Source organism: Chiloscyllium punctatum, chromosome 36, assembly GCF_047496795.1.
Source record: "Chiloscyllium punctatum isolate Juve2018m chromosome 36, sChiPun1.3, whole genome shotgun sequence".
Taxonomy (NCBI): domain Eukaryota; kingdom Metazoa; phylum Chordata; class Chondrichthyes; order Orectolobiformes; family Hemiscylliidae; genus Chiloscyllium; species Chiloscyllium punctatum.
Window position 1 is genome coordinate 74,693,649 of NC_092774.1, and position 72,089 is coordinate 74,765,737.

General features: G+C 46.3%; 5 non-coding genes across 5 annotated transcripts; 3 read left to right on the forward strand and 2 right to left on the reverse strand.

Annotated features, from left to right (window-relative positions):
- The first annotated feature begins 5,798 nt into the window (after nucleotides 1-5,798).
- On the forward strand, nucleotides 5,799-5,870 carry trnae-uuc (transfer RNA glutamic acid (anticodon UUC)). Its single transcript has one exon. It is a non-coding gene; the product is annotated as a tRNA-Glu (tRNA).
- A 20,405-nt stretch (nucleotides 5,871-26,275) lies between these two features.
- trnae-cuc (transfer RNA glutamic acid (anticodon CUC)) lies at nucleotides 26,276-26,347 on the forward strand. The gene has a single exon. It is a non-coding gene; the product is annotated as a tRNA-Glu (tRNA).
- A 20,681-nt stretch (nucleotides 26,348-47,028) lies between these two features.
- On the forward strand, nucleotides 47,029-47,100 carry trnaw-cca (transfer RNA tryptophan (anticodon CCA)). Its single transcript has one exon. It is a non-coding gene; the product is annotated as a tRNA-Trp (tRNA).
- Nucleotides 47,101-52,907: 5,807 nt separating this feature from the next.
- trnae-uuc (transfer RNA glutamic acid (anticodon UUC)) lies at nucleotides 52,908-52,979 on the reverse strand. Its single transcript has one exon. It is a non-coding gene; the product is annotated as a tRNA-Glu (tRNA).
- A 2,479-nt stretch (nucleotides 52,980-55,458) lies between these two features.
- trnan-auu (transfer RNA asparagine (anticodon AUU)) lies at nucleotides 55,459-55,532 on the reverse strand. Its single transcript has one exon. It is a non-coding gene; the product is annotated as a tRNA-Asn (tRNA).
- Between the last annotated feature and the right edge of the window lie 16,557 nt (nucleotides 55,533-72,089).

Sequence of the window (72,089 nt, forward strand, 5' to 3'; positions counted from 1 at the left end):
AAGAATTAGCCAACATCCGGAAGAAATTCTTCCAAACGTACCAGGGGAATTTCGGTTTGATGAGTTTCGAAATTTAAGTAGAAGGACGGGAAGTTTGCCTCGAGGTTGTTTAATGTGGAGATGTGTCCCACATGTAAACTGATAGTGGTTGGCCATCCCATGTTTCCCGATGCAGGGCTGCCTGACCCACAGGGAGGTTTCTTTGATAAACTGTCCCTAAGACTTCCAGCCGCTTCATGACTTCATGGCACACGAGATTGGGAAGGCAGAATTGCGGGAGATGGATCGGACCCGGTTGAAACAAAGTGCAGACTGGGTGACTGCTTCACAGAGCATCCATATTGTGTTCGCCAGAAAGATGGATTGTTATTCCCAATCGGTGATAACAAGTAGACAACAATTACATCAGGCAGCACTTGCTTTGCAATATCGTGCTAATAGATCTCACTTCCAGTTGAGCAAAGATCACTCAACTCCGGATCTCTTCATGTTCCTGGCACAAACATGGGGCAAACAGCTGAATTCCCGAGCTCTTAGCGATTATCCTCTACATTTACGTCCTATTTGACAGACTACTTTCTCAAGGAATCATAAACCTCGAGTCAATGGGCATCATAAAATATTTTTATCTCTGCCATAGTGGGTATTTACAAATATCAAGCCTTCTGACCGGAGTAGATCATAACAAGGTGACTTTATTTAAGCTTGTACCACTTATGTGTGGTAGAATTCCGTAAGCCGAGCTTGGAGACGCTCTGCCATTTTCAGTGCAGACTGCATATTAGTGCACATTCTGTCTCAATAGTTGCATGCAATATTGGTGTAAAATAAAGTTTTTGTTCAAAGTTTGTGAGAAGATTTGTAGCTCGGGTACTCGTTGTTGTGGTTCTGTTCGCCGAGCTGGGAATTTGTGTTGCAGACGTTTCGTCCCCTGTCTAGGTGACAATCTCAGCGCTTGGGAGCCTCCTGTGAAGCGCTTCTGTGATGTTACCTCCGGCATTTATAGTGGTTTGTCTCTGCCACTTCCGGTTGTCAGTTCCAGCTGTCCGCTGCAGTGGCCAGTATATAGGGTCCAGGTCGATGTGTTTGTTGATTGAATCTGTGAATGAATGCCATGCCTCTAGGCATTCCCTGGCTGTTCTCTGTTTGGCTTGTCCTATAATAGTGGTATTGTCACAGTCGAACAATGTTGCTTTTCATCTGCGTGTGTGGCTACTAAGGATAGCTGGTCGTGTCGTTTCGTGACGAGTTGGCGTTCATGGATACGGATCGTTAGTTGTCTTCCTGTTTGTTATATGTAGTGATTTGTGCAGTCATTGCATGGGAATTTGTACACTATGTTGGTTTTGCTCATGCTGGATATCGAGTCCTTTGGCCTGGTGAGATGTTGTCTGAGAATGGCTGTTGGTTTGTGTGCTGTTTCTGAGTCCGAGTGGTCACAGTAGTCTGGCTGTCAATTCAGAAATGTTCTTGATGTCTGGTAACGTGGCTAGTCCTTTGGGTTGTGGCATGTCCCTCATTCCATTATCTTTCCCTTAGGTACCTGTTGATGAACTTGTGGGGGTATCCGTTTTTGGCGAATACATTGTAGAGGTGTTCTCCTTCCTCTTTTTGCAGTTCTGGGGTCCTGCAGTGTGTTGTGGCCCCTTTGAACAGGGTCTTGATGCAACTTCTTTGTGTGCGTTGGGGTGGTTGCTTTCGTAGTTCAGGACTTGGTCTGTGTGTATGGTTTTCCTGTATGCCTTTGTGGTGAATTCTCCGTTCGGTGTTCTCTGTACCATCACGTCTAGGAATGGGAAATGGTTGGATGACACCTTTGTAATAATTAAAAACACAGAAATAGAAAACACACACCGGATCATCAACGCCACACTCACAGGAATCAGATTCACTGGAGAGGAAGAAAAGGACAACATACTTTTATGCATTTCAAGACCTCCTCCTCTGTAATGTGGACCTTTTCCAACATGTCACCATCTATTTCCCCACATTCTATCTCTTCCATGCCCTTCTCCACGGTAAAAACTGATGCATCTCCTCCATTTACTGCAGCTCCACACAAAAGCCGCCTTGCTGATCTTTGAGGGGCCCTATTTTCTCCCTTTTTACCTTTTGTCCTTAATGTATTTATAAAAAACTTTTGGATTCTCCTTAACACTATTTGCCAAAGCTATCTCATGTCAGCTTTTTTCCCTCATGATTTCTCTCTTAAGTATGCTCGTACTGCCTTCATACTCTAAGGATTCATTCGATCTCTGTCTATACCTGACATATGCTTCATTGTTTTTCTTAACCAAAATCTCATTTTCTCCAGTCATCCAGCATTCCCTACACCTTCTAGCCTTTCCTTTTACCCTAACTGGAATATACTGTGTCTGGACTCTTGTTATCTCATATTTGAAAGCTTCCCATTTTCCAGCAACCTGCGAACATCTGCCCCCAATCAGCTTTTGAAAGATCTTGCCGAATACCTGATTCTCCCACCAATTTAGAACAACTTTTAGATCTGATATATTATTTTCAATCACTATTTTAATGTTAATAGAATTGGGGTTGTTGGCCCTTAGGTTTTGCACCCTCTCCAGTAGGTGCATCCACATTGTGCATTAGAAAATTTCCTTATACACACTTAACAAATTCCTCTATTTGGCAGATAGGTAAATGGGCAGGAGTTATGTCTTGGGTCCACTCTTCCTTCATTCCCATCAACCCTAACCCCATTGCCACCCCAATAGTCCAACGGCACTTTCCCCTGCAACTACCGAATGTGTGACTCCAGACCATTTACTTAATCCCTCCTCACTATCTAAGGGACCAAACATACCTTCCAGGTGAAGCAGCACTTTACCTGCACGACCAACAACCCAGTCTACTGCATTTGCTGCTCACAATGTGGGCTCATCAACAATGGGGAACACGAAGCATAAACTGGGTGACTGCTGCACAGAACATCTACGTTCTGCCCGCAAGAAAGACCCTGAGCTTCCAGTTGCCTGCCAATTCCACACCCCACCCTATTCCCTGGCCAACATCTCTGTCTCAGGCTTGCTGTAGTGTTCCAGCAAAGCTAAGCTCCAGATGGAAGACCAACGCCTCATTTTCCACTTGGAGATCCTATAGCTCTCCGTCTTCAACATCGAGTTCAATAATGGTTTGGACCCGAACTCCCCCATGCCCTTGACACCAACCTCACCCACACGAGGCCTTGTTATCACATAGTCTGCTGTTACACACGACTTATTGTTAGCCAGGAACAGTCTCTATTAACAGTTATTCACCCTCCGACACAGATCGTTATTCACTCCTTTGTCCCTCCAATGTTCTCCCTCTGAACTTGCAGCAAACAGAGCAATGTAGACTGATATCCCTGAGACAGCGGTTTGTCCCATCTCCAGGAACAGGGCTCTCTCTACTGGCGGATAATTAAACTATTTTGCTGTTGCGCTGACGTGGGGAGACTGTGTAAATATAAACTTTTTCTCAATACCCACCTTCCGTTGGTCGAACTGTGCGTTCACTCTGTATCACAACACGTGTGACAGCGCATTTGGAGGCCCACCTTAGCTCTGCTGGTTCTACACAGCAAGTAAATGAGAGTCTCCATTCGTATCATTCCCTTGCCTTCTCCCTGTAAATCTACGCATTGTTACTTTGATCATGTCCACCGAATTCCCTTTTGTGTTCTTGAATCTGCCTCCTTCTCACGGTCAGACAGAGATTTACGGATCCGAACCACTCCCTGTGCGAAAATGTTCTTCCTCATGTCACTTATTTTCCAAATGCCTTGAAATCTCTGCCAATTTTTTGGGAAATTGAAAGGATTCTCATTCCTGCACATGAGGATGAATTGATTAACTTTCTAACGCAAAGGACTGCGGATGCTGAGAATCTGAGACAGAAAGAGGAACTGCTGGAGAAACTCGGCAGGTTTGGCAGTGCCTGTGGGAGAAAACAGATTTCTGAAATATTGTCTCTGATTCTCTTTCCACCGATGGTGCTTCACCTGCTGAGTTGCTCCTGCAATTTCTGTTTTTGCTTTTAACTGAAAGTTCATTTCATCTTTCGGGATGAAACAACCAGACTCGGCATGTGCAGATATTTAACCCTTTCGAAACCTGTGACGTGATTGGATTCAAACAAACCCAGCAATAATTCACTCTTTCTCAGCTCCACAGGCAGAGGGACCTGGGAAATGAAGCTGTCAGTGTGGCTCTTTATTCGTGGGCCGAGTGGTTAATACGATGGATTTGAGATCGATTGCGGTTTCCCCACGCAGGTGTGAACCTTTCCGACTCGAGTTGAGAAATGTCGTCAAAAACAAAGGAAGACTGTTCCCCGCTTTCGTATTTAAGATTCAAATCAGTGGAGGGGTCGGAAATCTGCAACCCATTGCCTGTCAGGGTGGAACAAGCAGATACCCACAGAGCTGCTTTTGAGGCTATGAGCCAAGTATTTGGAAATGAGATTAGAACAGTGAGGGGCGTGAAGTCGTGATCGAAGTTAAGCAGGCACCTGAGGATTAATGTGTTTTATTTGCCAGTGAAAGATACTGCTTCACAAAGTTGGAACTATGGAAGGGAAGCAGTGACGGTGATTATCTTTGGCTGTTCTTCTTGTGAATGTTCACATTGCTGCGCATGTCCGTGTTAACGTCAGAACTCTGACCCATGGCGGCGTCAGGTACGCACAGTGCCAGGGGCGCAATGGATGACGCATCTGACTCCACCTCCCTGTTTGAAATGCAGCGCACAGCTTATTCACGCACCCCAATTAATCTTTCTCATTGTCCTGAACCCGGCATACGATTTGAATTCCTGATCTGCGGGAATGAGAATCCTTTCACTGTCTCGCGTCAGTAAGTGTCTCTGAGAACATCAGAGTCCCGTCACAGTGCTGTCAGAGGAGGGGAAGCTGAAATAGCCCCACACGCTGCTCATGGGCACATTTCACTTTCCCCAACTCACCGCCCCAACCACTACGGCTCCTGAGAGCGGAAAGGGAACAAACTCCAAAACCCAGTCTCAGCTTTGTAAATCTACAGGAAATAAGAAAACTGTACATCCCTTCGGGTCTTCCATCCTGGGCAGACAGCGTTAATTTTAAATGGCTGTCCAGTCAGTGCCGATTCGTTTTGCCTGAAAAAAATCTTGCTTATCTCATCCCAGCATTTCTTGCCACAGAGAACTGTGCGGCAGAGTTCATGTATATATTTCCTTGTATGGTATTTTGTAAATAACATTCGTTTGCTGGTTGTTTGTGTGGGGTATTTCAGGTTCATTAGCCGCTGTTTAAGTGTGTTGGTAGGTTTGTGGGCGACCATGATGCTGAGAGGGTTGAGTTGTCCGGACATCATTTCCCAGATGCCTTTAATGTAAAGTAATGTGGCTAGGGTTTCTACAGACGTTGTGTCTGCTTGTGTCAGTTTGTGGATGTGTAATCGGCACACTGGGTTTATTGGGTAGGCAAAAGTGTGGACAACAGATGCTGGAAAGCAGAGGTTAGATCAGAGTGGTGCTGGAAAAGGACCTGCATTTACTCTGCAGAGTGGGAGGGGGGGGTTGAAATTTTGTGCCATAGGTCGATGGAGTTGATTGGTGCGGGTGTCCTGGAGATGTTCCCTCAAACGCTGTGACTTGACTTTGCGAGGAGTCTCAAGTCTCCCAATGTAGAGGAGACCGCATCGGGAGCAATGGATACAAGAAATGACAATGTTGGATGCCTGCTAACTGCCGCGGCCCAGGTTCGATTTCCGTTCAGGAAAGTAATTTTCAGTAGAGCTGACGGATTTGGCCAGCATCTCCCTGGTGGTCTAGTGGTTAGGATTCGGCGCTTTCACCGCCGCGGCCCGGGTTCGATTCCCGGTCAGGGAAGGCGTTTCCTCGGAGTTTATACACTACCCGTTCTTCTTAAATGTGCTGTTCAGTTTTTGATTGATCTTCGTCGTTCCTGGGTGCTGCAGTGTGTCGTGGCTCGTTGAAATAGCATCCTGTTGCAGATTTGTTTGTGTGTGTAGGGATGATTGCTTCTGTAGTTCAGTTCTTGGTTCGCGTGCGTTGTTTTCCTGTAGACGCTGTTTTGAATTGACCATTGACTGTTCGCTCTACTGTGACATCGAGAAATGGCATTTTGTTGTTCTTCTCCTCTTTTGTGAATTTTATGCCAGAAAGGATATTGTTGATGGTGTTGTAGGTTTCCTCTAATTTGTTTCATTTTTTGATGTCAAAAGTGTCATCGTTGTAGCGGACCCAAAGTTTGGGTTCGATCGTTGGAAGGGCTGTTTGTCCGAGTCTCTGCATTATTGCTTCTGCGAGGAATCCTGACACTGATGGATTCGTGGGTGTTCTGTTGATTTGTTTGTCGGGCTTGTTACTGAATATGAAGTGGGTGGTAAGGCACAGTTCCACGAGGTTGACAGTGTTATCTTTGCTGATGAAGTTGGTGCTGTGTTTTTGTCTTGGTTCTTCGAGTAGTGTCTTCAGTTTTCTTTGGCCACGTTGATGTTAATGGATGTGAACAATGGTGCTATGTCAAAGGACAGCATTATTCCATCCCCTTCTATCTTAGTGTCTTTGGTGTTCAGGAATTCTTGGATGGAGTAAATGGGGTGGCGTGAATCTTCGATTTGGTGTTTTAGTCTCTCTTGGAGGCCTTTGACTCGTCTGTATATTGGTGTTCCAAGTAGTGAGACTATGGCCTGGGGGGGGGGGGGGGGGTCACCTGGTTTGAAGAGGAGGAGAACAACAACAAAATGCCATTCCTAGATGTCACAGTACAGCGAACAGTCAATGGGGAATTTCAGACTAGCGTCGACAGAAAAACAAAACACACAACACAAATATTTAACCACAGAAGCAATCATCCCAACACCCACAAACGAAGCTGCATCAGGACATTATTTCAACGAGCCACGACACACTGCAGCACAGAGAAACTACGAAGAGCAGAAGAGAAATACGTATATAGTGTTTTTAATGAGAATGGGTGCCCAATAAACCCAGTCCGCCGATTTCTCATTGATGCTTCCAAGCTGACTCACAAAAACTCGGTTTGTCCCTCCATTCTTTTCTGTTTTTTTTGTGGGTTTTGAAAGATTTCCCAATCCTCTGACTGAGTATTGGAGTTGGGAAGTTATGTTGTGGCTGTACAGGACATTGGTTTGAACACTTTTGGAATATTGTGTGCAATTCTGGTCTCCATCCTATCAGAAGGATATTGTGAAATTTGAAAGGGTTCTGAAGCACCAATGGGTCCACAGAGGGGAAGAGGCCCTTCTGCTGTCCTGAGTGCAGCAAGGGCTTTGCTCTTTCCTCCGATCTGCTGGCCCATTGGTGTGTCCACATGTGGGAGAGGTCTTTCAGTTGCCCTAAGTGTAGGAAGGCCTTCAACAGTAACCCAGCCCTGCTGAGGCACGAGTCCATTCACACCAGGGAGAAGCCGTTCTCCTGCCACGAGTGCGGGAAGGCCTTCAGCAATTCCTCCGCCCTGCTGAATCACCAGTGTGTCCACATTGGGGAGAGGCCCTTCAGCTGGCCCGAGTGTGTGAAGTGGTTCATGTTTTCTTGCAACTTGAGGAAGCACTAGCGCGGGCACTGCTACTCATTCAGCCAGGGACTGCACATTGCCAATAAAATGATCCAAAAAAACCCAAGACCGCAAGACCATCGGAGCAGAAGTTAGGCCATTCGGCCCTTCGAGTCTACTCTGCCATTCGTTAGTGACAAATGTAGTGCAGATGAGATTAGCTACAGTGTGGAAACAGGCCATTTGTCCCAACAAGTCCACACCAACCCTCCGAAGAGTAACCTACCCAGTCCCATTTCCCTCTGACTAATGTACCTAAATCTATGGGCAGTTAAGCATGGCCAATCCACATGACTTGCACATATTTGGATTATTGCAGAAAACAAGATCACCCAGAGAAAACCCACGCAGACACTGGGAGAATGTGCAAACTCCTCACAGACAGTCAGCCAAGGCTGGAATCATACCTGGGTGCCCGGCACTGTGAGGCTGCAGTGGTAAACACTGAGACACTACATGTTGCAACCCGAAGTTGGCAAGCAGGAGGTTGGGAGAATGCAGCAAGCCAGGCAGCACCAGGATGTGGAGTAGTCAGCGTTTTGGGTATTAACCCTTCTTCAGGACTGAAACGTTGACTTCTCCATGAGAAATAATTTATGGGAATGTTGCTGGGGGTTGTAGGGCTTGAGCTCCAGGGAGAGGCTGAATAGGCTGGAGCTGTTTTCACTGGAGCATCGGAGACAGAGGAGTGATCTAATAGAGGTTACAAAATCATGAGGGGCATGGACAGGGTAACAGACAAGGTCTTTTCCGTGGGTTGGGAGAGTCCAGAACTAGCGGGCATAGGTTAAGGATGAGAGGCGAAATATATTAAAGGGACAACATCTTCATGCAGAGGGTGGTATATATATGAAATGAGCTGCCAGAGTATATGGGTCAGGTGCTGTCAAATGGGACTAGATTAATTTAGGATATCAGGTCAGCATGGGCAAGTTGGACCGAAGGGTCTGTTTCCATGCTGTATGTATCTCTGACTACTGGTCCTGATGTAATTTTAAAATAAAGTCCAAGTAACTTTGAATAGTTCAATCTTGTTGAGCTCACCTCCTGAAAAGTTTCAAATGTATCCTTCTGAGGGATACTATTTAAACATGCTGAGTTGGACAAAGTAGCCCATCAAGTTCAACACAAACCCAGAGTTGAAGAAGTCAGAAGTCAGAACACCAAGGGGACCAAAACTGACCACAATATTCCAGGTGCAGCCTCATCAACGTCCTGTATAACTACAACATAACATGCCAACATCTGTACTCAATTCCCGAACTGATAAAAGCCTGAGTGCTGAAACCTTGCTTCACTGCCTTTTGTACCGATGTTGTCAGAGATATAAGACCTACTTTAAACTGATCCACAATCCAGCTGCTGGGAGCCCAAAAGCAGAGTAGTGCTGCCTGAGTGTGTTGGGTAGGTAAGCATAGGTCGATGGGTCAAAACCATGTGACGCTATTGCTCAATGTCTCCTCATTTCCTCTCCCCCACCATGTCGCAGATCCAACCTTCCAATTCGACACCAACCTCTTGACCTGTCATACCTGTCCACCTTGCTTCTCACCTATTTACTTCACCCTCATCTCTGACCTATCACCATCAATCCCTACCTCCATCTACCTATTGCACTCCCAGCTGCCTTCCCTCCAGCCCCACTTCCTTCCCATTTATCTCTCAGCCCCCTTGGGCCACCCTTTATTCCTGATGAAGAGCTTATGCTCTAAGCCAAGACTGTGATGAAGCAACATCCTCAACAAATAGGAAATAGCTCCCAAGTCAGATTTCATCCCTTCTTCTGTTTCCCAGTTCTTTCAGAAATAAGGAATGTCTTTTCCTTCCACTACAAAGTGGTCTTCCACTTTGCGCTGTCTGAAGTGTTATCCCTCACCACTCCTTCAGACACCTTTTAAGAATCCTTTCAACCTGTTTTTCTAACAATTGTGGAGGTGACCAAAAGCAAACATTTCACTTCTCCTCAATGTCCCATTTCTCCTCCTATGAGCCATTTTGTCATGTTGTCTATGTTACAAGCAGCCGAGTGCACTTGGTTTCTGAATTGAAATTTGGCCATTGAAGTGAACAGGATTAATATTTATCGATGGCTAGCTGTGTTTGCACTAACTGTAGTTATCCACCAATACGATGTCTTTTGTTCCACCAAAACTGGAAACAATGATCTGTGTTTGTATTGCAGTCGGATGTAGAAAATCATCCCAGCGATCTTCACGTTATTCTAGCTTACTGAGGCCATAACAGCATTGCGTGGCAGTTTGATGTGACTAAAACTTGGATGGAAAGAATATAGATTGATGAGAAGTCACAATGACAGAGTGTGTGGCCACAATCGATCTGTCTGGCTTGATTATATGAGTGGCGGCTCTTCAAGAGCAACTTCCACTCCATCACTTCAACCAGCAAGAGGAGATAAGTGTGAACACAACATTTCAAATGTGACATTTACGCATTGCTTCGATGTTATTGATCAAGATCCTGGAACTCGCTCCTGAGCCTTTATTATAGACCACATCATATTTGTGAAGCAATTTAAGAGGCAGCTCATCACCACTTTTTCAAGGACAGTTTGGAAAGACTTGCTGGCAGAGCCAATGATATTCACATGATATTGGAGACGCTCTGATCATATGAATAGATGATTGGCTAACCAATGATATAGTAGGGGTAAGGGTTATGTTCTGGATCGCAAATTGTAACTAGCAATGTACCACAGGGATCAGTGCTGGGGCCAAACTTATTTACAATATGGATATGAATTACTTGGATAAGTGAAGTGAATGTCCTATTGCCAAGACTGCAGTAAAGACAGTTGATTGGAATGCAGGTGGTGAGGATGACATGGAGAGGGATATCGACAGGTTAAGCAAATGAGCAAAACCTTGGCCGATGGAATGGAATGTGGGAAAATGAGGTTGTGCACTTTGCCAAGAGGAAAAGTGCTGAATGTTAAATGGAGAAAGCTGCTGAATAGGAGGATTTGCAAGCTCGCATCCATGAACACTTCATCCAAGTTCAGTGAGTAATAGGGAAGACAAATGGGATGTTGGTTTTTAAATGGAGTATCAAAGTGGGGAGGTTATTATGAACCGAAATCAGACACCAATTAGGCCACAAGTGAACACTGGGAACAATTTTGGGCCTTTTAGCTAAGGAAAGATATACTGGCATTGGAGGCAGTCCAGAGAAGGTTGACCAGGATGGTATCAGGGATGGAAATAATGTCTTATGAGGAGAAATGAGTCGGTTGGGCCTGTGTTTAATAGCAGTTAGAAGATTTCGAGGAAATATTATTGTCACAAACAAGATTCTGAGGAGACGTGACAGGCTAGATGTGGGAAAGTTTCCCCTTGTGTGTGAGTTTAGAACCAGAGGGAATAACCTGCAAATAAGGGATTGTATGTTTCGGACAGCTGTTGAGCCTGGATTGTTAAGTGCATTCAAAACTAAGATATATATTTTTTTAAATGAGAAAGGGAACTGAGGATTATGGGGAAACAGCAGGAAAGTGAAGTTGATGTTTACCAGAACAATAATGGGATACAAAGTGCGACATCCCATGAATGAATAAAGGAAAATATTCAGGAAAAAATTGTCATTGAAGGGAAGATTGGGATCTAGTGATAATGGTTGAGCAACCCACAGATCTTCTGAGAACACAAATTCAAATCTCATCATGGCTGCTCGTGTTCAACTCATAAAAAGACCTGAAAGTGAAAGTTCCTCGGTCCTGGCAACCAGGAAACAGTTATTCACTAAAATAATGAATTGCAGATGTTGGAGATCAGCAGCAAAAGGCAAAATTGCTGGGGAAACGCAGCAGGTCTGGCAGCATCTGTGGAGAGAAACCAGTTAATCTTTTGAATCCAGCCAAGTTTTGAAGGACCACTGGACTCAAAGCAGTAACACTGTTGTCTCTTTATAGATGCTACCAGAATTATTGTGTTTCTCAACAAACTGTCCTTTTTAGGGCAGGAAATCTACCATTCATGAATCCTGCATGATTGTATGCACGTCCTGCGTGCCCCCCCACTCCCCCCCCCCCCCACACACACACACGTACACACACACACACATCCCTTGTGTCTTCAGACCTACTATAATGTGGTTGACTCTCAACTGCCTTCTAGCATGTAGTCACAATTCCTCTGTTCAAGGGCCATGAGGGACAATGAGCAAATGTTGGATGTGCTCGCAATCATCACATCCCACAAAATATTTTCTCATTACTGAAAAAAAAAATAGATTAATGAAGGACAGCCAAAACAAACTGCTATGGGAAAGTCATACCCAAGTAACCTGATTTGCCTGTTGTTATCTTTTTTAAAGTCATCTTCAGAGAGGACATTGATTACACCCCTGTTGGAATACTGCAGGCAATTCTGGGCTCTCTGTTACAGGAAGGAGGTTATGAAACTTGAAAGGGTTCAGAAAACATTTACAAGGATGCTGCCAGGGTTGGAGGGTTTAAGCTACAGGAAGACGCTGAATCGACTGGATTGTTAAGTGCATTTAAAAACTAATTTTTTTTTTAATCCGAAAGGGAATTGATGATTATGGGGAAACAGCGGGAAAGTTAAGTTGATGTTTACCAGAACAATAGTGGGAGACAAAATGCGACATCCCGTGAATGAATAAAGGAAAATAGTTAGGAGAAAATTGTCATTGAAGGGAAGATTGGTTGAGCAACCTAGAGAACTAGGTCTTCTGAGAACGCAAATTCAAATCCCATCATGGCTGCTGGTGGAATTTATGTTCAACTAATAAAGAGATCTGGAGGTGAAAGTTTCTCTCTGTCCTGGCAACCAGGAAACAGTTATTTACTAAAATAATGAATTGCAGCTGTTGGAGATCAGCATCAAAAGGCAAAATTGCTGGGGAAACGCAGCAGGTCTGGCAGCATCTGTGGGGAGAAACCAGTTAATGTTTTGAATCCAGCCAAGTTTTGAAGGTTCACGGGACTCAAAGCAATAACACTTGTTTCTTCATAGATGCTACCAGAACTGTTGTGTTTCTACAGAAACTGTCCTTTTTAGGGCAGAAAATCTACCATTCACGAACCGTGCATGCATGTATGCACGTGCGTGCGCATCCAGACACGCACACACACCCACACACACACACACACACACACACACACACACACACACACACACACACACACACACACATCTTGTGAAGGGCTCGGGAACCATAAGAAATAGGAATTGGAAAATGCCATTCAACACCTTGAGCCTGCTTTTCCATTGAGTAGAATTGTAGCTGATCTGACATTCCCCACATTCACTTTCCTGCCTTTTTCCTGTAACTGTTCATCCCCCGACTCTTCACGAATCTATTGATCCTCGTTTTAAATGTGACATGAAGGCTGTCAACAGAGTTACTGAGATGGGGGAGGGGGTGCTCAGGTCGAACTTGGGGACTAAAACAATGGCTTCACACTTCACAATATTTAACTAAGGGAATGTTTATAGTTTATAGATAAAAATTCCTGAAGAAGGGCTCATGCCCGAAACGTTGATTCTCCTGCTCCTTGGATGCTGCCTGACCTGCTGCGCTTATCCAGCAACACATTTTCAGCTCGGATCTCCAGCATCTTCAGTCCTCATTTTCTCCTAGAGAGGCCCATGGAGTCTCACAGAGCGACACAGATGTACAGCACAGAAGCAGACCCTTCGGTCCAACTCGTCCATGCAGCCCAGATATCCTAACCTAATCTAGTCCCATTTGCCAGCACTTGACCCAAATCCCCATAAAACCTTCCTATTCATATGCACATCCAGATGCATTTTAAATGCTGTAAATATACAGCCTCCACCACTTACTCCGGCAGCTCATGCCGTACATGCATCACCCTCTGCGTGAAAAGTTTGCCCCTTAAGTTCCTTCTACATCTTTCCCCTCCCTTCCCTAAAACTATGCCCTGTAGTTCTGGACTCCCCCATCCCAGGGAAACTAACTTGTCTATTTGCTCTATCCATATCCCTCATGATTTTATAAACCTCTATAAGGTCACTCCTTAGCCTCCGACACTCCAGAGAAAACAGTCTATTCAGCCTCGCCCTATAGTTCAACCCTCCAACACTGGCAAAATCCTTGTAAATCTTTTCTGCACCTTTTCTAGTTTCACAACATCTTTCCTATAGGAAGCAGATCAAAATTACATGCAATATTCCAAACGTGGCCTGACCAATGTTCTGTACAGTGGCAACATGAGCTCCCAACATCTATCCTCGATGCTCTGACCAACAAAGGAAAGCATACCAAACGCCTTCTTTTCTATCCAATCTGCCTGCGTCTCTACTTATAAGGAACTATCAACCTGAACTCCAAGGTCTCTTTGCTCAGCAACACTTCCAAGGAACTTACCATTAATTGTAAAAGTCCTGCTCTGATTTGTTTTTTCCAAAATGCAGCACCTCATATTTATCTACATTAACCTCCATCTGCCACTCCTCAACCCTTTGGCCCATCTGATCAAGGTCCTTTTGTAATCTGAGGTAACCTTCTTTGCTGTCCACTACACCTCCAATTTTGGTGTCATCTACAAACGTACGAACTATACCTCCTCCGTTTACATGCAAATCATTTATATAAATTACAAAAAGTAGCGGACCCAGCATCGATCCTTGTGGTACACCATTGGTCAAAGGCCTTCAGTCTGAAAAGCAACCCTCCATCACCACCCTCTGTCTTCTTTCTTCTAGCCAGTTCTGTATCCAAATGGTTAGTTGTCCCTGCATGCCTTGAGATTAAACCTTGCTCACCAGTCTCCCATGAGGAACCTTGATGAATGCCTTCCTGAATTCCATATAGATCACGTCCATCGCTCTGCCCTCATCAATCCACTTTGTACTTCTTCAAAAAACTCAATCAAATTCGTGAGACCTGATTTCCCAAGCATAAAGCCATGCTGACAATCCCTAATCAATTCTTGCCTTTCCAAATACATGCAAATCCTATCTCTCAGGATTCTCTCCAAAAACGTGCCCATCACCAATGTCAGGCTCACAGGTCTCGAGTTCCCTGACTTTTCCTTACCACCTTTCTTGAATAGTGGCAGCACATTAGCCACCCTCGAGCTTTCCGGCACCTCACCTGTGACTATTGATGATAGAAATATCTCAGTGAAAGGCCCACCAATCACTTGCCCAGTTTCCCTCAGAGTTCGAGGGTACACCTGATCAAGTCCTCAGGATTTGTCCACTTTTATGCATTTCAAAATATCCAGCAATTTCTTATCTGTAATATGGACATTTTTTCAACATGTCACCATCTACTTTCTCACATTCTATGTCTTCCATGCCCTTCTCCACAGTAAACACTGATGCACAATATCCGTTCAGAATCACACACCCCACCCCCCGCCCCCCATCTACTGCAGCTCCACACAAAGGCCGCCTTGCTGATCTTTGAGGGTCCCTATTCTCTCCCTTGTTATCCTTTTGTCCTTAATGTATTTATAAAAACCCTTTGGGTTATCCTTAACTCTGTTTGCCAAAGCTATCTCATGTCCCCTTTTTGCCCTCATGATTTCCCTCTTAAGTATGCTCGTACTGCCTTTGTACTCTAAGGATTCATTCGATCTCTCTGTCGACACCTGATATATGCATCCTTCTTTATCTTAACCAAAATCTCAAATTCTCTAGCCATCCAGCATTCCCTACACCTACCAGCCTTTCCTTTCACCCTATCTGGAATATACTGTGTCTGGACTCTGGGTATCTCATATTTGAAGGCTTCCCATTTTCCAGCAGTCCTTTAACCTGCAAACATCTGCCCCCAATCAGCTTTTGAAAGATCTTGACTAATACCTGAGTCTTGCTCAATTTTAGAACTTCAACTTTTAGATCTGATATATTATTTCCAATCTCTATTCTAATGTTAATTGAATTATGGTTGCTGGCCCTTAGGTTTTGCACCCTCGCCAGTATGTACATCCTCATTGTGAATTAGAAAATTTCCTTGTGCACTCTTTACAAATTCCTCTATTTGGCGGATAGGTAAATGGGCAGGAGTTTACCTTGGTTCCACTCTTCCTTCATTTCCATCAACCCTACCCCTATTCCCACCACAACAGTCCAACGACACTTTCTCCTGCAACTGCCGAATGTGTGACACCAGCCCATTTACCTGCTCCCTCCTCACTACACAAGGACCCAAACGTACCTTCCAGGTGAAGGGGCACTTTACCTGCACTTCCCACAACCAAGTCTACTGCATTTGCTGCTCACAATGTGGTCTAATCCACATTGGGGAAAACGAAGTGTAAACTGGGTGACTGCTGCACAGAACATCTACGTTCTGCCCGCAAAAAAGACCCTGAGTTTCCAGTTGCCTGCCAATTCCACAGCCCACCCTGTTCCCTGGCCAATATCTCTGTCTCAGGTTTGCTATGGTGTTCCATCGAAGCTCAGCACCAGCAGAACGAAGAGCACCGAATATTACACTTGGGGACCATACATCCTCCGGTCCCAATATCGAATTCAATAACTCTAGGGTCTGCAATCCATAGTATCCTCGTCCCTTCCACACACACCAAGCCTTGTTATCACATAGTCTTTCATTATACACTACGTATTCTTAGCCATGAACAGTCTCCATTTACCATCCCACGCGGATCGTTATCAACTCCCTTTTCTGTCCAACAATTCTTCCCTCGCTTTGGGCTCTGTCCTGATCTGTCATTTACTGCATCCGCCTTCCTCCCACGGTATTTCCTGCATATAAACCAACGTTTTCCCGATCACCATCAGTTCTGTAGAAGGGTCACCCGCAACTACTGTGTTTTTTGTTTCTGATATACAGCATCCGCAGTTCTTTCACCTTTTTATTGAGGTAGAGTTAGAAATTGTTTCGAGAGAAAGAAGGAGAGGGGGGAGAGACAGAACAGACATGAACTGTTGATCTCGGTTGTTCGTCATGACGTAAAATCATTGTTGTACGATCATTTCCCTTAAGCATGAATAGTGGGCGTTTGCCATCCGTGAGCTTGTGGCGCCACCGTAGCGCGTCTGACTCCTGATCCGAAAGTTGCGTGTTCAAATCACGTCCAGCGCACTAATATCCGCTTCTTACATTGCAAATTAAGAAAGGAGTATTTGTTGAGCCAAGCCTTCCTTCCAGGAACTTTCAATCACACGTGAAGCTTTGCTGTCAGTTTGATTTGTGAACACAGTGTCTGGGAGGTGGTATGCCCATTGTTTGGGTAAATGCTCAGCTCCCCCAGTTCATCACGGGATTCAAACACAGCCGCCTCCCTCTGGGCAGACGTTTCATTCAGTTGGTGACAGCACGGTGTGAATAACATAATACCAATTTTTTTACAACATAATCCAGAGACTCCCAGCTTTATGTTTCAATCTATCAGGAGAGTGAATGCGAGTTCAGATAGAAATGTTTCCCACCAACAGCATATCCTTTCCTCTCACTGGACTCAGTTAAAATTATCTTTATTCAACAGAAGGAGCGGAAACTACAGTCTGACGGCCCCTCTCCACATTAACGGTGAGCCTGAATTTTATAAACGGTGTCAGTAAAATCCAATGGCGGACATTGATTTGGTTCAGTCGATATTTTTGCCAAGCGTAATTCACCGAGAGGATGCTGCTGTGTGAAACTGTGGGAATTACTGCAGGGCCTCCTGCGCATGGAACACACCACAACTGAGGTGTTTCACCTTCAACAGTTTATTCCTATCTCGGAGAAGAGGGGTTTGATGATTCGGATCACAGCAGCCAGACAGAGAACAGGAGAAGAGCACTCAGCCCTTCACAAGCTTGTCACCACATCTGGGTCATCGTGGCCCGTGTATCAGTATGGGATAGTAATCTGCATCTACTGACTGGAAGCACAGCAAATTGGAGTGCTGGTTGGACTATCACACAGGAGAAAACGGCTTCGACCTATCAACTGGAGTGGCTCCCAATGCGCAACTCCGCTCACCTCAACTGAATAACTGGAAACAAATTACTCAGTGATTCAAAGGAATACTCGGTTTTGAATCTGCTTTGTGTCATGTACCTTCGAGAATTATGTCAAAACACCTTCATTGCTGTGATGGAGTATCCTGTTGGGCAGAATATATCCGTTGTCAAATTTCCTACGTTTTATTGGTCCAACTCCGATTTCACTCAGAATCACAAAATGTGTGACAGCGCAGACTGAGGCCATGCAGCCCACCTTAGCTCTGCTGGTTCAACACAATATGTAAATAAGTGTCTCATTCTGTCGCCTTCTCCCTGTAAATCTGCACATTGTTACATTGAACATGCCCACCGAATTCCCTTTTGTGTCCATTGAATCTGCCTCTTTGTCACTGTCAGACAGCGACTTACTGACCCCACTCCCTGTGCGAAAACGGTCTTCCTAATGTCACTTTTACTTATTTTCCTGATGACTTTCAATCTCTGCCAAATTGTTCTCGATCCTTTCAGGCCTGGGAGCATTTTCACTGCATTATTTCCTCTGTTTTAAACCCTAAATGACGTGGAAAACTTCAATCAGACTCGCTTTCAGCCTTCTGTTCTCCAAAGAGAGCTGCCCCAAACTATCCAATCTACCTTCATGACTGACAATCCTCATACACGGTAACATTCACTTCAACCTGTTCAGAGCTGTCTGCAATGACTTCCCTCCCCGCTTCCTGAAGTATCACCCTCAGAATTGAGCGTAATACAGGTGGAGGATTCATTCAGACTCGGATTGCGCGGGCGAAAAGTCTGCAATACTTGTTCTCACTTTGAGCAAGTGTTTCCCTTCGCCGTGTTCACTGCAATTATACCTCTGTCCCATTCCTAATTCAGGCAGTCCGATCTGATTTAACGAAGCGGCTTTTTGAGAAAACTGACCCGGCATTTTTGCTCAGGTCAATTTAAGAAATGAGGGTTTGCCTGGAATTGGAGCCCGGCACCTCCCACCCGTCTGTATAAGCTGGAAAACCCAAAGCTAGCATCACACCCCGAGACCAACGAGCCAAAAGTCATGCACGCGCCCAGCTCCTGAAGCAACTGGGAGTTGCTCAGTACGAAATACATTGTACATTGCTCCCAGAATTACAAGTAGTAATGAGTTTCAAGAACATCTGCTTCTCTTTCTGTCTCGCTGCTCCCAGGACACTGCTGTTTGCCCCGTCCCGAGGGACCGGGCTCTCTCCACTGGTGGATAATTGAACCATTTCGTTTCTACTTGCCAGCTGTGCTGGTGGAAGGCAGAGCCCATTCGCTCTTCTGCTCTCTCTCACTATGACGTGAGGCAGGAGAAGTCAGTTACAGTCATGCGTAGGAAATGGGCAACTTTGAACTTATTCCAAAGATGCTGTGATGCCGGCACAGAGAGAAATGGACACCAGAGACTCTTCCCTCAGGCAAATTGATATGAGTGTATTTTGGTGCAGCCTGTTTGGTGTTCAGAATTTGTCTTGACACAGCAATCCTGCAGAAAGTCTTTTATTACACGGACGTTGGTTTCTTTACAAGAATGGACCAAACCAGCAAGTCATGTGTTACAACTTCACCGGTTCATTGCCATCAGAGGGAAGAGGTTTAAAACTTGAGTTCAGAACACACCGACAGAAAACTGGACAAGACAACTCAGAGCTCCGAAAGTGTGCAAGCGCAACTGTATAAATTTGACTTGTGTATCAATGTGACATATTTAAATCAGATACCCGACGTTTTGGGAAGCAGATGACAAGGCAAGGAACAGAACAGAGCGCCGTTATACGGGAAAGCTGTTATAGACGACATTAAGTGAAAAGGAGAAAATGGTTTCGCTTCTGGGTTATGATCCCAGCATGCACCCGCTGTGCAATTCTCCTGCTTTTCCAGAGAAGTATTCAGCTTTTCATCTGGCGTGTGACTTGCATGTTCGAGAATGACGTCAAAAGATCTTCACTGCTGTAGTGTCACGTGCTGTTGTGTAGACATGTCGCCGATGTGCAAATATAAACTCAGAGAGCAATGTTCACTGGAGACTCTGAGCCAGCTGAACTTGCTCAGTGTGAAATACATTCTACTTTGCTGCAAGAATTGCAAGCAGCAGTTTCCAGAACATCTGCTTGTCATTCTGTCCCCGGGGAGCTGATGTTTGTCTCATCCCCAGGAACTGGACTCTCTCCACTGGCGGATAATGAAACCAATTTGTTCCTACTTGCAAGCTGTTCTGGGAGCGGGATGCGGGGGGTGGGGTGCGGGGGGGTTGGTGGGTGTTGGAGGGAAGAGTCCATTCGCTCTTCTGCTCTCTCTCTCAATCCCTTGCGGTGAGAGGTATCAGTTACACTAATGCGTGGGAAGTGAGCTTTGATTGTGAACTTTCTCCAAAGGTCTGATATCAGAGAGACAGAAAGATGCTGTGCTGGCAGGACAGAGAGAAATGAACACCGAGGACTCTTCGCCCAGGTAAATTCACATTGATGTGCAGCCTGCTTGGTGTTCAGAAATCGTCTTCACGCAGCAATCTTACGGAAAGTCTATTGCAAAGTGGGCATCGCTTTCTTTGCTGCGACCATGCAGCAGTTAACATCTGAGCCCCAAGTGTCCCAGGTGAAAAGAATCCGAGTGAAACCTTCACTCACTGACAGCTATCCCCACGACCCTGAGCTGCAGGCAGTCCCCACGGGACTGCAGGCGGTCCAACACGGAAGGGACGGTTAAAAATGAACGTTATTGCTCCCTCAGTCTGTCCCAGAGACAGGCAGTGGGACGGCATAAACGCGTAGCAGCATTCTCCCGCCGACAGAGGCGTTCAGCCCATTGAGTCACGGCGACTGTCTGTCACTTGTCTCTCTCTGAGGTTACTCACAATAAGTGATATCTGTCCTAATAGTAAGGAACTGTATCTGAGTGGTGATACAGTTTATGAAATGCTGATCGTCTTGTCATTCTCGTCCGACCCAGCGTGGTGAATTACTGCAGGAAATGGATGAAGCTGCAAGGCATGTGTTTCAACTTTATCAGCTCATTGGCATCGCAGAGAAGTGGTTTTGCGAATCAGTGCATAGGAAACCGACTACGAACAGGAATAGACCACTCAGACCTCCAAAAAGCATGTTACTGGAACCGTGTGAGTTACGCGAGTGTATCGGTATGATAGAGGGCATTCAGACACTCAGGAAGTAGGTGCAAAGGCAAGATACAGAACAGAGCACAGCACCATTACAAAAGGAAGCTGCTCAAGGAAGCATCGAGCAACAGCAGAGGATGGTTTCAATCCATCGACCGCTGGGTTACTCCCAGCACGAAACCGTTTTCCACAGGTCTCTTCAGCTTTTCGTCTGGCATGTGGCATGCACGTTCGAGACTGATGTCAAAGATCTCCACTGCTGTCGTGTAATATGCTGTTTCACAGACGTATGGAGACTGTGTAAATATAAACTTGTTTTCTAAACTCCCACATTCTGTTGTTCGAACTGTGATTTCATTTTGAATCACATCATGTGTCACAGCGCAGACGGACGCCATGCGGCCCACCTTCGCTCTGCTGATTCGACACAGTAAGTAAACGTGTGTCTCTATTCGTATCATTCTCTTGCCTTCTCCGTGTAATTCTGCATATTGTTACTTTAAGCATGAACACCGAATTCCCCTATGCAGCTATTGAATCTGCCTGTTTGTCAATGTTAGATAGGGATTTGCTGACCCTAACCACACCCTTCCGAATGTCACTTTTAGTTCTTTTCCTCATTACTTTAAAACTCTGCCGAATCATTACTGATCCTTTCAGACGTGGGAGCATTTAAACTGCGTTACTTTCTCTGTCTGGATCCCGCATGACTTGGAAAGCTTCAATCAGGCCAGATTTCAAACTTCTGTTCTCCGAGGAGAGCTGTCCTAATTTTCCAATCTACCCTCTTCGCTGACATTCCTTAAACACGGCACTACTGACGTCAACGCAATATTCCATCATTTCACTCCCTTGCTTTATGCTCAGTTTGTACTCCAAGCAGCCCAACCGAGTTTAGCGAAGGTGCTTTTTGAGAAAATTAACCGGGCACTCTTACACAAACCAGAAATTGCGGGCTCGTCCGAGATTTGAACCCTGGATTACTTGCAAGCCTCCGCAGTAGAAGACCAACATCAAGAATCATACCCAGATACCAAGCAGCCACACCAACACCACCCACAGACACCTACTCTACCTCTTCAACCAGCTGAGTCTTGCTCAGTGTGAAATGCATTTGACATTGCTCTGAGAATTGCAAGCGGCAGAGTTTCCAGAACAGCTGCTTCTCATTTTGTCTCCCTGCTGCTGTTTCTCCCGGCCCCAGGAACCGGGTTCTCTCTACTGGCAGAAAGTTAAACCGTTTTGATTCTAAACTTTTCTCTAACACCGGAGTGACCAGTGACAAGCATTGCTCTCCTCAGCATAGGATACAGAGAACAACAGAAGACTACTCAGACCTCCACGAGGGTGTCATCTCAACTGTGCACATTGGGCCAGTCTATCAATGTGAAATATTTATGTCGAAGTGTTTTGGGAAAGAGATGAGAAGGCGAGGTGCAGAACACAGCGCCGTTATACGGGAAAGCTGCTAAAGACGACATTGACTGAACAGGAGAGATGGTTTTCCTTCTGGGTGATGCTCCCATCACGCACCCGCAGACATATCGCCGTCGTGCAAGTATAAACTCTGTCTAAATTCCCACATTCTGTTTTTCGAACTGTGATTTCGCTCAAAAGCACAAAATTTCAACATTCGCAACGTTCAAACTTTAACGAAGTGCTCATAGATATATTTAGCGAACACCTGGAAGAAATTCTTCCAAACTTACCTGGGGAATTTCGGTTTGAGTGCTCTTGAACTTTAAGTAAAAGGACGGGAAATTTGCCTCGAGGCTGTGTAATGTGCAGATGTGTTCCCCATGTAAACTGATAGTGGTTGACCATCCCAGTGCTTCCCGATGCAGGGCTGCCCTGACCCACAGGGAGGTTTCTTTGATAATCTGTCCCGGGAGCTTTCAGCCGCACCGTGACGTCATAGGGCGAGCCCCCGCTGATGGCCTACAGCTGCTGTGACACAATAATGATGCTGGCCCCGGAACATGAATACAAATTAGTTCGTGAGTCACGTGGTACTGAATCATTCTATGGAATGTTCTTTCAACTTCACGGATTTATATATGAGAGGAGGTAAATGGGCAGGGCTTACACCTCGGGTCCACTCTTCCTTCACTCTCAACACCCCACACCCACCTCCCATTGTCCCAAGGCACTTTCTGCTGGAACCGCTGAATGTGTAACACCTGCCCATTCACCTGCTCCCTCCTGAATATCCAAGGGCTCGAACATACCTTCCAGGTAAAGCAGCACTTTACCTGCACATTTGCCACAATGTAGTCTGCTGCATTCGTTGCTCACAGTGTCGTTTCCCCAAAGTAGCATGAAGCATAAACAGGGTGACTGCTTCGCAGAACATCTCGGTTCTGCCCTCAAAAATAGGCCTTGAGCTTCTGGTGCCTGTCACTTTAACACGCCACCCTGTTCCCTGGCCAACTTCTCTGTCTCAGGCATGCAGTAGTGTTCCAGCAAAGCTAAGCTCCTCATGGAAAACCAACGCCTCATTTTCCACTTGGAGATCCTATAGTCCTTCAGTCTTCAACATCGAGTTCAATATTGTTTGGACCCGAGCTCCCCCATGCCCTTGACCCCGACCTCACCCACACGAGGCCTTGTTATCACATAGTCTGCTGTTACACACGACTTATTGTTAGCCAGGAACAGTCTCTATTAACAGTTAGTCACTCTCCTACACAGATCGTTACTCACTCCTTTGTCCCTCCAATGTTCTCCCTCTGAACTGGCGGCAAAGAGAGCAATGTGCACTGATATCCCTGAGCCAGCTGTTTGTCCCATCTCCAGGAACCGGGTTCTCTACACTGGCGGATAATTAAACCATTTTGCTGTTGCGTTGACGTGAGGAGATTGTGTAAACATAAACTTTTTCTAAATTCCCACCTTCCGTTGGTCGAACTGTGAGTTCACTCTGAACCACAACACGTGTCACAGCGCATTTGGAGGCCCACCTTAGCTCTGCTGGTTCTACACAGCAAGTAAATGAGAGTCTCTATTCGTATCATTCTCTTACCTTCTCCCTGTAAATCTCCACATTGTTACTTTGAACATGACCACCGAATTCCGTTTGGTGTTCGTGAATCTATCTCTTTGTCACGGTCAGACAGGCATTTACGGATCCGAACCACTCCCTGTGCGAAAATGTTCTTCCTAATGTCACTTTTACTTTTTTTCCAAATGCCTTGAAATCTCTGCCAATTTTTTGGGAAATTGAAAGGATTCTCATTCCTGCACAAGAGGCTGAATTGATTTAATTTCTAACGTAGAGGACAACGGATGCTGAGAATCTGAGACAGAAAGAGGAACTGCTGGAGAAACTCAGCAGGTTTGGCAGTACCTGTGGGAGAAAACAGAGTTGTGAAATATTTTCTCTGATTCTCATTCCACCGATGGTGCCTGACCTCCTCAGTTGCTTCTGCAATTTCTGTTTTTACTTTTAACTGAAAGTTCATTTCATCTTTCGGGATGAAACAACCAGACTCTCCATTTGCAGATATTTAACCCTTTCGAAACCTGTGAAGTGATTGGATTCAAACAAACCCAGCAATAATTTACTCCTTCTCAGCTCCACAGGCAGAGAGACCTGAGAAATGAAGCTGTCAGTGTGGTTCTTTATTCGTGGGCCGAGTGGTTAATGCGACGGACTTTAAATCTATTGCAGTTTTCCCACGCAGGTGTGAACCCTGCCGACTACAAAATGAGAAATGTCGTCAAAACGAAAGGGAGACTGTTCCCCAGGTTCTTCTTTAAGATTCAAATCAGTGGAGGGTGAAAGATGTTTCACTCACATTGGGAGTGGTCGGGAATCTGCAACCCACTGCCGGTCAGGGTGGTACAAGCAGATATCCACAGAGCTGCTTTTGAGGCGATGAGTCAAGTATTTGGAAATGAGACGAGAGCAGTGAGAGGCGTGAAGTCGTGATCGAAATGAAGCAGGCACCTGAGGATTAATATGTTTTATTTGCCAGAAAAAGATACTGCTTCACAAAGTTGGGACAATGGAAGGGAAGCAGTGACGGTGATTGTCTTTGGCTGTTCACATTGTGAATGTTCCCATTGCTGCGCATGTCCGCGTTAATGTCAGATTTCTACAGCATGGCGGCGTCAGGTACGCACAGTGCCAGGGATGCAATGGATGACGCATCTGACTCCACATACCTGTTTGAAATGCAGCTCACAGCTTCTTCACACACCCCAATTAATCTTTCTCATTGTCCTGAAGCCGGCATACGGTTTGAATTCCTGATCTGCGGGAATGAGACTCTTTTCACTGTCTCGCGTCAGTAAATGTCCCTGAGAACATCAGAGACAAGTCACAGCGCTGTCAGAGGAGAGGAAGCTGAAAGAAATCCACACGCTGCTCACGGGCACATTTCACTTTCTCCAACTCACCGCCCCAACCACTGCGGATGTTGGGAGTAGAAAGGAACAAGCACCAAAACCCAGTCTCATATTTGTGACTCTTCCAAAAATAAGGAAACTGTTCATCCCTTAGGATCTTCCATCCTGGGCTGATAGGGGTGATTGTACATGGCTGTCCAGTCAGTGTCGATTCTTTTTGGCTGAAAATATCTTCCTTATCTCATCCCAGCATTTCTTGACACAGAGAACTGTGCGGCAGAGTTCATGTATATATTTCCTTGTATGGTATTTTGTGAAATAACATTCGTTTGCTGGTTATTTGTATCGGGTATTTCAGGTTCATTAGCCGCTGTTCAAGTGTGTTGGTAGGATTGTGGGCGACCATGATGCTGAGGGGTTTGCGTTGTCTGGACATCATTTAACAGATGTATTTATTGTCAGGTAATGTGGCTAGGGTTTCTGCTGACGTTGTGTCTGCTTGTGTCAATTTGTTGATGTGAAATCGTCACACTGGGTGTATTGGGTAGGCAAAAGTGAGGACTGGAGATACTGGAAGCCAGAGTTTAGATCGGAATGGTGCTGGAAAATCACAGCAGGTCAAGCATGTCGCGAGGAGCAGGTAAATCGACGTTTCGGGCAAAAGCCTTTCATCAGGAATAGAGGCAGGACGCCTTCAGGGTAGAGAGATAAATTGGGGGTGGGTGTGTGCTGGGGCGAAGGTAGCAATGAGTAAAATATGTGAATGGTGGTGCGGATGGAGGTGACAGGTCAGAGAGGAGTGTTTAGCGGATAGGTGGGAAGGGAGATTGGCAAGTAAGACAGGTCATGAGATCAGTGCTGAGCTGGAAGGTTGGAACTGAGGTAAGGTGGGGGAAGGGGAATGAGGAAACTGGTGAAGTCCACATTGATGCCCTGGGGTTGAAGTGTTCCGAGGCGGAAGATGAGGTGTTCTTCCTCCAGGCGTCGGGTGGGGAAGCAGCAGCGACGAAGGAAGCCCAGGACCTGCATGTCCTCGGCCGAGTGGGAGGGGGAGTTGAAATGTTGGGGCACAGGGCGATGGGGTTGATAGTTGCGGGTGTCCCGGAGATGTGAACTTGACTCTCCAGTCTCCCCAATGTTGGAGTGATCGCATCGGGAGCAATGGAGACATAAAATTACATTGGTGGCTGTACCGGTGAAAGTCTTCTTCCGACCCTGGCCTGGGTTTGATTCCCGGGCAGCGAAACAATTTTCAGCAGAGATACCGACGTGTGCACATGTCTCCCTGGTGGTCTAGTGGTTAGGATTCGGCGCTCTCACCGCCGCGGCCCGGGTTCGATTCCCGGTCAGGGAAGCCATTTTTCGTGTTCGGGTCACTACTGTCGTGTGTGGGTGTGTGAGACTCTGAGTTTCCAGTCACATTGACGTTTAAAACCTAACTCAGCAGACCGACCGCCTCCTCCTTGTTGTCAAAGCCAACAATATCCAAGTCCTGGTGAATCAAGCGACTGTGAGACTTCGATGTGATGTTTGGTCTGAGATTTCTGCCTCCAAATTCTTCTCTTGTAATATTCCTGTGGAAAGAGATTGCAAAGGTCACCGCTTTCAGTCCACAATAGAAAATCAAAACACACAATTCTAATTTCTGTGGATCATTCTGACCTCTCTTAATAACCAAGATCTTTGTGCTGATCTATTTGTAAATATATTCAGCAGGGAAATGTGGTGGATTGCATACTCCATGAAGAGTTCACATGGACTCAAGTTGTTGAATGGACATCTATCATGCTGTATTGACGTTCTTACTGAAGATATACAATATTCTGCGGTTAAATATTACGAGCCCAGAACCAACTGCAAAACAGGCTTTTAGAGCCACAAACATTCCATCAAATACGTACCATATACCCCAGACTTATCTGTCTTATATTAATGCACGGTTGTCTTAGATTCCCAGAAGACTCGGATTTAAGTATCAAGTGTGAATTTTTATAAAAGAAGCCATGTTGTTGGACTCCTTCCATGTCATACTAACTCTATTACTGGAAATACATCCATACTACACCGGGATTCGTGGATCAATGACGTGAGGCTTATCTTTACCCGCTTGTAATTTTCTGCTGCATAAATGTTTCGACAAATGCCAATATTTTTCACCAGCCATTGAGTCGGAGACGTAAAGCACAGAAACAGATTCTCAATCTAAATTGTCCATGCCAATCGGATATGCAAAATTCATCTTGTCCCATTTGCCAGAACTTGGTCCATATCCCACTAAATCCTTCCTATTCATATACCCATCCAGATGCCGCCACCAGCCTCCACCACTTCCTCTGGCAGCTCATTCCATGCATGCACTTCTATATAAGTGGGCGGCACGGTGGCACAGTGGTTAGCACTGTTGCCTCACAGCGCCAGAGACCCGGGTTTATTTCCCACCTCAGGCGACTGACTGTGTGGAGTTTGCACGTTCTCCCGTGTCTGCGTGGGTTTCCTCCGGGTGCTCCGGTTTCCTTCCACAGTCCAAAGATGTGCAGGTTAGGAGAATTGGCCATGCTAAATTGCCCGTAGTGTTAGGTAAGGAGTAGATGTAGGGGTATGGGTGGGTTGCGCTTCGGCTGGGCGGTGTGGACTTGTTGGGCCGAAGGGCCTGTTTCCACACTGTAAGTAATCTAATGCACAATCCTCTGCATAAAAAGGTTGACTGCAAGGTCCCTTTTAAATGTTTCCTCTCTCGCCCTCAACCTATGCCCTCTAGTTCTGCACTCCCCCATCCCAGGGAAAAGACATTGTCTATTCACCCCATCCACGACCTTCAAGTTTTTATAAACCTCTTTGACAAAAATCACTCATCCTGCGATGCTCCTGGGAAAATAGCCCCATCCTATTCAGCCTCTCCCTGTGGTTTAAAACTCTTACCCTGGCAAAATCCTTGTGAATCTTTTCTCAATCCTTTCAAGTTTCACAACATTGAAAGTCCCCTTCTCGTCTCGAACCTGTTCCCTATTTTAGTTGACCTTTTCACCCTGGAGGGAAAAAAGCCTCTGACGATCATAGAATCCCTCCAGGGTGGAAACAGACGATTCAGCCCAACAAGTCAACACTGACTCTCCAAAGACTAACCCACAGGGACTCATTCTCCTACCCCTATTACTCTATATTTATCCCTAACTAATACACCTACGTACACATCCCTCAACACTGGGGCAATTTACACGCAGACAATCCAACTTAACCTGCTTATCCCTGGACACGATGGGTAATTTAGCATGGCTAATCCACCCAAACCTACACATTTTTGGAATGTAGGAGGAAGCCCTTGCAGACACGAGACGTGGCGTGCAGGAAGAATGTGCAAACTCCACACAGACAGTCACCCGAGACTGAAATTGAAACCGGGTCTCTGGCACTGTGTGGCATCAGTGCAAACCACTGAGTTACCCTGCCACCCCAGTCCAGCTATTCTGTGTCTCATCATTTTTTCGAGGTCTCCCCTCAGCCTCTGTCTTCCAAGAGAAAAAAAATCAGGTTTATGCCACTTCTCCTCATAACTAGAGCCCTTCAGACCAGGCAATGTCCTGGTGAACCTTGTCTGTACCCTCTGCCAGAGCACCCACATCCTTCCGGTAGTGTGGCGACCAGAACTGAACGTAGTATTCCGAATGTGGCCTGCATAAATAGCTGTAACATAACTCGCCAACTCTTAAACTCAAGGAAGCGTGCTGTGTTTCTTCTTGACCACTGTACCGACCTGCTTTACCACTTCCACGGATCAATACGCCCAAATCCTTCTGTATGCCAGTGCTGCTATGAGTTCTGCCATTTATCATACAATTCTGACATTTCCCACATCTCTAGCTTTGGACTTCCTCTACCGTGGGGAATAGACATATAAAGTTGAGCAGCAAGACAAATTTCAACAGGAATAAAATGTCAAGCCACAGGGAAAAATAAAATTATGGCTCCAGCTTTTTTCTCCTATTGACATTTGGATGATTAAAACCTGTCAGTAACACCAGCCTCTCCCAGTGCGTATTGCACATGCTTCGTGGTGTCAGCTAGCACTGCGCATGTGCTGCGGTGTCAGCAAAAGCACTGAGCCTGCTCGTCACTGTCCGCGGAAACCACCCCTGACTTTCTTGTGGAGGACCAATGGTGAGACCTGGAGGACCGGCAGAAGCCTGGTCCTCCTGCCAATCAGAGAGACCCCTTTGTCTGAATGCGGAATGTGGGCCATGAGCTTCTGAACCTGCTGTTGCTCCTCTCTCTCTAAAGAAGATTGAACTTAGTCCCAGACTGCAACATCTTTCCTCTGTCCAACATCTGTGGGTACGGCACACTCTTTTCTCACCCACTTTTCCATTTATTTTTCATTCTGGGTTTCAGTTGCTGTCTTGCATGAACTGAAGGGAAAGGGAATGAATCCACGGAGGATACAGAATCTGGAAAAGTTGTTCCAGGGCTATGTTTCAATTGGCAAACGCATGGCAAATGCAGTACCACAATGTAAAGTTATAGACTTTGCTTTGGGAAAAAATAAGCATGAAGGAGGTGCATGGTTTAAATGTTCATATCCTGGGATGTGGAGGAAGTGAGGACTGCAGATTCTGGAGATCAGCGTCAAGTGTGTCTCTGGAAAACACAACAGGTCAGGGAGCATCCCTTTGAACATTAAAGAAGTGGATGGTTATGGGGGAAAGCAAAAAAATGGTTTTGAGACTGGGATAGAACAGTTACAGAGTCATACAGTGCAGAAATAAACACTTCAGCCCAACAAGCCCAATGCTATGTTCTCATACTTAACCAATCACACTTGCCAGTGTTTGGCTCATATCCCTCTGTCACAAAGCTGGTCCGTTTTACTAAAAGCTGGACCTTCTTCTCAAGGATACTATGTCCTTGGCTTCATTTGGAGGGGTTGTAAAACAGTCCCGGGCTCCAAAATGACTGGTTTAGTACAGAGATTAAAAGTTTATCGGGAGGCCTTTTTGTTTTTATGTAAACAGATAAGACTTAATATCAAAGCTTTTATGTTTTTGAATTGACGTGCATAATAAAAGGGGAGGGGTCAGTTGTGAGAGCTGAAATCTTGTTTGAGTGAGTTCAGCAGTGGACTGTGTGGAGAAAAGCTGTTAAACCCTCTTTCCTTCCATCTTCCTAACTCTGACCTGTAAGCTTCTGTTTCAGTTTTACTCTCTGTTTAAGAGGTTTGTTTATTGGGACTGTTGTGTACATTTGGGACAGCATATTTAAGTCTAGTTTCGATAGACTGAGTTCTGTGGGTATTCTCTATTCTGTTCTTTGTGTTTCCTTCCACAATCTTGTGAATACATTTCTGTTTTAAAACCTGGCAGTCAACTACCTAACTTACTCTGGGTAATTTTCACTGTGAACGTACCGAAACAAATAGCAAACTTACGGTCTGGGCTACCTGCTTAAGAATGTTTTGAGTGGTCTAGCCTCGGCCATAACACCTCAGAATCTTTCCCATTCATGTCCTTATCCAAATTTAAACATTGTTACTGTGCCAGCATCCCATGCTTCCTCTGGATATTCATTCCACACACAAACCACTATTTGTGGAGAAAAAAAATCGTGTGCCTCATGACTTTTTAAAATCTTTCTCCATTCACCTTCAAAGTTTGCTTCCTAATCTTGAAAACCCCGCTCTAAGGAAAGGACACCCGTCATTCACTTCATCTGTAGCCCCCATGATTTTTTCAATTTCAGGTCACCTCTCAACCTCCTATGCTCCGGTGACAAAGATTTCAGTCTATCCATCTAGATGTAGATATATTCATATCCAGTTATGATCTGTTCAATGTTGGTGCAGGCTCGAAAGACCGAATAGCCTATTCCTACACCCAATTCTCTCACATTGTGTCCAGGACAGCAAGACACCATAAGAGATAGAAGTAGAAATCAGGCCATTCAGCCCATTGGTCTGCTCATACAATTTAATCAAGACTGATAAGTTTCTCAGCTGGAATATGTGTTGCTGGAAAAGCGCAGTAGGTCAGGCAGCATCCCAGGAGCAGGAAAATCGACGTTTCGGGCATATGCCCTTCTTCAGTAATGAGGAAATTTTGTCCAGCAGGCTAAGATAAAAGGTAGGCAGGAGAGACTTGGGGGAGGGGCGTTGGAAATGTGATAGCTGCAAGTAGGTCAAGGTGAGCGTGATAGACCAGAGTGGGGGTGGAAGCGGAGAATTCAGGAAGAAGATTGCAGGTTAGGAAGGCCGTTCTGAGTTCAAGGGATTTGACTGAGACAAGGTGGGGGGAGGGGAAATGAGGAAACTGGAGAAATCTGAGTTCATCCCTTGTGGTTGGAGGGTTCCTCGGCGGAAGGTGAGGCGTCCTTCCTCCAACCGTCGTTTTGCTATGGTCTGGCGATGGAGGAGTCCAAGAATCTGCATATTCTTGGTAGAGTGGGAGGGGGAGTTGAAGTGTTGAGCCACTGGGTCGTTGGGTTGATTGGTCCGGGTATCCCAGAGGTTTTCTCTGAAACGTTCCGCAAGTAGGCGGCCTGTCTCTCCAATATAGAGGAGGCCACATCGGGTGCAGCGGATGCAATAAATGATGTGTGTGGAGGTGCAGGTGAATTTGTGGCGGATATGGAAGGATCCCTTGGGACCTTGGAGGGAAGTAAGGGAGGAGGTGTGGGCACAAGTTTTGCATTTCTTGCGGTTGCAGAGGAAGATGCCGGGAGTGGAGGTTCGGTTGGTGGGAGGTGTGGATCTGACGAGGGAGTCACGAAGGGAGTAGTCTTTTCGGAATGCTGATAGGGGAGGGGAGTGAAATATATCCCCGGTGGTGGGGTCCGTTTGGAGGTGGCGGAAAAGACGGCAGATGATACGCTGTATATGGTGGTTGGTGGGGTGGTAGATGAGGACCAGTAGGGTTCTGGCCTGGTGGCGGTTTGAGGGGCGGGGCTCAAGGGCAGAGGAGCGGGAAGTGGAGGAGATGCGGTGGAGGGCATCGTCGATCACGTCTGGGGGGAAATTGCGTTCTTTGAGGAAGGAGGCCATCTGGGTTGTACGGTATTGGAACTGGTCCTCCTGTTTTGGAATTGGGAATATGGGATGGCGTTTTTACGGGGGGCAGGGTGGGAGGAGGTGTAATCTAGGTAGCTGTGGGAGTTGGTCAGTTTATAGTAAATGTCCGTGTTGATTCGGTCGCCCGATACTCTTCACCGAACACTGATTACTTTCCATTTCAGTTTCATTATCCAACTCTCTTTTGAATGCCATAATTGAATCTGACTGCAACACTCTCTCTTGCAGACCATTCCAAAGGTCGAAGATTTTCAATCATTAACGAAATAAGTTCTGGATCTCTCCCAAAACACAATTCATATAGATCTTGCTTCGAATCATTTGCAGGAAGTTCTTCACATGGACAAATTTGCAGCTTAGAGCATTTGTTCAAATTTAATATCATATTGGGGTGGCACAGTGCTTGGCATTGCTACCTCACTGCATGAGGGACCTAGGTTCAATTCCAACCAGAGGTCTGTGTGGAGTTTGCATGTTCTCCCTGTCTGCATGTGTTTCCTCCAACAGTCCAAAGATGTACAGGTTCGGTGGATAGAAATGGAAAGGTCTAGGAAGGGAAGGGAGGAGTCTGAGACGGTCCAGGTGATTTTGAGGTCGGGGTGGAGGGCTGCACGTTCCGAGATTGAGAGGTTGGAGTGGGTGAGAGGGGTGGAGAGTTTTAAGCGGTTAATGTCGCGGCAGCAGTTGGCTATGAAGTGATCGAGGGCAGGTAAGAGGCCAGCACGGGGTGTCCAGGTGGATGGGGTGCGTTGGAGGCGTTGGAGGCGGGAGAAAGGGTCGTCAGAGGGTGGGCGGGAATCCTGGTTGAAGAAGAAGGCGCGGAGGTGAAGGCGGCGGAAGAATTGTTTGATGTTACGCCACGTGTTGAAGAGTAGTACTGGGTATTGTCGTGATTGTAATTATGTCAGTCAGCTGAGTTCCCTTATTGGGGTGTTCCCCTACTTTTGTTAACATTTCACATCGATAACGTTTAGATTCCCAATATCTGCAGGGTTCTTTCTCTACTTGAGTGATTCAGTGACTTTTTTTTTATGAATTGCTCCTGTGATATCTGATGAGAGGGTTTATGATATTAACAGTGCCATATAAATTGTTCTGGGTCACAATGTGCCCAAGTGAGAAAGAACTGACCATCCTTAAATATTTGTTTTTAAACAATGGACATAAAATTAATGATTGGAAAACACACAACTTGTCATATATTAAGATCAGAAGTAGGAATGGGAGTAGGCAGTTGACTGTTGAGATGCTCTGTCTTTCTTCACCAACCATGGCTGAATTCTCTCTCCATACTTTCCCACGACTTCATTTGATGAATGGTCAACGCTCCAAGAGCTTGTGAATTTAAAATAAACCTGTTGAACTATAATTTGGCGTTGTGTGACTTATGACAAAAAAAATTTGATTGAGGATGTTATTACACATACTGGAGCAGTGGGATTTGAACCTGGGCCTCAGAGGCAGGGGCACGACCACTGAACCATTAAAAAAGCCTCTCTGCTGAATGAATGGAAACACCTTCCTCCTCAACATAGGACACGACCATTGTTCCCTCCGAGCCCATTATAGTAAATTGAGCCATTGTCTTGTTGAATGAATGATTGAGAACACCTTCCTCCTGAACATGGGACGTTACTTCTGTGCTCTTCGATCCCTTTGTAGTAAAGGGGCGGGGACAGTGAAGGGCCTGCGAATCTCTCCACCAATCCCCAAGCCTGAGGTCCGTGCGGACGAATCGGAGAGCGACATTCCAATATTGTCCGCATACCCGGTCGCCATTGGTCAGGTGGAATAACGTGCGCTCTGATTGGAGGGAGCGCGGATGACGCGAGTCACTGAAGGAGGAGACGGAAAGAAGAAGAAAAACAAAGATGGCGGCGCGAGGCTGCGGTTTTCTCATCGACTCAGCGGGCGGTTTCTGACGGAGGGAGGGTGGCAGACAGGCATCGTTTACCTCAGAAAATACCTTTAAAATACATTTCAAATTAAAGCCGGAACTTTTCAAGCAAAAGTTGTGAAGAAAAGGAGACAGTCCCCGGTGGGGTTTATTGTTTATTTTTGTATAATTTCCGGGGCCCGGGAAGGGGGAGGTGACGGTTACCGGGTGAACGAGAAAACAAATTAAAAATGTCGGCGGTGGAGGAGAGAGAGCGGCGGCCGGAGCCCAGGAGCTCAACAACCCCCTGGAGCTGGAGGAAGGTTCGAGAAGCCGGTCATGGTATTGGATCCGGGCGGGATAAAGGTCGAAACCAAAGTAAAAGTAAGAGATGTCCAACTGCATTCAACAAGATATTGTATTGGTGTGTGAGAGAGGCCGCTCACGGGAGTCTGATCCCTGAAGCTTTGCGACCTTGCCTGTAACCCTTTATTTTGTAAATATATTTATTAATATCAGTATAATAAAAAGATAAAAACACAAATCACAATACAACTACTGTCCATTAACTACTAACCTACCCTATAATACAAAACAAACCCGAACACTGTGCAAAGCAACACCAATAAATATATATATATAAATAATAGAGCAAAAAAACACAAGAATACAGAACAGCTGTGCTCGGCGCAATGCTCCCAAATAAAGGAACGGGAGCATTGTATATATAGCCGTATTAACTCAGGAGACCACCTCCAGGGCCCAGGGTGACAAACCTAAACATCTTGGTTCAACAAATACCCTACTTAAGATAACTGACAAATCTATATCCAAATAACTCAAGTCGGGCAGTCATGTCTTATAACAGTGGTCCTCGGATTCTGGATTAGTGGTGGTGGAAGAGCACAGCAGTTCAGGCAGCATCCAAGGAGCAGCGAAATCGACGTTTCGGGCAAAAGCCCTTCATCAGGAATAAAGGCAGTGAGCCTGAAGCGTGGAGAGATAAGCTAGAGGAGGGTGGGGGTGGGGAGAAAGTCACATCGAGTACAATGAGTGAGTGGGGGAGGAGATGAAGGTGATAGGTCAGGGAGGAGAGGGTGGAGTGGATAGGTGGAAAAGGAGATAGGCAGGTCGGACAAGTCCAGACAAGTCATGGGGACAGTGCTGAGCTGTAAGTTCAGAACTAGGGTAAGGTGGGCTAAGGGGAAATGAGGAAACTGGTGAAGTCTACATTGGTGCCCTGGGGTTGAAGTGTTCCGAGGCGGAAGATGAGGCATTCTTCCTCCAGGCGTCTGGTGGTGAGGGAGCGGCGGTGAAGGAGGCCCAGGACCACCACGTCCTCGGCAGAGTGGGTGGAGGAGTTGAAATGTTGGGCCACGGAGCAGTGTGGTTGATTGGTGCAGGTGTCCCGGAGATGTTCCCTAAAACACTCTCCTAGGAGGCGCCCAGTTTCCCCAATATAGAGGAGAGCGCATCGGGAGCAACGGATACAATAAATGATATTAGTGGATGTGCAGGAAAACTTTGATGGATGTGGAAGGCTCCTTTAGGGCCTTGGATAGAGGTGAGGGAGGAGGTGTGGGCGCAGATTTTACAGTTCCTGCAGTGGCAGGGGAAAGTGCCAGGATTGGAGGGTGGGTTGTAGGGGGACGTGGACCTGACCAGGTAGTCACGGAGGGAATGGTCTTTGCGGAAGGTGGAAAGGGATGGGGAGGGAAATATATCCCTGGTGGTGGGTTCTGTTTGGAGGTGGCGGAAATGTCGGCGGATGATTTGGTTTATGCGAAGGTTGGTAGGGTGGAAGGTGAGCACCAGGGCGTTCTGTCCTTGTTACCGTTGGAGGGGTGGGGTCTGAGGGCGGAGGTGCGGGATGTGCACGAGATGCGTTGGAGGGCATCTTTAACCACGTGGGAAGGGAAATTGCTGTCTCTAAAGATGGAGGCCACCTGGTGTGTTCTGTGGTGGAACTGGTCCTCCTGGGAGCAGATCCGGCGGAGGCGGAGGAATTGGAAATATGGGATGGCATTTTTGCAAGAGGTAGGGTGGGAAGAGGTGTAATCCAGGTCCCTGTGGGAGATGATGGGTTTGTAAAAAATGGCAGTGTCAAGTCGGTAGTCATTAATGGAGATGGAGAGGTCCAGGAAGTGGAGGGAGGTGTCAGAGATGGTCCAGATAAATTTAACGTCAGGGTGGAATGTGTTCGTGAAGTTGATGAATTGCTCAACCTCCTCACGGGCGCAGGAGGTGGTGCCAATGCAGTCATCAATGTAGCGGAGGAAGAGGTGGGGAGTGGTGCCTGTGTAATTACGGAAGATCAACTGCTCTCCGTAGCCAACAAAGAGACAGGCATAGCTTGGGCCCATCCGTGTGCCCAGGGCTACCCCAGCACACTACTGCTGCACCACTCTGAGCCCACGCGCCGAGTGCTATCCGCAGGTCCCTTCGAGATTGATGTCGAAGATCTCCACCGCTATCGTATCATCTGGTGTTGCGCAGACGTATGGAGGCTGTGTAAATATAAACATGTTTTCTAAACTCCCACATTCTGTTGATTGAACTGTGATTTCATTCTAAATCACAGCATGTGTCACAGCGCAGACTGAGGCCATGCGGCCCACCTTCGCTCTGCTGATTCGACACAGTAAGTAAACATGTGTCTCTTGCCTTCTCCGTGTAATTCTGCACATTGTTACTTTAAACATGACCACCGATTTCCCTTTTGCGTTTATTGAATCTGCCACTTTGTCAGTGTCAGTTAGGGATTTACTGACCCCAACCACTCCCTGTACGAAAGCGTTCTTCCTAATGTCACTTTTCGTTCTTTTCCTCATGACTTTAAAAGTCTGCCTATCCTTTCAGGCGTGGGAGCATTTTGACGACATTACTTTCCCTGTCTAGAGTTCGCATGACTTGGAAAACTTCAATCAGGCCAGATTTCAAACTTCTGTTCTCCGAGGAGAGCTGTCCTAATTTTCCAATCTTGTTTCATTGCTGACATTCCTTCAACACGGCACCACTCACGTCAACGCAATATTCCATCATTTCACTTCCTTGCTTTCTGCCCAATTTGTACTCCAAGCAGGTAAAATCAATGACTGCAGATGCTGGAAACCAGATTCTGGATTGGTGGTGCTGGAAAACACAGCAGTTCAGGCAGCTTCCGAGGTGTAGTAAAATCGACGTTTCGGGCAAAAGCCCCGACTTTAGAGAAGGTGTTTTTTGAGAAAGTTAACCGGGCACTCTTGCACAAGTCAGAAAACGCGGGCTCGTCCGGGATTTCGCGCATGTCTACGTAGTAGAAGACCCAACGCGAGAATCACACCCCAAGACCAACGAGCCACACTGAGAGCACTCAAGCAGCCCCGCATCATCTCTTTAACCAGCTGAGTCTTGCTCAGTGTGAAATACATTTGACATTGCTCTGACAATTGCAAGCGGCAAAGAGCTTCCAGAACAATTGCTTCTCATTTTGTCTCCCTGCTCCCGTTTGTCCCGGACCCAGGAACCGGGCTCTCTCCACTGGCAGAAAATTAAACCGTTTTGTTTCTAAACTTTTCTCTGACACCAGAGTGACCCGTGACAAGCATTGACCTCCTCAACATAGGGTACAGAGAACAACAGAAGATCACTCAGACCTCCACAAGGATGTCATCTTAATTGTGCACATTGGGCCAGTATATCAATGTGAAATATTTATGTCGAAGTTTTTTGAGAAAGAGATGAGAAGGCGAGGTGCAGAACAGTGCGCCGTTATACGGGAAAGCTGCTAAAGACGACATTGACAGAATAGGAGAGATGGTTTCCCTTCTTGTTGATGCTCCCATCATGCACCCGCAGACATATCGCCTTCGTGCAAATATAAACTCTGTCTGGATTCCCACATTCTGTTTTTTCAAACTGTGATTTCGCTCAAAAGCACAAAATTTCAACACTCGCAACGTTCAAACTTTTCTAAATTCTCATAGATATATTTAGCGAACACCTGGAAAAAATTCTTTCAAACTTACCTGGGGAATGTCGGATTGAGGGCTCTTGAACTTTAAGTAAAAGGACGGGAAGTTTGCCTCGAGGCTGTGTAATGTGGAGATGTGTTCCCCATGTAAACTGGTAGTGCTTGACCATCTCAGTGCTTCCCGATGCAGGATTGCTCTGACCCACAGGGAGGTTTCAATGATAAACTGTCCCGGGGCTTCCTGCCGTACCGTGACGTCATAGGGCGGGCACCCAGTGATGGCCTGTAGCTGCTGTGACACAATAACAATGTGGCCCTGGAACATGAATACGAATTAGTTCATGAGTCACGTGGTACTGATTCATTCTATGGAATGTTCTTTTAACGTCACGGATGTATATATGAGAGGAGGTAAATGGGCAGGGCTTACACCTCGGGTCAACTCTTCCATCACTCGCAACACCCCACACCCATCATCTCCCATTGTCCCAAGGCACCTTCCGCTGCACTCACCGAATGTGTAACACCTGCCCATTTACCTGCTCCCTCCTGAATATCCAAGGGCTCGAACATATCTTCCAGGTAAAGCAGCACTTTACCTGCACATTTGCCACAACCTAGTCTACTACACAGTGTGGTTTTCCCAAACTAGCATGAAGCATAAACTGGGTGACTGCTTCGCAGAACATCTCGATTCTGCCCGCAAAAACAGGCCTTGAGCCTCTGGTTGCCTGTCACTTTAACATGCCACCCTCCTCCCTGGCCAACATCTCTGTCTCAGGCATGCAACAGTGTTCCATGAAAGCTAAGCTCCAGATGGAAGACCAACGCCTCATTTTCCACTTGGAGATCCTATAGCCCTCCAGTCTTCAACATCGAGTTCAATATTGTTTCGACCCGAACCCCATGCCCTTGACCCCTACCAAACCCACACGAGGCCTTGTTATCACATCGTCTGCTGTTACACACGACTTATTGTTAGCTAGGAACAGTCTCCATTACAGTCTCCATTAACAGTTAGTCACCCTCCGATACAGATCGTTATTCACTATTTTGTCCCTCCAATATTCTCTCTCTGAACTGGCGGCAAAGAGAGCAATGTGGACTGATATCCCTGAGCCAGCTGTTTGTCCCATCTCCAGGAACAGGGCTCCCTCCACTGGTGGATAATTAAACTATTTTGCTGTTGCGCTGACGTGAGGAGATTGTGCAAGTATAAACTTTTTCTGAATTCCCACCTTCCGTTGGTCGAACTGTGAGTTCACTCTGAATCACAACACGTGTCACAGCGCAGTTGGAGGCACCTTAGCTCTGCTGGTTCTACACAGCAAGTAAATGAGAGTCACTATTCGTATCATTCTTTTGCCTTCTCCCTGTAAATCTCCACATTGTTACTTTGAACATGTCCACCGAATTCCCCTTTGTGTTCTTGAATCTGTCTTTGTCACGGTAAGACAGGGGTTCGCGGATCCGAACAGCTCCCTGCGCGAAAATGTTCTTCCTTATGAGAATCCGAGATAGAAAGAGGAACTTCTGGGGAAACTCAGCAGGTGTGGCAGTACCTGTGGGAGAAAAGAGATTTCTGAAATATTGTCTCTGATTCTCTTTCCACCGATGGTGCCTGACGTGCTGAGTTGCTCCTGCAATTTCTGTTTTTGCTTTTAACTGAAAGTTCATTTCATCTTTCGGATGGAACAACCAGAATCGCCATTTGCATATATTTAACCCTTTCGAAACCTGTGAAGTGATTGGATTCAAACAAACCCAGCAATAATTCACTCTTTCTCAGCTCCACAGGCAGAGAGACCTGGGAAATAGAGCTGTCAGTGTGGTTCTGTATTGGTGGGCCGAGTGGTTAATGCGATGGACTTGAGATCCATTGCGGTTTCCCAACGCAGTTGTGAACCCTGCCGACTAAAGTTGAGAAATGTCGTCAAAAAGAAAGGCAGATTGCTCCACAGTTTCTTATTTAAGATTCAAATCAGTGGAGGGAGTTGAAATATTTCATTCACATTGGGACTGGTAGGAATCTGCAACTCACTGCCTGTCAGGGTCGAACAAACAAACACCCACAGAGCTGCTTTTGAAGCGATGAGCCAAGAGGTTGGAAATGAGACTAGAACAGTGAGGGGCTTGCATTGTGATCGAAATGAAGCAGGCACCTGAGGATTAATATGTTTTATTTGCCAGTGAAAGATAATGATTCACAAAGTTGGGACGATGAAAGGGAAGCAGTGGTGGTGATTATCTTTGGCTGTTTCTCTTGTGAATGTTCCCATTGCTGCGCATGTCCGCGTTAACGTCAAAGATCTGCAGCATGGCGGCGTCAGGTACGCACAGTGCCAGGGGCGCAATGGATGACGCATCTGACTCCACCTACCTGTTTGAAATGCAGCTCACAGCTTCTTCACACCCCCCAAATAATCTTTCTCATTGTCCTGAAGCCGGCATACGGTTTGAATTCCTGATCTGCAGGAACGAGAATCTTTTCACTGTCTCGCGTCAGTAAGTGTCCCTGAGAACATCAGAGTCAAGTCACAGCGCTGTCAGAGGAGGGGAAGCTGAAAGAGCTGAAACAGGCTGCTCATGCGCACATTTCACTTTCCCCAACTCACCGTCCCAACCACTGCGGCTCCTGGGAATGGAAAGGAAACTAACACCAAAACCCAGTCTCACCTTTGTAAATCTTCAGGAAATAAGAAAACTGTTCGTCCCTTCGGGTCTTCCATCCTGGGCAGACAGCGTTGATTTTAAATGGCTGTCCAGTCAGTGCCGATTCGTTTTGGCTGAAAAAATCTTCCTTAACTCATCCCAGCATTTCTTGCCACAGAGAACTGTGAGGCAGAGTTCATGTATATATTTCATTGTATGATATTTTGTAAATAACATTCGTTTGCTGGTTGTTTGTATCGGGTACTTCAGGTTCATGAGCTGCTGTTTAAGTGTGTTGGTAAATCTGTGGGCTACCATGATGCTGAGAGGGTTGAGTTGTCTGGACATCATTTCCCAGATGTCTTTAATGTAAAGTAATGTGGCTAGGGTTTCTGCAGACGTTGTGTCTGCTTGTGTCAGTTTGTGGATGTGAAATCGGCACACTGGGTTTATTGGGGAGGCAAAAGTGTGGACTGCAGATGCTGGAAACCAGAGTTTAGATCAGAGTGGTTCTGGAAAAGTACAGCAGGTCAAACAGCTTCCGAGGATCAGGAAAATCGACGTTTCGGGCAAAAGCCCTTCATCAGGAATAGAGGCAGGACGCTTCCAGGGGTGGAGAGATAAATTGGAGGGTGCTTGGCCGAAGGTAGCAAAGAGTACAATAGGTGAATGGGGGTGGGGATGGAGGTGACAGGTCAGAGAGGAGGGTGGAGCGGACAGGTGGGATGGGAGATTTGGCAGGTAGGACAGGTCATGGGGACAGCGCTCAGCTGGAAGGTTGGAACTGAGGTAAGGTGGGGGGGGAGGGGAAATGAGGAAACTGGTGCAGTCCAGATTGGTGTCCTGGGGTTGAATGTATCCGAGGCCGAAGTTGGGGCGTTCTTCCTCCAGGCATCGTGTGGTGAGGGAACGGCGATGGAGGAGGCCCAGGACCTGCATGTCCTCGGCAGAGTGGGAGGGGGGTTTGAAATGTTGGGTCATAGGGTGATGGGGTTGATTGGTGCGGGTGTCCTGGAGATGTTCCCTCAAGCGCTGTAACTTTATTCTGCGAGGAGTCTCCAGTCTCCCCAATTTGGAGGAGGCCGAATCGCGAGCAATGGATACAAGAAATGACATTGGTGGACGCACAGGTGAAAGCCTTCCACTTACGACGGCCCGGGTTCGATTTCTGGACAGAAATGTAATTTTCTGTAGAGCTGACCGCGCGCGTCCATGTCTTCCTGATAGTCTAGTTTTTAGGATTCGGCGCACTCACCGCCGCAGCCGGGGTTCGATCCCTGGTTAGGGAAGCAATGTTCAAGGGGACTATTCGCTGCCCATCCTTTCTCAAAGCGTTCTACTGTTGCTTATTGGTCTTCTTAGTTTCTGGCTGCTGCAGTGTGCAGTGGCTCGTTGAAATAGTGTCCTGATGAAGATTTGTTTGGATGTGCAGCGATGATTGCATCTGTAGTGAAGTCCTTGGTTCATGTGTGTTGCCTTCCTGTATACACTGTTTTGAATTTACCATTGACTGTTCGCTCTACTGTGACATCGAGAAATGGCACTTTGTTGTTGTTCTCCTCTTTTGTGAATTTTATGCCAGTAAGGAGATTGTTGATGGTGTTGTAGGTTTCCTCTAATTTGTTTCATTTTGTGATGACAAAAGTGTCATCACTGTAGCAGACCCAAAGTTTGGGTTGGATCGTTGGAAGGGCTGTTTGTTCAAGTCTCTGCATTATTGCTTCTGCTAGGAATCCTGATATTGGTGGTTCCATGGGTGTTTCGTTGATTTGTTTGTAGGGCTTGTTACTGAATATGAAGTGGATGGTAAGGCACAGTTCCACGAGGTAGACAGTGATATCTTTGCTGATGAAGTTGATGCTGTGTTTGTGTCTTTGGTTCTTCGAGTAGTCTCTTCAGTTTTCTTCGGCCACGTTGATGTTAATGGATGTGAACAAGGCTGTTATGTCAAAGGACAGCATTATTCTATCCTCTTCTATCTTAGTGTCTTTGGTGTTCAGGAAATCTTGGATGGAGTAAATGGAGTGGCGTGAATCTTCGACTTGGTGTTTTAGTCTTCAGTGGAGGCCTTTGACTAGTCTGTATATTGGTGTTCCAAGTAGTGAGACTATGGCCTGAGGGGGGATCCTGGTTTGAAGGTGAGGAGAACAACAACAAAGTGCCATTCCTAGATGTCACAGTAGAGCGAACAGTCAATGGGGAACTTCAAACTAGCATCTATAGGAAAACAACATACACAAACCAAATACTTAACCATAGAAGCAATCATCCCAACACCCACAAACGAAGCTGCATCAGGACATTATTTCAACGAGCCACTACACACTGCAGCACAGAGAAACTACGAAGAGCACAAGAGAAATACATATATAGTGTATTTAAGGAGAACGGGTACCCAATTAACCCATTCTGCCGATTTCTCATTGATACTGCCAAGCTGACTCTCAAAACCTAGGTTTGTCCCTCCATTCTTTCCTGTTTGCTTTTTGTGGGTTTTGAAAGCTTTCCCAATCCTCTGACTGAGTATTGGAGTTGGAAAGCGATGTTGTGTCTGCACAGGACATTGGTTAGACCACTTTTGGAATATTGTGTGAAATTCTGGTCTCCCTCCTATCAGAAGGATATTGTGAAATGTGAAAGTGTTCTGAAGCACCAATGGGCCCACAGAGGGGCAGAGGCCCTTCTGCTGCCCTGAGTGTGGGAAGGCCTTCAGTGATTCCTCTGCCCTGCTGACGCACCAGTTGGTCCATACCGGGGAAGGATGTTCTCCGGCCCCAAGTGCGAGATGGCCTTCAGCAGTTCTTCCCACCTGCTGAGACACCAGTGGGTCCACACAGAGGTGAGGCTGTTCTTCTGCCCCGAGTGCAGGAAGGGCTTTGCTCTTTCCTCCGACCTGCTGGCCCATTGTTGGGTCCACATGGGGGAAGATGTCGTTCAGTTGCCCTAAGTGCTGTAAGGCCTTCAGCAATTCCTCAGCCCTGCTGAGGTACCAGTCCGTTCACACCAGGGGGAAGCCGTTGTCCTGCCCGAGTGTGGGAAGTGCTTTACCCTGTCCTCCACACTGCTGAAGCACCAGCTGGTCCACATGGGTGGGGGAGGGGGAGGCCATTCTGCTGCCCTAGGTGTAGTCGTTCAGTTGCCCTAATTGCAGGAAGGCCTTCAGCAATTCCTCCGCCCTGCTGAAGTAACAGTGTGTCCACACCGGGAGACGCCTTTCAGCTTGCCCGAGTGTGGGAAGAGGTTCATGTTTTCCTGCCACTTGCGGAAGCACCAGCGGGTCACCAGCGCTCCCAGCAATCACATCCCACCAGTGACGCTGCCTTCGGTCACCTCCCAGGACTGAACATCCTGCCAGTTCTGACAGTGGGTGCAGTGGGAGAGTAGGTGGGCTGTTTTTGTTTTCTGCTGGACTGCAATTGCCTCCCGTGCACCCCACAACCACAACCCCATGGTAGCTCAAGGTTAGCACTGCTGCCTCATGGCACCAGGAACGCAGGAATAATTCCACTCTTGGTGTCTGTATGCAATTTATGGAGAGTAGGAAAATGGATCTGAGTGGGTTAGTCTTCGGAAGATCAGTGCAGATATGTTGGGCTGACGGACCTGTTTCCACATTGTAGGAGTTCTACGATCCTATGAGCTTTGCTTTCGGTGGACACTGCTGCTCATTTAGCCAGGGATAGCACATTGCCAATGAAATGAACCAGAGAAACCTAAGACCGCCAGACCATCAGAGCAGAAGTCAGGCCAATGGGCCCTCGAGTCTACTCTGACATTCGTTAGATACAAAAGGAGTGCAGATGAGATTAGCTACCGTGTGGAAACAGGCCATTCGTCCCAACAAGTCCACACCGACCCTCCGAAGAGTAACCCATCCAGAACAATTTCCCTCTGACTAATGTACCGAACTCTATGGACAATCAAGCATGGCCCATCCACATGACCTGCACATCTTTGGTTTATGGAAGAAAACAGGACCACCAGACAAAACTCACTCAGACATTGGGAGAATGTGCAAACTCCTCACAGACAGTCACCCAAGGCTGGAATCAAACCTGGGTCCCTGGCGCTGTGAGGCTGCAGTGGTAACAACTGAGGCACTACATATTGCAACCTCAAGTAGGTAAGCAGGAGGTTGGGAGAATTCAGCAAGCTAGGCAGCACCAGGATGTGGAGTAGTCAACGTTTTGGGTATTAACCCTTCTTCAGGACTGAAACGTTGACTTTTCCATGAGAAACGATTTACGGGAATGTTGTAGCGGGTTGGAGGATTTGAGCTACAGGGAGAGGCTGAATAGGCTGGGGCTGTTTTCACTGGAGCATCGGAGGCAGAGGAGTGACCTAATAGAGGTTACAAAATCATGAGGGGCATAGACAGGGTAATAGACAAGGTATTTTCCCTGGGCTGGGGGAGTCCAGAACTAGAGGGCATAGGTTTAGGGTGAGAGGCGAAATATATTAAAGGGACAACTTCATCATGCAGATGGTGGTACATATATGAAATGAGGTGCCAGAGTATATGGGTCAGGTGTTGTCAAATGGGAGTAGATTAATTTAGGAAATCAGGTCAGCATGGACAAGTTGAACAGAAGGGTCTTTTTCCATGCTGTTAGTGTCTCTGACTACTGGTCCTGATGTAAGTTTAAAATACAGTCCAAGTAACTTTGAATACTTCAATCTTGTTCAGCTCACCTCCTCAAAGGTTTCAAATGAATCCCTCTGAGAGAAACTGTTTAAACATGCTGAGTTGGACAAAGTATCCCATCAAGGTCAACACAGTAGAAGAAGTCAGAAGTCACAACACCAATGGGACCAAAACTGATCACAATATTCCATGTGCAGCCTCATCAACGTCCTGTATAACTACAACATAACTTGCAACATCTATACTGAATTCCCTAACTGATGAAAGCCAGTGTGCTGAAACCTTTCTTCATTGCCTTGTGTACCGATGTAATCAGAGGTATAGGACCAACATTAAACTGATGCACAATCCAGCTGCTGAGAGCCCAAAGGCTGAGTAGTGCTGCGTGAGTGTGCTGGGCTTGAGATATTGACACCACCTCCCCACACTTCTGGAGACCTCAGGTCTGTAGCTTACCTTCTTATCCTTGAGGGTTTTCCACCTGTTTGAAACAGCCTGTCCTGCAATTAACCCTTTTACGCAAGGCCTTCCTTCTACAGGCAGAATTAATTGTCCTTTTGTCACACAGTTATTAAACACCATTATCTCATCTGTCCAAAGAAACAGCTCATTGTTTTGCCTCCTCCTTCCCAGCGATAGTTAATGTGTGTTATTTGTTAACTGTCTTGTAGCAGTTTCTCATTGGCCCTTTTGTTTCTTGGCCCAGAAGGAGTTATTGCTGACTCATGAAGTTATCAATGTTCTGGAGTTTACAGGACCACACCACATTCCTCTCTGCCTCCTCCAGGAATAACGATTGGTCCTGAGATACTCGCAGTTCCTGACATGCCTTGGTATCCCCAAATACAATTCATATGTCAGGAAATTACTGGTGCTGCCCTGACATACATAGTCACTGTTGGAACAGAAGGATTATTGGGAGAAAATGCAGAAATCCGAAGTGCAAAGAGACTTGAGAGTTCAAGTCCAGGATTTTCTCAAAGTAAACTTGCAGGTTGAGTTGCACTTTCCCCTGCAACTGCCGAAAGTTTGACACCAGCCGATTTACCTATTCCCTCCTCGCTATCCAAGGGGTCAAAATTACCTTCCAGGTGAAGTGGCACTTTACCTGCACTACCCACAACCCAGTCTACTGCATTTGCTGCTCATAATATGGGCTCATCTACATTGGAGAAACCGAAGCATAAACCGGGTGACTGCTGCACAGAACATCTACGTTCTGCCCGCAAAAAAGACCCTGAGCTTCCAGTTGCCTGCCAATTCCACACCCCATCCTGTTCCCTGGCCAACATCTCTGTCTCAGGTTTGCTGTAGTGTTCCAGCAAAGCTCAGCACCAGCAGAACGAAGAGCACCGAATATTACACTTGGGGACCATACATCCCTCCGGTCCCAATATCGAATTCAATAATTCTAGGGCTGAACTCTGTAGTATCCTCGTCCCTCCCACACACACCAAGCCTTGTTATCACATAGTCTGTCATTCCACACTATGTAGCCACGAACAGTCTCCATTAACCCTCCCACGCAGACCGTTATGAACTCCTTTTTTCTGTCCAACAGTTCTGCCTTCTCTTTGGGCTCTGTCCTGATCTCCACCTTCCTCCCACAATATCTCCTAAATATAAACCGACATTTTCCCAACCACCATCTGTTCTGTGGAAGGGTCACCGACAACTCCTGTTTTTTGTTTCTGATATACAGCATCCGCAGTTCTTTCAGATTTTTCTTGAGAGAGTGTTGGAAAGTGTTTCGAGAAACAGAAAGAGAAGGGGGATAAACAGAACAGACATGAACGTAAAATCATTGTAGTGCGATCACTTCCCTTAAACATGAATAGAGCGCATGGTGCATCTGTGAGCTTGTGGCGCAACGGTAGCGCGTCTGACTCCAGATCAGAAGGTTGCGTGTTCAAATCGCGTCAGGCTCACTACCATCAACATCTAACATTTCGAATTAAGAAAGGAGTACGTTCACTCCGTATGTCGATTGTGTCAAAAGTTCTTTGTGGAAACTTTCGATCACACGTGAATCTTTGCTGTCAGTTTCATTTGTGAACACTGTGTCGGGGAGGTGGTGTGCCCATTGTTTGGGTCAATGCTCAGGTCCCAGCAATGTGAGAAGTCGAACACAAACTGTTCATCACGGGATTTAAACACACATCCGCTTCGTTCAGTTGGTGACAGCGCAGTGTGAAGAACATCATACCGATGTTTTTACAACATAATCTAGAGATTTCCATCCAGGTTTCAGTGACATCAAACTGCCACGTAATGATGTTATGGTCTCAGTAAACTATAATAACGTGAAGATCGCTGGGATGATTTTCTACATCCGACTGCAATATAAACACAGATCATTGTTTCCAGTTTTGTGGAACAAAAGACATCATATTGGTGGAAAATTACAGTTAGTGCAAACACAGCTAGCCATCGATAAATATTAATCCTGTTCACTTCAATGGCCAAATTTCAATTCAGAAACCAAGTGCACTCGGCTGCTTGTAACAGAGACAACATGACAAAATGGCTCATAGGAGGAGAAATGGGACATTGAGGATGAGTGAAATGTTTGCTTTTGGTCACCTCCACAATTGTTAGAAAAACAGGTTGAAAGGATTCTTAAAAGGTGGCTGAAGTAGTGGTGTGGCATAACACTTCAGACAGCACAAAGTGGAAGACCACTTTCTAGTGGAAGAAAAAGACATTCCTTATTTCTGAAAGAACTGGGTGACAGAAGAGGGGATGAAATCTGACTTGGGAGCTATTTCCTATTTGTTGAGGATGTTGCTTCATCACAGTCTTGGTTTAGAGCATAATCTCTTCATCAGGAATAAAGGGTGGCCCAAGGGGGCTGAGAGATAAATGGGAAGGAAGTGGGGCTGGAGTGAAGGTAGATGGGAGTGCAATAGGTAGATGGAGGTCGGGATTGATGGTGATAGGTCAGAGATGAGGGTGAAGTAAATAGGTGAGAAGCAAGGTGGACAGGTATGACAGGTCAGGAGGTTGGTGTCGAATTGGAAGGTTGGATCTGGGACAAGGTGGGGGAGAGGAAATAAGGAAACTGATGAAATCTGCATTGATAACAAGTAGTTGGAGGGTCCTAAAGCAGACGTTGAGGTGTTTTTCCGACAAGTGTCGGGTGGCAAGAGTTTGGCAGTGGAGGAGGCCCAGGACTTGCAGGTCCTTGGTGGAATGGGAGGGTGAGTTAAAGTGTTCAGCCACAGGGCGGTGTGTGGGTTAGAATTAGAGTCCAAGAGTTGTTCCCTGAAATATTCGGTTAGTTGGCGTCCAGTTTCCCCAATGTGGATGAGAACATATTGCGAGCAATGGACATAATCTTACAAATAGATTGCATAAGTCTTAGCCTGCCAGAATTATTTTCTTTTATTAAATTAAAGAAAATTTTTATTCAATTGGATGACTGCATGAAACGGTTTGTTGGTCAGATTTGAATCATCACTCCCAAATGAGACGATGCCATGAATAACAGTGAACTGCTCTTTTTGTTAAAAACCACAAGTTCTTGATTTATTTTCACAACTTATTGGTATTCACACCTGCACATTCAATGTCAAACTCTGACATCAGAAATTAAATTACAGCATTAATTTTGACTTGAACTATTCGAACAAACAAATTAATAGCACACAGTGAATCGCAAGTCTGATTAATCTGAAATGAAATTTGACCAAAAAAATATAAAATCAAGATGGGAGATAAGAAATGGGGGAAGGGCAGAAGGCAGGAAATGCAGCATCATAGAAAGTGCTCCTCCAGAGAGTGCATTTTACCAACTCCCACTGCTAAATATAAACACTCTGATATGATCCTACGGTTTTAATGTAAACCATAGCCCCATACAATAGGTACCAATTAAATGAGTTAAAAATACAAGCCTTGAGCAAATCCAGCTTCCAGCCTTACCCCCTGCTTCTTGGAGTTTGGACCTTCCTCCAGCTCCAGGGGGTTGTTGAACTCCTGGGCTCCAGCGGGCACGCCTCCACTGAAGAAGCCTTAGGAAGCACATGCAAAGGCAAGATGCAGAACAGAGAACCTTTGTATATGAAAGCAGCTGACAGAGACATTGAGCAATAGAATCACATGGGTTTTAACCATCGACCTCTGGGTTATCTACCCAGCACAATCACGCAGCAATTCTCTACTTCTGTGCTCCCAGCAGCTGGATCGTGGATCAGTTTAAAGTAGGTCCTATATCTCTGTTTACATCGGTACATAAGGCAGTGAAGAAAGGTTGAGGCACACTGGCCTTCATCAGTTAGGGAACTGAGTACAGATGTTGGCAAGTTATGCTGTAGTTATACAGGACGTTGATGAGGCTGCACCTGGAACATTGTGATCAGTTTTGGTCCCCTTGGTGTTGTGACTTCTGACTTCTTCAACTCTGGGTTTGTGTTGAACTTGATGGGATACTTTGTCCAACTCAGCATGTTTAAACAGTATCTCTCAGAGAGATTCATCTGACACTTTTCAGGAGGTGAGCTCAACAAGATTGAACTATTCAAAGATACCTGGACTCTATTTTAAACTTACATCAGGACCAGTAGTCAGTGACACGTACAGCATGGAAACAGACCCTTCGGTCCAACTTGTCCATGCTGACCTGATATCCTATATTAATCTACTCCCATTTGACAGCACCTGACCCATATACTCTGGCAGCTCATTTCATATAAGTACCACTCTCTGCATGAAGAAGTTGTCCCTTTAATTTGTTTCGCCTCTTACCCTAAACTTGTGCCCTCTAGTTCTGGACTCCCCTACCCAAGGAAAGGACATTGTCTATTACACTGTCAATGCCCCTCATGATTTTATAACCGGTATTAGGTCCCTTCTCTGCCTCCGATGCTCCAGTGAAAACAATCCCACGCTATTCAGCCGCTCCCTGCAGCTGAAACCCTCCAACCCCCAGCAACATTCATGTAAATCTTTTCTCATAGATAAGTCACTCTTTCAGTCATGAAGAAGGGTTAATACCCAAAACGCTGACTACTTCACATCCTGGTGCTACCTGGCTTGCTGTATTCTCCCAACCCCCGGCTTGCCAACTTCGGGTTGCAATATGTAGTGGCTCAGTGATTACCACTGCAGCCTCACAGCGCCAGGGACCCAGATTTGATTCCAGCCTTGGGTGGCTGTCTGTGAGGAATTTGTACTTTCCCCCAATGTCTGAGTGAGTTTTCTCTGGGTGGTCCTGTTTTCTTCCATAAACCAAAGATGTGCAGGTCATGTGGATGGGCCATGCTGAATTGCCCATAGAGTTCGGTACATTAGTCAGAGGGAAATGGGTCTGGATGGGTTACACTTCGGAGGGTCGGTGTGGACTTGTTGGGACAAATGGCCTGTTTCCACACTGTAGCTAATCTCATCCAATACATTTGTTACTAACGAATGGCAGAGTAGGCCAAACTTCTTCTCCGATGGTCTTGCGGTCTTAGGTTTCTCTGGATCATTTCATTGGCAATGTGCAGTCCCGGGCTCAATGAGCAACAGTGTCCACTGAAGGCAAAGCTCATAGAATCATAGAACCCCCACAATGTGGAAACAGGTCCTTCAGCCAAACAGATCTGCACTGATCTTCGGAAAACTAACCCACTCAGATCCATTATCCTATCCTCCATAACTTGCACACAGACTCCCAAGGGTGGAATTATTCCTGAGTTCCTGGTGCCATGAGGCAGCAGTGCTAACCCTGAGCCACCATGGAGTTGTGATTGTGGGGTGTCGGGAAGGCAATTGCAGTCCAGCAGAAGACTAAAACAGCCCACCGACTCTCCCACTGCACCCACTGTCAGAAATGGCAGGAGGTTCAGACCTGGGAGGTGACTGAAGGCATCATCACTGGTCGGATCTGATTGCTGGGAGCGCTGGTGCCCCCGCTGGTGCTTCCGCAAGTTGTAGGAAAACATGAACCTCTTCCCACACTCGGTCCAGCTGGAGGGCATCTCCCAGGTGTGGGCACATTGGTGCTTCAGTAGGGCAGAGGAATTGCTGAAGGCCTTCCCACACTTAGGGCAGCAGAATGGCCTCCCCTCTTCCGCCACTGTCCCCCCCCCCCTCCCCCCCCCCCAACACGCCCGTGTGGTCCAGCTGGTGATTCAGCAGTGTGGATGAGCAGGTAAAGACCTTCCCACATTCGGGGCAGGAGAATGGCTTCTCCCCGGTGTGGATAGACTGGTGCCTCAGCAGGGCCGAGGAATTGCTGAAGGCCTTCCTGCACATAGGGCAACTGAACGACCTCTCTACCATTTGGACACACCAATGGGCCAGTACATCGGAGGAAAGAGCAATGCCCCTCCTGCAGTTGGGGCAGAAGAACGGCCTCTCAGTGTGGACCCACTGGTGTCTAAACAGATGGGAAGAACTGCTGAAGGCCATCTCGCACTTGGGGTCGGAGAACAGCCTTCCACGGTGTGGGCCAACTGGTCCATCAGCAGGGCAGAGGAGTCACTGAAGGCCTTCCCACATTTAGGGCAGTAGAAGGGCCTCTTCCCCTCTGTGGACCCATTGGTGCTTCAGAACCCTTTCAAATTTCACAATATCCTTCTGATTCGAGGGACACCAGAATTGCACACAATATTCTAAAAGTGGTCTCACAAATGTCCTGTACAGCCACAACATAACTTCGCAACTCCAATTCAGGCAGCATCCAAGCAGCTTCGGAATCGACGTTTCGGGCAAAAGCCCTTCGTCAGGAATAAAGGCAGTGAGCCTGAAGCATGGAGAGATAAGCTTATCTACGTTTTTCTCTTGTGGTGTTCGTAGTTTCTCTGTGCTGCAGTGTGTCGTGGCTCGTTGAAATAATGTCCTGATGCAGCTTCGTTTGTGGGTGTCGGGATGATTGCTTCTGTGGTTAAGTATTTGGTTTGTGTGTGTTGTTTTTCTGTAGATGCTAGTTTGAAGTTCCCCATTGACTGTTCGCTCTACTGTGACATCGAAGAATGCTGTTTATTGTTGTTCTCCTCTTTTTCAAACTAGGAGCCCCCCTCAGGCCATAGTCTCACTACTTGGAGCACCAGTATACAGACTAGTCAAAGGCCTCCACTGAGGACTAAAACACCAAGTCGAACATTCATGCCACTCCATTTACTCCATCCAAGAATTCCCAAACACCAAAGACACGAAGATAGAAGAGGATGGAATAATGTTGTCCTTTGACATAATAGCCCTGTTCACATCCATTAACATCAACGTGGCCAAAGAAAACTGAAGACACTACTCGAAGAACTAAAGACAAAATCACAGAACCAACTTCAGCAGCGAAGATAACACTGTCAACCTCGTGGAACTGTGCCTTATCACCCACTTCATATTCAGTAACAAGCCCTACAAACAAAACAACGAAACGCCCATGAAACACTTCTGTCATCAAAAAATGAAACAAATTAGAGGAAACCTACAACACCATCAACAATCTCCTTCCTGGCATAAAATTAACAAAAGAGGAGAACAACAACAAAGTGCCATTTCTCGATGTCACAGTAGAGCGAACAGTCAATGATAAATTCAAAACAGCCTCTGCAGGAAAGCCACACACGCGAACCAAGTACTTAGCTACAGAAGTAATCATCCCTGCACATACAAACAAATCTGAACGAGGACACTGTTTCAACGAACCACAACACAGTGCAGCCACCCAGTGACTCCGAAGACCAATAAGTAACTCTACAGCGCATTTAAGGAGAATGAGCAGCCAAAAAAGCACACTGCAAATTGCTTCCCTGACCGGGAATCGAACCCGGGCCGCAGCGGTGAAAGCGCCGAATCCTAACCACGAGACCACCAGGGAGACGACAGTGAAGTTTGACAGCCCTACTGAAAACTGCTTCCCTGCCCGGAAATCGAACCCGGGTCACGGTATTTAGAAGGCTTCCACCAAAGTTGTTTCTTAAATCCATTGCTCCCGATGCGGTCTCCTCTACATTGGGGAGACTGGAGCCCCGTCGCAGAGTCAAGTCACAGCGTTTGAGGGAACATCTCCAGGACACCCGTCGCCCTGTGGCCCAACATTTCAACCTCCCCTCCCACTCTGCCAGGGACATGCAGGACCTGGGCCTCCTCCATCGCCCCTCCCTCCCCACCCGATGTCTGGGGTAAGAACGCCCCAACTTCTGCCTCGGATACATTCAACCCCAGGACATCGATGTGGACTGCACCAGTTTCCTCATTTCCCCTCCCCCCCACCTTACCGGAGTTCCAACCTTCCAACTGAGCGCTGTCCTCAGGACCTGTCAATCTCCCTTCCCACCTATCCACTCCACCCTCCTCTCTGACCTGTCACCTACGTCCCCAACCCCATTCACCTATTGTACTCTTTGCTACCTTCGGCCCAGCACCCCCCAATTTATCTCGCCACCCTGGAAGCGTCCTGCCTCTGTTCCTGATGAAGGGCTTTTGCCCGAAACGTCGATTTTCCTGCTCCTCGGAAGCTGTCTGACCTGCTGTGCTTTTCCAGCACCACTCTGATCTAAACTCTGGTTTCCAGCATCTACAGTCCTCACTTTTGCCTAACCAATAAACCCAGTGTGCCGATTTCACATCAACAAACTGACACAAGCAGACACAACGTCTACAGAAACCCTAGCACATTACTTTACATTAAAGACTTCTGGGAAATGATGTCCAGACAACTCAACCCTCTCAGCATCATGGTAGCCCACAAACCTCCCAACACACTCAAACAGCGGCTAATGAACCTGAAATACCCGATACAAACAACCAGCAAACGAATGTTATTTATAAAATACCATACAAGGAAATATATACATGAACTCTGCCACACAGGTCTCTGTGGCAAGAAATGCTGGGATGAGATAAGGAAGATTTTTTTCAGCCAAAACGAATCGGCACTGACTGGACAGCCATTTAAAATCAAGGCTGTCAGCCCAGGATGGAAGATCCGAAGGGATGGACAGTTTTCTTATTTCCTGAAGATTTACAAAGGTGAGACTGGGTTTTGGTGCTTGTTCCCTTTCCACTCCCAAGAGCCGCAGTGGTTGGGGCGGTGTGTTGGGGAAAGTGAAATGTGCCCGTGAGCAGCGTGTGGGGCTATTTCAGCTTCCCCTCCTCTGACAGCGCTGTGAGTTGACTCTGATGTTCTCAGGGACATTTACTGACGCGAGACAGTGAAAGGATTCTCATTCCCGCAGATCAGGAATTCAAACCATATGCCGGCTTCAGGACAATGAGAAAGATTAATTGGGGTGTGTGAAGAAGCTGTGAGCTGCATTTCAAACAGGTAGGTGGAGTCAGATGCGTCATCCATTGCGCCCCTGGCACTGAGCGTACCAGAAACCGCCATGCTGCAGAGTTCTGACGTTGACACGGACATGTGCAGCAATGGGAACATTCACAATGTGAACAACCAAAGATAATCTAAATCACAGATTCCCTTCCACAGGCCCAACTTTGTGAAGCAGTATCTTTCATTGGCAAATCAAACAGCTTTGTCCTCAGGTGCCTGCTTAACTTCGATCACGACTTCACGCCCCTCACTGTTCTCGTCTCATTTCAAAACACTTGGCTCATCGCCTCAATAGCAGCTCTGTGGGTATCTGCTTGTTCCACCCTGACAGGCAGTGGGCCACAGATTCCCGACCAGTCCCAATGTGATTGAAATATTTCAACCCGTCCACTGACTGCATTTAAAAAAAACCGTGGAGCAATCTCCCTTTTCTTTTGACGTCGTTTCTCAACTGTAGTCGGCAGGGTTCATACCTGCGTGGGGGAACCGGAATGGATTTCATGTCCATCGCATTCACCACTCGGCCCACCAATACAGAACCACACTGACAGCTTCATTTCCCAGGTCTGTCTGCCTGTGGAGCTGCGAAAGAGTAAATCATTGCTGAGTTTGTTTGAATCCAATCACTTCACAGGTTTCAAAAGGGTTAAATATCTGCAAATGGCAAGTCTGAGTGTTTCATCCCGAAAGATGAAATGGACGTTCAGTCAAAAACAGAAATTGCAGGAGCAACTCAGGAGGTCAGGCAGCATCTGTGGAAAGAGAATCAGAGACAATATTTCAGAACTCGTTTTTTTCCTCATCCAGGTACAGCCAAACCTGCTGAGTTTTTCCAGCAGTTTCTCTTTCTGTCTCGGATTCTCAGCATCCGCAGTCCTTGACGTCAGAAATTCAATCAATTCAGAAACCCCTTTGTGCTGCCTCAGTGGAAAAGATTTCCGTTTGGGAAACATTTTCCTGAAACCATTAAGAACGTGCACGTTCGCAGCCAAGAAAGCGGTAGGAGCGAGAACAAGAAACACACCGCCCCTGGGTGGTCTTGAACCACCAACCTTTCGGTTAATAGCCGAACGCGCTGACCAATTGCGCCACAGAGACAGACCCGAGCGCTAGGCCCACAGTGTCTTTGAGGAACCTACTATTCAATTCATAATTCAACCCGCCCCGTCCAAAATTACCATTGTCTTCTATCAGTTTTACTTTTCCATAATAAAGCCTTGGACATTCATTATGGAGACATGGGGACAGCCTGATCCCACCATCTGCAGGCACATCCATGTCACGACGAACGAGCTCTCCTACACCGGGGCCATCGCCCTCCGAGCCTTTCAGTGTTTTGCCTTTTCCCGAATTTTCTCATTGGCCCCGAGCCGAGAATGGGTTTGAATTCCTGATGTGCAGAGAATTCTTTCAATGTCTCGGGTCAGTTCATGTCCCGAGAATATCAGAGTCAATCAGCCTCTTAAACAAGGGGACGGTGTCTGGACTGTCTCTGCTCAGTCCGTCAGTTCACCCTTCATTCTCCTCTAATTCCACTTCCCAAAGAGTTTCTAAAGATTCACAAAGCTGGAGACTGGGATTTGTGTTTTACTTCCTGAACATTTTTCCACCTGCTAACTGACAATATTTTGCCAAAACCTCTTCCCCATTGTAACACATGCATCATGTCCAGGGATGAGCAATTTCCATTTTGTGGAGACATTCCCAAGTTTGGGAATGTTCTCTTTGGAGCAAAGAAGGTTAACTGGAGATTTCCAGGGGTTTTTGTCAATAATGGGAGAAGACGTGGTGTTTTCGCTGCTCGTTGGATGCTGCCTGAACTGCTGTGCTCTTCCAGCACCACTAATCCAGTATTTGGTTTTCAGCATCTGCAGTCATTGTTTTTACCTTGTTGATTTTAACCCTACTGCGAATCCTCTTGCAAGGATGCCTGCCTTGAAGAAGTTTTCCTCCTCTCTCTACAAGAATCTCAGTGAGTCCCTCTCCCACTGCAACTCCCAGGTCATTTCCTCTGCTCTGAAGCTCTTCAACCATGTTATGAAACAAACTCGGTACCACAGCCACATTTGCCTAGTTTCAAACTTCCAGCTCAGTTACTGTCTCCTTGACTTGTCCGACCTGCCTATCTTCTTTTCCACCTATCCACTCCACCCTCTCCTCCTTGACCTATCACCTTCATATCCTCCCCCACTCACCCATTGTACTCTATGCTACTCTCTCCCCACCCCCACCCTCCACTAGCTTATCTCTCCATGCTTCAGGCTCACTGCCTTTATTCCTGATGAAGGGCTTTTGCCCGAAATGTCGATATCGCTGCTCGTTGGATGCTGCCTGAACTGCTGTGCTCTTCCAGCACCACTAATCCAGTATTTGGTTTTCAGCATCTGCAGTCATTGTTTTTACCTTCATGATCAGAAGAACCTATTGCCACTGACTAGGGTCAGTTACCAGAGGACAGGGATTGCAGTTCTTTAATGGAAAGCAGCATTTGTGTCAAACAAACACAGCGAATACTGCAGAAAGCCAACGGGTCGAGTAGCATCAGTGGAAAGGTAAACAGAGCCGACGTTTTGAGTGTGCTACGGTTTTTGTTCAGAACTCAGTCATTTGCCTCTTCCCGAAGTTGGTCCAGGCCTGTATCTCAATTGGCAAACACATGGCAAGTGCAGTGCCGCAATGTGAAGTTATAGCCTTTGCTGTTTAAAAAAAAAAGCAGTGCATTGTTGAAATGGTGACATATTGGAATGTGGAGAAAGTGAGGACTAGAGGTGAAAGTCGAAAAAAGTGGCACTGGAAAAGCACAACAGGTCAGGCAGCATCTGAGGAACAGGACAGGGAACGTTTCGGGCACAGGCCCTTCATTAGGAATGATGTATGGATGTATAGAGGGGTCTCAGAGTCCCTCCACACCAGTCAATACCAGTTGTCGGGCAGATGCAGCAGGCAATGAGCGAGGCAAGTGGTAAATTACGAAGAGGAATTGAGTTCAGAAGTGGGGTCATTGAACATATTCAAGGCTAAGTTCATCTGAGTTTTGAACAACAAAGAAGTGGATGCTTATCGGGGGAGGTAAGAAAATGGTTTTAAGACCAATACAGGTCATTCACAGAGTCTGACAGCACTGAACAGACCCTTCATCCAACTAGTCCATGCTGACTGTATTCTCAAACTAAACTCGGCCCACCTACCAGTGTTTGGCCCATAAACCTTCGAAACTTTCGTATTCATGTACTTATCCAAATGTCTTTTAAACGTTGTAACTGTACGTGTATAAAATCATGAGGGGCATGGATAGGATTAATAGACAAAGTCTTTTCCTGGGGTGGGTGAGTCCAGACCGAGAGGGCATGGGTTTCGTGTTAGAGGGGAAAGATACAAAAGAGACCTAAGGGGCAACTTTTTCACGCAGAGGATGGTACGTTTATTGAATGATCTGCCAGAGGAAGTGTTGAAGGCTAGTTCGATTGCAACATTTAAAAGGCATTTGGGTAGGTGTATGAATAGGAATGGTTTGGAGGGATATGGGGCCGTGTGCTGTCAGGTGGGACTAGATTGGGTTGGGATAGTTGGTCGGCATGGACAAGTTGGACCAAACAGTCTGTTTCTGTGCTGTACCTCTCTATCTCAATGTTCAACATACTCAGTGACTTGGCCTCCACAGTTTTCTGTGACAATGAATTCCATAGATTCACGACTCTCTGGCAAAAGAGATTGCTCCTAATCTCCATTCTCCCTTTATTTTTAGGCTATGCCCATGGGTATTAGTCTCTCCTCCCAATGAAAGCATCTTCCCAATGTCCACTCTGTCCAGGCCGTTCAATGTTCTGTACGTTTCAGTTAGATCCCCCTTGAATGTGGGCCTGTTAATCAGCATGAAGCAAACCCTTCAGGATGAGGACATCCGTGATGAGATTCAACAAAGTGAGAATGGAGGGCGAGAGTTTGGGATGGAGATTTTCATCTTTTAGGGAATAAGGTAGGAAAGAAAGTTTAATATAAATTATAATTGATCAGATGAGCCGATGAGCCAAGGAGTAGTGGATGGAGTTTAATTTAGACAAATATGAGCTGTTGCATTTTGATGAGGCAACTCAGGGCAGGACCTATGTGGTTAATGGTCAATTAATGGAATTCTGTGCTCAAGGAAGCAGTAGAGGCAGCTTCATTAAGACACTGTTGGATGGGTTTTTTGCGTGGTAAGGGAATTCAGGGAAGTTGGGATAATGCAATTAAGAGGAGCTGAGACGATTGATCGATCCGCCATGATTTTAATGAATGGCGGAGCAGGGTCGATGGGCCAAATGGCTTACTCCTTCTATTACTTTGAAACGATAACCCTGCGTTTCCCATGGCCAACCCACCTAACCTACACATCCCTGGACACTGGGCAATTTAGCACGGCCAATCCAAATCAAGGCCAGTGAGCAATGCAGTGATGTGGAAACCAAACACCAGAGAATGATAGAAAGGGACAAGAAGAATAAATGTACGAGCAATCAAAACTGGATTCTAACCATCACAAAAAATAAGACTAAAAGCTCAGTATGTGAATGTGTGCTCCATTGTAACAAAAGCGAATTAATTGACTGCACACATTGTAGAGAATAATTATGATCAGAGACTCCTTACAGAGATATGGCTTCAGAATGACAAGGATTGGATCCGGAATATCGAGGGGATACGTGGCATTCAAGTCGAGTGAGAGGCTCAGTAAAGGTAGAGGGTGGGCACTAATCAAAGCACTGATAACATGGTAGTCTGGTGTCAGCTCGGATTTCAGGTCCTGATTTCTCTGTCCTCTAATCTCCCTGTTCCCACAGGGTTAAATATTATCTGTTCTCAGCTCTGCTCGATTTCTGTTGAAGCTTTGACCCCCTTTTACACCTTCTGGAGCAATAAAATATTCTGAGCCTCCTCGGAATGACACCTTATCTATACCCCTTCTGATTTTAAAAATCTCTATAAGGTTAACTGTCAACCTCCTCGGCTCCATTGGAAAAATGTCCCAACTTCTTCTTAACTCAAACCCTCCATTCCCTGCAACACGCTGGTAAAGTTGGGAATAGGGAATTGTATGAAATCACATAAATGTACTGTCTGAAACAATCTAGTTGTGTTCTGGCCTGAGATATTGTGAGTCCCTGGTGTAAGTAATTACGAATGCAATAATTTTGGTCACAGAATTGAAGAATCATTTTGCAACAAAGGGGTCTACTTTGATAAGGAGGTTTGGTCATTTCTAGGGTAAGTGAACAGTTTGTCGATCAGGGAGATGAAGTTCCACACACTTGGGAAGGGCAAGAAATGAATTTGATGAAGAAGACAAAGAACTGTGGATGCTGGAAATCTGAAACAAAAACTGAGAACACTGGAAAAACTCAGCAGGACTGGAAGCATCTGTGGAGAGAAAGCAGAGTTAAAGTTTCGAGTCCAACAACCCCTCTTCAGGATTCTGAAATAGTTTGTGAGAACCCCTTAAGTCATCTGCCCAGCTTTAAGACCACAATACACAGGAGCAGGATGAGGCCATTTGGCCCATCGAGTCTGCTCCACCAGTCGATCATGGCTGATATGTTTCTCTATCCCATTCTGCTGCCCTCTCCTCATAACCCTTGACCCCTTATTAATCAAGAACCTATCTCTGTCTTAAATGCCCTCAATGACTTGGCATCCTCAACTCTTCTCCTAGTGGAAACATCATCTCCACATCCACACTGTCCAGTCATAGAGTAGCACAGCGCTACCTGACCCACTGTGATCTCCGGCATTTGTTGTTTTCAGGAAGGATTCCAGCATCTCCAACAACGCGCTTCTAAATTTTGTGCTCAGTTGGTTAGCTCTCCCTGGATGCCGTGAGATTTAACCTTACACAACAATCCACTGTGTGGTACAATTAACAAAGTTCCCAGCACCCACCTCTTTCTGCACACATGGGCAGCACGATGGATCAGTGGTTCGCACTGCTGCCTTACAGCGCCAGGGATCTACTTTCGATTCCAGCCTTGGGGCGACTCTCTGTGTGGAGTTTGCACATTCTCCCTGCCGTGTCTGCTGGGTTTCCTCCGGGTGCTCTGGTTTCCTCCAACATCTAAAGGTGTGCAGTTTCCGGAGAAGTGGACATACTAAGTGGGCCCATAGTGTGCAGGAAGTGTAGTGGAATGGGATAGGGGAATGTGTCCATATGAGTTACGCTTTGGATGGTCGGTGTGGACTTGTTAGGCTGAATGGCGTGTTTCCACATTGCAGGAATTCTACGTGGCATTCCCCCAACTCCAGAGTCTCAGCAGTCTTGGCTTTTCCCATGGACAGTGTGGGGGAGGGAAACAATGTTTTACACGGGAGTAAGGTTCTGTGAGTGTGAAGCTAAAAGGAAACGCAGTGCATTGCTTCAGCTGTTTTCCCCGGTGGACCAGAGGCTAAGGGGTAATCTTACAGACGTTTATAGAATCATGAGAGGCATAGACAGGGTAAATAGACAAGGTCATTTCCCTGGGATGGGAGAACTCCAGAACAGGAGGATAATATGTTTGAGGTGAGGGAGGCAAGTGTAAGGAATTATCTGCCGGAGGAAGTGATGGATGTAGGTCCAATTATAACATTTAAAAGGCATCTGGACGGGTATATGAATAGGAAGAGTTCAGAGGGATATGGCCAAGTGCTGCTAAATGAGACGAGATTAATTTAGGCTGTCTGGTCGGCACGGATGAGTTGGACCGAAGGACCTGTTTCTGTGCTGTGTATCTCTATGACTCTGGCTTGCCCGTAAAGTTTGCCATGTCTGTGTGTTCAGTTTCTGTCTGGTGTCGGTGTCAATGTCTTGATATCTCATTTCCTCCATCTCCCCACTTCCACCTCCCCAGATGTTAACCATTTCGTGTCTGGTTGTTTCTCAAGAAGCTGCATTGAAGGTTCATCCTGAATTGACACTTTTTTTTGCTTCCCAAAATCAGACTTACTCACTCCTAGATGTCGTGAAAGATACTAACTTTCAGGTGGAGGTATCCAGAATTCAGAGGTGTCTGTCTTGATGTTTTCACTTTTCGGTCTCTGTAAGATCCTGAATCAGTTCCGTCGGGAGGATTAGTTTGAGCGGAGTGAGAATAGAGGGGTGAGAGGGGGTGGGATGGTGCTTTCAATTTTGTGGAAAAAGAAAAGAATGTTTTGCAGAAAGTAGAATTGCTTGTTTTGAATTTCTAACCTGGACTGACATTAGTGACTTTTGTAATCTCTTTTTACAGATTATTTGTAGATCTGAAGATGGACGTTTCAATATCAATAGATGAAGAGCTTTGCCTGAAACATTGACTCTGCTGCTCCTCAGATGCTGCCTGATCGGCTGTGCTTTGACTCTGATTCTACAGCATTTGCAGTCCTCAATTTCACGTCAATGTCTGGCAGTCACTGAATCCATCGGGACTATAACAATTTTCGACTATGATTCTGTGAGAAGGAACCAAGCTTTTTGGTTCCTCTTTCAGTACGTTTTCAGCATCAGTGAGACTGGATGAGAGACCCGACTATTGCAGCACTCTGATTCTGGAGCCAGTAAACGTTATACAGACCGGGAAAAGGAATTCACGGCAGGGAGGTGCTGTACACTCCTTTGTGTGCAGCTGAAGCTTCGATCATGGAGAAACCCAAGGAATCCCGTCCCGTGGAGAAACCATGAAAATGTGGCGACTATGGGAAAGGCTTCCGTTTCCAATCTGACCTGGAGACTCATGGGCGCAGTAACACCGGGGTCAGACTGTTCTCCTGCCCTGAGTGTGGGAAGACCTTCAGCAATTTCTCTGTACTGCAGAGGCACCAGGGTGTCCACACAGGCGAGAGGCCATTCTCCTGCCCCGAATGCGGGAAGGCCTTCAGCTATTCCTCCGTCCGACTGATCCACCTCGGGGTCCACATATTAGAGAAGCCCTTCAGCTGCTCCAAGTACGGGAAGGCCTTCAATGATACCTCTGCCCGACTGAGGCACCAGCGGGTCCACACCGGGGAGAGCCCGTTCTCCTGCCTCAAGTGTGGGAAGGGCTTTACCCAGCCATCCCACCTTCGGGTCCATACGGGGGAGAGGCCCTTCCCCTGCCCAGAGTGCGGGAAGGCCTTCAGCAATTCCTCCCACCTGCTGAGGCACAGGTGGGACCATACCGGGGAGAGGCCGTTCACCTGCCCCGATTGGAAGCGGAGGTTCTCATCATTCTGCACCTTGCAGAAGCACCAGCAGGCACACCAGTGCTCCCAACAATCTGATTCTGCTGGTGAAGCTGCTGTGGGTCACTGAAAGGACTGAACCCCTGCACATTCTGACAGTGCTCATCGTGGGAGAGTCGGTCGGTTTTTTTTTTGTTTTATGCCGTCATGCTCCCCCACCCCTGCAACTTTGCTTCCATTGGGCACTGCTGCTCGTTGAGACCAGGAGCTGTCCAGTTAAAGAATTGTTGGCTCTTTCTGGGAATGACTCCCAGCCTGTAAGAAATGGCTGAATACTGGGGTGTCTATTCACCTTCGGCAGTGACTTTTAAATTAGATTTACAATTACGTGTCTGTGAAACAGTCATAGTCCAAAGATTGCACAAAGGCTTGGCAATCCATTGTTGGAAACTGTTTGCTTGAATTGGTAAGTTTAAAAATAAATTCTTTCTTAATTTGCCGCTTAAGTCTCTGTCTCTGAGATGGTGGGGGGCTTGATCAAAGAGTTTAAATCATTGCTATTAATTAGATTATCTTCTTTAACTTTGCCCGAGAAAATTTGCCATATTTATAATTTGGTTGTTGTTTAAATTATAATGTTGATGTGCAAGATCTGTTCTTCATCAAGTCTGGTTCGGGACAGTTGAGAAATTGAGGGACATTGCATGTTTTAATTTCACTGTGTTGTGAATCTGGTGACAGTGACATTCATTTGTATTGGGTTGCTTACCCTTAGTTGTAGTGTCTTCCACCCCAACTATTCACTATGGTAGTCAGTTCCGCAGTCTCACCACACTCTGAGCTTTTTCATGAAATCCTTAGTAGAGAATTGTAAGGGAAAATGTTGACAAGGGCAGAATATAAGGTCTTAACTGCAAATGCCAGGAAGACATTCGACAAAGTAAAACCATGACAATGTCCGGATAAATCAGGAACTTTGACAGTAATGAAAAGGTCACACGTCAGAGTTCAAGATATTGGTCGTGACAAAAAGAAAAAGTACTCAGCAGATATTGGATATTGTAATTGAGCTAGTTTCTAGATGCTGTAGTTGGTTGAATACGATAATAAGAGATGAAATAACCAAAACCACTCATGTAATTTGATGTCGGTAACCATAAAGCAAGTGCATACTATTGATTGATATAGGCCAATTGCGTGCAAGTAGGCCATTCAGCCCATCGAGTCAACATTGACTGACCGTCCCACCCAGACCATGTTCGTTACCCACCACCACGTGCTGCTCTCTAAAGAAGTGAATTTCAAAGACTCGAGAACACTTGTGAGAAAAACAAAACTTTCCTATCTTAAATGAGAGACTAGTCTCTGGCTAGAATTGAGTTGAAATTGCATTTACATTAAGTCCTCTCCAGATGTTATACAGCTCCATCGGATCATCTGTTTCTTCTAAACTCAAACTGATACAAGCCCAGCCTGACATCCCCTTGTCCCCGATTATAAGTTGAGTAAATGAGCGACCCTCGACCTCACTGGCATGACAAAGGATGCCCTCAATCCAAGTTGACCTTAACTGTCCAACCTCTTGACCCCCACGCCACAATGTGGTCAGCCGCAACTCAGCCCTGAACGAGAGCAGAGGAACTGAATAGACAGCAGTGAGGTGGACATTGCATTCTCATAGAATATTGTTCAAGTGTGAAATTTGTTCAGCTCACATTTGGATCACTGCAGGGACTATGTCTCCTGTCATTTAAATGTCTTTGATCCCAATAACAGTCTAGTTTTGTTGTACATTGTGTGTGTTTTATCTGTGTGTCACGACATGATTTTCTGTTGCTGTCATTCGCATGAGGATGTGTGAATTCATGACCAGATAATAGTCTCAGTTCTGAATTTTCCTTGAGGATTGGTGTAGAGCGGACTAAGTGTCAGTCAGAATGGAAGAAGCGCGAATGTTTCTTGAACCCTTTGCTGTCATTCCCCTGGGACTGCATGAATGTGGAAGTGTAGAGGAAGTTTTACTCTGTATCTAACCCAATGCAGTCTCTGTCTTGGCAGTGTTTGTTGGGGACAGTGTTGAGGTAGCTTCACTTGCAATTGAAGAGTAGAGGAAGCTTTATTCTGATTGTCATCCCATGCTGTCCTTATCCTGGGAAGTTTAGATGACATCTATAATTGAAGTGAATGCAGACTTGGCTGTGGGAGTGGAGGGTACTTCTACCTGAGCACGCCCATCTTTGAGATTGCTGTCCTGATCAAGACAATCTCAGACACCTTCATGCACTTTTCCAACCAACCACAGGGTGGTTAAGGATGGGTATAAATGCTGGCATTGCCAGCGATGCCCACACCCCATGCATGAAAAAATACTTTCTGTTTAAAAGTTTACATTCACGTTCCAATCCCTCTAATGTATGATTACTTACATGGAAAATTCTTGTCTGTTTGTAATTTCATTTTAAAACATAGGAATGTGTCAACCATGTAGAAATATAGCAAGAACAACAAACTGAGAATTTAACAGGTAATGAACAGGACCAGAATGCTGAGTCAGCCTGACCCCCAAGGCTGAGAGAGTTCTCCCAGATTTTGAAGTTACACAAGTGCCTTTTACTCTTGCAGCTTTCCCAAAAGTTTGTCCCTGATGTAAGATCATTCAATGACCTGAAGTACGAACTGTTTTTATCTCCATAACTGGTGCCAGACTTGCTGAGTAATTCCAGCGCTTCTGCTCTACCCTTTTATGGGATTTGAGCTTCCCTAAGTCAGTGTAATGAAGAACTGCAGATGATGGAGTTCTGAAACACAAAAATGCATCAAATGCTGGAGAAACTCAATAGGACTGGCAGCACATGTGGAGAGAGAAGCAGAGTTAGCATTTCAAGTGCTGTGACCCTTCCTCACAACTGTTCTGGACTCAAGCCAGGATATTGTCTTTGTTTCTTTCTCTCTCTCTCCACCAGTGTTGCCAGACTGGCTGAGTTTCTCCAGCAATTTCTGTTATGACACTTTCACAAGGCTGATATTTGTTATCCATCCCTAACTGCAAGGTGTCCTGCTTTTGCCAATTCAGAGGGCAGTTTAAGAGTCAACCACAATGCTGTCGGTCTGGAGTCACATGTAAGTCAGACCATGCAGGGATGGCAGTTTCCCTCTTGAAAGGACATTGGTGAAAATGGGTTTTTAGGACAATTGACGTCAGTGCCATCGATACCATATTGAGACTTATTTTGTGTTCCCCATTTATGATTTGAATTATTCTCATCTCACCTCTTGCTGTGGTGGGATTTGAACTCATGTTCCCTGGATTACTCATCCTGTGACGTTATGACTACACTGTTGTTTCCCATTCGTTGATATTTTGTGTTTGTTGTTCACGTCTTTGTCTTCTGATGTTTGGGAAATTGAACCTGTTTAAAGGATTGCCCTAATCTTGTCCCTTTGACCAAGTATTTGGTCGCCTGTCTCATCTGTGCTCCGGTCTTGTGATTTTTAAAGGAATTCTCATAATGTTCATGTGAAGCACTTTGAGATAGTTAACTGTACCACAGGTATTATTTGAATGCAGCTTGTGTCCCTATCTTAATATCTGAAAGTACAGGGTCATATTTTAAATGTAGAAGACAAAAATGGGGAGGATTTCTTTTCTTTCTGAGGGTTGTGTGTCTTCTTCAAAAGGCAGTGGATTCAAAATCTTTAAGGCAGAGGTAGATAGGTTCTTGATGACCAAGTGGATGAAAGATTGTCGGGGACGTGTTGGAATGTAGAGTTGAGGTTGAATTCAGATCAGCCATGATCTTATTGAATGCTGCAGCAGGCTCGAAGTGCCGAGTGGCCTACTCCCGCCCATTATATGTTTGTATCAAGCAGTCTGTGTCTCCCCTCTTATAGCTATGAACTGGGTAATTCCTTTCCAATATTGCCCCTTGTAGACAGTTAATTTCACACCGATGGCCCCCTATTGGGAGCAGGCACATTGTAGCAATTGCAGTATTTCTTGTGTTAATTTTGTTGCTTCTTACTCAGTGTTGCTGAGAATCTTCGAAATAAAAACCAAAACACTTCTATTATTATCGCAGGAAAAGAAGTGTTGGTTTGGATGTAACATTGTTGAATTAGCCATTCCCATCTTTTCCAGAATTCTGTGTTTAAAGCCCTCGAGTCTGGTTTCTACCCCTGAAACAGTTCATATCAAGGTGATATTTGACATCCTTTGTCACCGTGACAGGGATGAACATTCCCTCGTCGACCTGCGGACAGCCTTGATCAGGGTTAATGACAGTACTGACCCTCTCCAGCATCACTCTATCCTCTGGGAGGGTATGATTTTAGCGTCTTCCGTTCTTATTTGTTTTACCGTAGCTGCTGGTGTTGGCATCTATACTAATGATATCCAAGTGTACCTGAACACCACTTCTCTCCCGACTCCTCTGTCATTCATAATTTACCAACAATTTTATCTGAACGCCTGCCCAATTTCCAGCATTGCATAACCATAAACATTCCCTTAGTTAAATGTTGTGAAGTGTAAAGCCATTGTTTTAGTCCCCAAGTTCGACCTGAGCCCCCGTATCCCCCCCCCCAACCCCCACCCCAGTAACTCTGTTGACAGCCTTTATGTCACTTTAAAACTAGGATGGATAGATTCGTGAAGAGTCGGGGATGAACAGTTGCAGGAAAAGGGCAGGAAAGTGACTGTGGGGAATGCCAGATCACCCAGAATCCTACTGAATGGAGAAGCAGGCTCAACGGGCTGAATAGCATATTCCTGTTCCTATTTCTTATGGTTCCCGAGCCCTTACCTCTGATACAGGACACTGACTTCAGTATGTGCCATTACTGAGAGTGCTGATGTTCCCTTGTGTAATATCAACAACTTAAAAGTTGCTAAAACCTCTTCTTCCTTTATTACCTCTGAACACAATAAGACAATGTGTTCAGGGGAGGCGATGGCCGACTTTATTGTCACCAGACTATTCACCCAGGTAATGTTCTAGGGACTTGTGTTCAAAACCTGCTACAGCAGATGGTGGAATCTGAATTCAATATAAATCCGGAATTAAGAGTAAAATGATGACCTCGTTGTGGTTTGTTGTAAAAACTTATCTGGTTTCCTGCTGTCCGAACCTGGTCTGATCTACATGTGATTCAGCTCCACTGTCAGCTGGTTGAATCTTCACTCCACTTTCAATCAAAACCTCCACTTTCACCTCCCTACTATTGTACTCCATTTAAAGGTCAATCTCCCTTTTGCCTTCCCTATTAGTCACTGTGCTCCCAAAAGCAGGATTGTGGTTCAGTTTAAAGTAGGTCCTATATCTCTGATTACATCGATCCACAAGGCAGTGAAGAAAGGTTTAGGCACACTAACCTTCATCAGTTCGGGAAATGAGTTTAGATATACTTATGTTGTAGTTATACAGGACGTTGATGAGGCCGCACCTGGAATATTGTGATCAGTTTTGGTCCCCTTGGTGTTCTGACTTCTGACTTCTTCAACTCTGGGTTTGTGTTGAACTTGATGGGATACTTTGTCCAACTCAGCATGTTTAAACAGTATCTCTCAGAGGGATTCATCTGAAACTTTTCAGGAGGTGAGCTCAACAAGATTGAACTATTCAAAGTTACTTGGACTCTATTTTAAACTTACATCAGGACCAGTAGTCAGAGACACATACAGCATGGAAACAGACCCTTTGGTCCAACTTGCCCATGCTGACCTGATATCCGAAACTAATCTAGTCCCATTTGACAACACCTGACCCAAATCCTGTGGCAGCTCATTTCATATAAGTACCACCCTCTGCATGAAGAAGTTGTCCCTTTAATATATTTCGCCTCTCACCCTACACCCATGCCCTCTAGTTCTGGACTCCCCTATCCCAGGGAAAATACCTTATCTATTAACCTGTCCATGCCCCTCATGATTTTGTAACCTCTAGTAGGTCACTCCTCTGCCTCTGATGGTCCAGTGAAAACAGTCCCAGGCTATTCAGCCTCTCCCTGTCGATCAAACCCTCCAACCCCCAGCAACATTCCCGTAAATCGTTTCTCACAGAGAAGTCAACGTTTCAATCATGAAGAAGGCTTAATACCCAAACCGCTGACTACTCCACATCCTGGTGCTGCCGGCTTGCTCCATTCTCCCAACCTCCTGCTTGCCTACTTCGGGTTGCAATATGTAGTGGCTCAGTGTTTACTACTGCAGGCTCACCGTGCCGGGGACCCAGGTTTGATTCCAGCCTTGGGGGGCTGTCTGTGAGGAGTTTTCATATTCTCCCAGTGTCTGCGTGGGTTTTCTCTGGGTGGTCCTGTTTTCTTCCATAGTCCAAAGATGTTCAGGTCATGTGGATTGGCCATGCTTAACTGCCCATAGAGTTAGGTACATTAGTCAGAGAGAAATGGGTCTGGATGGGTTACACTTCGGAGGGTCGATGTGGACTTGTTGGGACAAATGGCCTGTTTCCACACTGTAGCTAATCTCATCTGCACTACTTTTGTCACTAACGGTTTGCTGAGTAGACTCGATGGGCCGAATGGCCTAACTTCTGCTCTGACGGTCTTGCAGTCTTACGTTTCTCTGGATCATTTCATTTGGCAATGTGCAGTCCCTGGCTCAATGAGCAGCAGTTTCCAATGAAAGCAAAGCTCATATGATGGTGAAACTCCTACAGTGTGGAAACAGGTCCTTCAGCCCAACACATCTGCACTGATTCTCCGAAGACTAACCCACTCAGATCCATTTTCCTACTCTCCGTAATTTGCACACAGACCCCCAAGGGTGGAAGTATTCCTGGGTTCCTGGTGCCATGAGGCAGCAGTGCTAACCCTGAGCCACCATGGGGTTGTAGTTGTGGGGGGTGGGGCAGGCAATTGCAGTCCAGCAGAAGACTAAAACAGCCCACCTACTCTCCCACTGCACCCACTGTCAGAACTGGCAGGAGGTTCAGTCCTTGGGGGGTGACTAAAGGCAGCGTCACCGGTGGGATCTGATTGCTGGGAGCGCTGGTGCCCCCGCTGGTGCTTCCGCAAGTTGCAGGAAAACATGAACCTCTTCCCACACTCGGGCCAGCTGAAGGGCCTCTCCCCCGTGTGGACACACTGGTGCTTCAGCAGGGTGGAGGAATTGCTGAAGGACTTCCCGCACTCAGGGCAGCAGAAAGGCCTCCCCTCTCCACCCCCCATCCCCCCGTGTGGACCAGCTGGTGATTCAGCAGTGTGGAGGAGCGAGGTAAGCCTTTCCCACACTCGGCCAGGAGAATGGCATCTCCCCGGTGTGGACGGACTGGTGCATCAGCAGGGCTGAGGAATTAATGAAGGCCTTCCTGCACTTCGGCAACTGAACGGCCTCTCCCCCATGTGGACCCACCAATGGGGCAGCAGGTCGGAGGAAAGTGCAAAGCCCTTCCTGCACTCGGGGCAGAAGAACGGCCTCACCTCTGTGTGGACCCACTGGTGTCTCAGCAGGTGGGAAGAACTGCTGAAGGCCATCTCGCACTTGGGGCCAGAGAACAGCCTTCCCCGGTGTGGACCAACTGGTGCGTCAGCAGGGCAGAGGAATCACTGAAGGCCTTCCCACACTCAGGGCAGCAGAAGGGCCTCTTCATCTCTGTGGACCCTTGGGTGCTTCAGAACCCTTTCAAATTTCACAATATCCGTCTGATAGGAGGGAGACTAGAATTGTACACAATATTTCAAAAGTGGTCTAAAAAGCGTCCTGTACAACCACAACACAACCTTCCAACTCCAATACTCAGTCAGAGGATTGCGAAAGCTTTCAAAACCCACACAAAACAAATAGGAAAGAATGGAGGGTCAAACGAATTTTTGAGAGTCAACTTGAAAGTATCAATGAGAAATCGGCAGAGAGGGTTTATTGGGGACCCGTTCTCCTTAAATCCACTATCTACGTAATTCTCTTGGGCTGTTCGTAGTTTCTCTGTGCTGCAGTGTGTAGTGGCTCGTTGAAATAATGTCCTGATGCAGCTTCGTTTGTGGGTGTTGGGATGATTGCTTCTGCAGTTAAGTACTTGGTTTGCGTCTGTTGTTTTTCTGTAGATGCCAGTTTGAAGTTCCCCATTGACTGTTCGCTCTCCTGTGACATCAAGGAATGGCACTCTGTTGTTGTTCTCCACCCCGTCAAACCAGGAGCCCCCCTTAGACCATAGTCTCACAACTTGGAACACCAATATACACACTGTTCAAAGGCTTCTACTGAAGACTAAAACACGAAGTCGAAGATTCACTCCACTCCATTTACTCCATCCAAGAATTCCTGAACACCAAAGACACTGAGATAGAACAGGATGGATTAATGTTGTCCTTTGACATAACAGCCCTGTTCACATCCATTAACATCAACGTGGCCAAAGAAAACTGAAGACACTACTCGAAGAACCAAAGACACAAACACAGCATCAACTTCATCAGCAAAGATAGCACTGTCAAGCTCGTGGAACTGTGCCTTACCACCCACTTCATATTCAATAACAAGCCCGACAAACAAATCAACGAAATACGCACGAAACCTCCAGCATCAGGATTCCTAGCAGAAGCAATAATGCAGAGACTCGAACAAACAGCCCTTCCAACGATCCAACCCAAACTGTGGGTCCGCTACAGCGATGACACTTTTGTCATCAAAAACTGAAACAAATTAGAGGAAACCTCCAACACCATCAACAATATCCTTACTGGCATAAAATTCACAAAAGAGGAGAATAACAACAAAGTGCCATTTCTCGATGTTTCAGTGGAGCGAACAGTCAATGGTAAATTCAAAACAGCGTCTACAGGAAAACAATGCACGCGAACCAAGAACTTAACTACAGAAGCAATCACCCCTACACATCCAAACATATCTGAATCAGGACACAATTTCAACGAGCCACGACACACTGCAGCACCCAGGAACTTCGAAGATCAATAAATAACTGAACAGAACCTTTACGAAGAACGGGGAGCCTTTCAACCCCCTGAAAACAGATTCCCTAACCGGGAATCGAACACGGGCCGCGGCGGTGAGAGCGCCGAATCCAAACCATTAAACCACCAGGAAGATGCAAGCACAGGCTGATAGCTCTACGGAAATTTACTTCCCTGCCCGGAAATCGAATCCGGGCCGTGGTCGTTCGAAGGCTTTCACCTGTGTATCCAACAATGTCATTTCTTGTGTCCATTGCACCTGATGCAGTCTCCTCTACATTGGGGAGACTGGAGACTCCTCGCAGAGTCAAGTCACAGCGCATGAGGGAACATCTCCAGGACACTCGCACCAATCAAACCCATCGCCCTATAGCCCAACATTTCAAACCCCCTCCCACTCTGCCGAGGACATGCAGGTCCTGGGCCTCCTCCATCGCCGCTCCCTCCCCACTCGATGCCTGGAGGATGAACGCCTCATCTTCCACTTGGGGTAAATTCAACCCCAGGCCATCAATGTGGACTTCATCAGTTTCCTCATTTCCCCTCCCCCCACCTTACCTCAATTCCAAAGCTTCCAGCTCA